Genomic DNA, 60948 nt, shown 5'->3' on the forward strand with positions numbered 1-60948 from the left:
GGACATAGGGCTGGATGGATGGAGGGACAGGCAGACGGACGGACGGATGGGGAGACATAGGGAAGGATGGAAGGAGGGACGGACGGACGGATGGGGGGACATAGGGCTGGATGGACAGACGGGCAGACGGATGGATGGGGGGGACATAGGGAAGGCTGGCAGGAGGGTCAGGCGGACGGACGGACGGATGCTGGAGAACCCCGTCGATATCTCTACCCCCCTCTCTCTGTCTGTGGAGGCACCTGAGCTGGGGAGAGAACCCAGGCATCCGGGCTCCCAGCCCCCCTGCTCTAAACCCACCAGCCCCGCTCCCCTCCCTGAGCCGGGGAGAGAACCCAGGCGTCCGGGCTCCCAGCCCCCCTGCTCTAAACCCACCAGCCCCCGCTCCCCTCCCTGAGCCGGGGAGAGAACCCAGGCGTCTGGGCTCCCAGCCCCCCTGCTCTCACCCACCAGCCCCCGCTCCCCTCCCTGAGCCGGGGAGAGAACCCAGGCGTCCGGGCTCCCAGCCCCCCTGCTCTGACCCACTAGTGAGTGGCTGTGTGTGCGAGTGTCGGGGTCTGTGTGTGAGCCCCCCCAATCCATGCCCCCCAAGGCCCATCTCACCCCTCTCCGCTCCCCGCAGGGGCCCTGGGGGAGCCGCTCCGGCTGACCCAGCCGTCCCCATCCCACGTGGTGGACGAGAAGATCCCGCGGCTCCGCTGCCGGATGTCGGGGAGCAACATCACCACCCACGTCCTGTCCTGGTACCACCAGGCCCCCGGGCAGGGCCCCGTCTTCCTGCTGAGCCACCGGGCCGGGGGGAACAAGCCCGTCTACGGGGCCGGCGTCTCCGAGCGCTTCATCGCCGACCTGGAGCGCGCCACCAACTCCTTCAGCCTCACCATCGGCAACGCGAAGCCCGCCGATGCCGGCACGTACTACTGCGCCGTCTGGTACGCCAACCGGTACCTCTTCGGAGAGGGCACCCGCCTGCTCCTGGGAGGTGAGCAGGCCGGAACCGGCCCGGAGCCCGGCTAGAGCCCGGCGGGGCGTTCCGGAGCGGGTTCCGGAGCGGGCTCCGGAGCGGCGCCCCCCAGGGCCGGCCGGGGCTGCGGCCGGAAGAGAGAGAGCGAGAGCGGGCGAGCCAATCGAGAGCCCGCCCCCAAATCAATCTAGAGCCAGCCACGGAAATGTTCTGGAGCTGGCAGGCGGTCAGTGGGGGCGGTGCGGGGGGGAAAAGACCCACGGCTGATCGAGAACCCGCCCGGAGTCGATCTAGAACCTGCTGCGACTCGACCTAGCTCGTGTCCAGCTCAGAGCCGTGGAAATGTTCTGGAGCTGGCACGTGGTTCGTGGGGGCCGGGCGGGGAGGGACACCCACGTCCGATCTAGAACCCACCCCGAATCGATCTAGAACCTGCCGCGACTCGACCTAGAACGTGCCCAGCTCAGAGCCGTGGAAATGTTCTGGAGCTGGCACGTGGTTCGTGGGGGCCGGGCGGGGAGGGACACCCACGTCCGATCTAGAACCCACCCCGAATCGATCTAGAACCTGCCGCGACTTGCCCTGGAACGTGCCCAGAGCCCTTCCAGCTCAGAGCCGTGGAAATGTTCTGGAGCTGGCACGTGGTTCGTGGGGGCCGGGCGGGGAGGGACACCCTCGTCCGATCTAGAACCCACCCCGAATCGATCTAGAACCTGCCGCGACTCGACCTAGAACGTGCCCAGCTCAGAGCCGTGGAAATGTTCTGGAGCTGGCACGTGGTTCGTGGGGGCCGGGTGGGGAGGGACACCCACGTCCGATCTAGAACCCACCCCGAATCGATCTAGAACCTGCCGCGACTTGCCCTGGAACGTGCCCAGAGCCCTTCCAGCTCAGAGCCGTGGAAATGTTCTGGAGCTGGCATGTGATTCGTGGGGGCCGTGCCGGGGGGAAATGCCTCGGGCTGATCTAGAACCCACCCCGAAACGATCTAGAGAACATGCCGAACCATTCTGGGTCCGATCCAGCCTAAGGCTGACACTGGGAGCCCCCCCGAACCCAGTCTCGATCCCACACACAACCAAGCCCCAAGTCCCTAGAGCAGCCCAGGACCCACCTAGAACCGAGCCCCACCGATGCCGCCCCCCGCCCTGACCCTCTCCCCTCTCCGGTTCCAGGTGACCCCGGGAAGCAGCGCCCGCCGGAGGTGGCGCTGCTGGGCCCGGCGTGGGCGGCCGGCCCGGCCTTCCTGTGCCTGGCCTGGGGGTTCTCCCCGGAGCCGGTCCGGCTGCGCTGGCAGGTGGACGGGCGGGAGCCGGGCCCTGGGGAGGCCTCCCCGCCGGCGGAGGGCCGGGATGGGGCAGGAGCCGCCAGCGTGCTCAGCCTCCTGCCCCGGGCCTGGCTGGACGGAGCCCGGGTGACCTGCCGGGTGGAGCACGAGACCCGGGTCCAGCAGAGCAGCGCCAAGCTGAAGGGGGCCGGGCGGCAAGGTGAGACCCCCCCCCGAACCCCCAAACTCTCCCCTTCCCCCCACGGTATTTCACCCCCCGATTCGTCTCTCCCCACACCCACAGGTTGCTTGGTATCCCCCAGAGACCCTGTCTCGCCGCCCGACCCTCTCGGCAATGGGACCGCGGGGAGCGCCGCCCCCCAGAGCACCGGTACGGGACCCCCAACCCTCCCCCTGGGCCCGCTTTGGGGTCACAGCCACAGCCCCCCCTAACTGTCCCCTCTCCCCCGCAGGGGCCCCCAGCCTGGGCCGGATCCTGATGACGGCCTGGTGGTGCTACCTGGGGTCGCTGGCCGCCAGCTGCCTCTACGGCCTGGGGGTCTCCCTCCTCGTGGGGCTGCGGGGGCTGCGGGGGCAGCAGGAACCCAGGCGTCCGGGGCCACCCCCACCCCCTCCAGGAGCCTGGCAGAGAGCGCCCCGAAGGAGAGCCGGCGAGGAGCGCCGCTTCAAATGAGACTCCCCGGCCCCCCCACTGGTCCCCCCCGTACCCCCTGCCTGGGGACCGGGAACGCCCCTGCACTGCCCCCCCCAGCCCCCACCCTGGCTGTCCCATGCCAGCTGGAGAGCTGACCCCACTCAGCCCCTGCTAACCGTCCCCCGGCCCCCCACCCGCACCGAGCTAGGCTATTGCTGAATAAAACCTTAACCAACCCCTGTGGGACTGAGTCTGTGCAACGGGGAACCTCAGCCCCCCCCTGCCCTCCCGCTGCCCCCCAGCTGCCGCCCCCGGGTGAGTCTGTGCAACTGGGGACTCCTGGGTTCTCTCCCCGGCTCTGAGAGGGGAGTGGGGGCTGGTGGGTTAGAGCAGGGGGGGGCTGGGAGCCAGGACTCCTGGGTTCTCTCCCCAGCTCTGAGAGGGGAGTGGGGGCTGGTGGGTTAGAGGGGGGGGAGCTGGGAGCTAGGACTCCTGGGTTCTCTCCCCGTCGCTGGGAGGGGAGTGGGGGCTGGTGGGTTAGAGCAGGGGGGGCTGGGAGCCCGGACGCCTGGGTTCTCTCCCTGGCTCTGGGAGGGGAGTGGGGTCTGGTGGGTTAGAGTGGGGGGGGGCTGGGTGCCAGGACTCCAGGGTTCCTCTGGGGCAGGCCATGTCCCGTTTCTGCCTGCACCCTGTATCTGTCGGCTCTTTCCCAGCCCCTGTGCTGGGGGGCAGGGCTGGGAGCCAGGGCTCCTGGGTTCTCTCCCCGGCTCTGGGAGGGGAGTGGGGGCTGGTGGGTTGGAGCAGGGGGAGCTGGGAGCTAGGACTCCTGGGTTCTCTCCCCGTCGCTGGGACGGGAGTGGGGGCTGTTGGGTTAGAGCAGGGGGGGCTGGGAGCCCGGACGCCTGGGTTCTCTCCCTGGCTCTGAGAGGGGAGTGGGGGCTGGGAGCCAGGACTCCTGGGTTCTCTCCCCGGCTCTGGGGGAGTGGGGGGGGGGTTAGAGCAGGGGGGCTGGGAGCCAGGACACCTGGGTTCTCTCCCCGTCGCTGGGAGGGGAGTGGGGGCTGGGAGCCCCCATACTCCAGCCTTCTTCTCCCCCCACATTCCCCCCATTCCGCTCCATCGGGCAAAGTCCCTTCAGCTGTTAATTTTTAACCCGACCAGCTCCCCGCCCCCCCATCTGGCCTCCAGCCACCCTGGGTTTGATCCATGGGGCTGAGGGGAGCCCGCGACAGCCCCCCGCCCAGTGCCGCTTTGGCCAGGGAACAGGGACATGGGGCATTTCCCCTCGGGAGGGGGCTGGGGGGGGCTTTCCCGGGGGGGGGGGGGATGGGAGCCCCGCCCCAGATAACAGGCCCTTATCTTTGGTGAGCAGCTGGGCCGGGCTGGGGCAGGGCTTTGGGCCGTGGGGCCGGGCGCCGTGGGGCCGGGGTGTGCGGGGATGGGCCCCCAGCGGCTGCCGTGGCTGCTGCTCCCCACTGCGGCCTTGCTTGGCCTCCTCTTCCTCTCCAGCCTCCGGCTCCGTGAGTGACCCCCCCACCCCGCTGCCCCCCACCCCTGCCCCCCACCAGCCGCCAGCTCCACAAGTGACCCCCTCACCCCAGCGGACACGCACTGCCCCAGCCCCGCCCCCCACGTGCCCCATAGACCCCCCAAACTCCACCTGCCCCCCCACTGCCCCCTCCCTCACCCTGCTGACCTCTGGCCCTGTGTGACTCCCCCCCCCACTTGCTCCAGTTCCCTCAGGCCCCCCACTGGGTGACACCCCCCCTCAGCAACCCCCACCCCTCAGGCCCCCCACTGGGTGACACCCCCCTCAGCAACCCCCACCCCCCGCCTAGCACCCACGCCGGCCTCTGGCTCCGGGAGGGAGCAGGACGGCCCCACAGACCTGCTCCCCCCGTCAACCCCCCCTCCCCGGGCCCCCCAGCCACGGGCTCCCCCCTGGTCCCCCGGGCTCTGTATGAGCATGGTGGGGGGCGGATTGTGTCAGTCCGTGGGACGGCGGGGTGGGGGGGCTGCGCTCGGGGCGGCGCGGGCTGTCATATGTACCAGGCGTGTTCTTAGCGTGTGGCCTGCGTGTGGCCTGCCCCCGTGCCGAGCACACCGGCCGCAGGCTTGTGCGTGGTTCGCGTGTGCAAAGCCGGAGGCCTGCAGCTCCCCGTGTGTGTCATGCGTGTCGTTAGCGTGTGCGCCCCCCCCGTGCAAACTGGGGAGACCACTGGGAATGGGCGGGGGGCACTGTCCGTCTGTCCGCGTCTCTGAGCTCTGTCCTCCCCCCCCGGAATAGCAGAGGTGCACCTCTCGGCCTGCGTTCGGGGCGGGTGGCCCTGTGGCTGGCTCGGGGGCAGAGGGGAGACGCCCCCCTCCGAAGAGGACGGGAAGGTGAGACCCCCCCCTTGTCCTCCTCCCCCGCAAACCCTGCCCCCCTCCCAGCCCTGACTCCTGCCCCCCGTCCCAAATTCGGCTCCTCCCCTGATCCTACCCCAAATCCTCCCCATTCCACCTGCCCCACTTCCTGATCCCGACCCCCCTCCTGCTCGCCCCCCCCCCCCCCCGGCACCTGCCCCACAGAGAACCTGTCTGCTTTGTGTCCCCTCTGCAGCCGCCCCTTCTCGCCCGGACGAGCGGCTCCCGGCTGCCCCTCCCCAGGCATGGGATCCCCCCTCCGGCCCGGGCCCCCCGCTGCCCAGGCCAGGCCTTCCAGATCAGCCGCCTCCTGGCGGCCTTCAGGGCCTGCGTGACTCCGGACGGAGAAATCCTGCTGGGAGAGTATCTGGCTGGCTGGAAAGAACTGATCAAGTGAGTCCATCCCCGTACAACCGGCTGTCCCACCCCAGAGGTGGCCGCATCTCGGCGCCGGGAGAGGGGTCCCCGCGTCACCGGCCGCCCCGCCCCAGAGGTGGCCGCATCTCAGCGCCGGGCGAGGGGTCCCCAAGTCACCGGCCGCCCCGCCCCAGAGGTGGCCGCATCTCAGCGCCGGGCGAGGGGTCCCCGCGTCACCGGCCGCCCCGCCCCAGAGGTGGCCGCATCTCAGCGCCGGGCGAGGGGTCCCCAAGTCACCGGCAGCCCTGCCCCAGAGCTGGCCGCGTCTCAGTGCTGGGAGAGGGGTCCCCGCGACACCGGCCGCCCCGCCCCAGAGGTGGCCGCATCTCAGCGCCGGGCGAGGGGTCCCCAAGTCACCGGCCGCCCCGCCCCAGAGGTGGCCGCATCTCAGCACCGGGCGAGGGGTCCCCGCGTCACCGGCCGCCCCGCCCCAGAGGTGGCCACGTCTCAGTGCCGGGAGAGGGGTCCCCGCGTCACCGGCCGCCCCGCCCCAGAGGTGGCCGCATCTCAGCGCCGGGCGAGGGGTCCCCGCGTCACCGGCCGCCCCGCCCCAGAGGTGGCCACGTCTCAGTGCCGGGAGAGGGGTCCCCGCGTCACCGGCCGCCCCGCCCCAGAGGTGGCCACGTCTCAGTGCCGGGAGAGGGGTCCCCGCGTCACCGGCCGCCCCGCCCCAGAGGTGGCCGCATCTCGGCGCCGGGAGAGGGGTCCCCGCATCACCAGCCGCCCCGCCCCAGAGGTGGCCGCATCTCGGCGCCGGGCCAGGGCTCAGCTGTCCCCTCTCTCTCTCCCCCGCAGACTGATAGACACTCTGGGGGCTGCCTTCGGCCTCCTGGCCCGGGAGACGCAGACGAAGATGGAGATCCTGCAGGGGCACCGTGCGGGGCCGCACGCCCCTCACTACCGCACCCTGCAGGCCATGGTGGCCTTCGAGCTGCGGCGCGGCCTGGTGGGGCTCCGGGCACTGCCCCCGGGCCGGCCCCCCTCGGGCTGCCGGACCCTGCTCCGCCTCCACCGGGCCCTCAAGTGGCTGGAGCTGTTCCTGGGGAAGTTGAGCCGCAGTGGGCCGGAGGAAGACCCCTCCCAGCTCTGCGCCGAGGCCTACCAGGCGGCCCTGGCCCCGTACCACAGCTGGTGGGTGCGCCAGGCGGCCGGGCTGGCCTTCCTGGCCCTGCCCTCGCGCCAGGAGCTGTACGGGCTCGTCTGCGCCGAGGGGGAGCGGGAGGCCCGGGCCGTGCTCCTGGACGCGGTCGGCGTCATCGCCGGAGTCTATAACGTCACCCAGCGGCTCTACGCCGCCCGTGGCCTCTTGGAGCTGCCCTGAGTGGTCGCCGGGGGGCGCCGGAGAGGACAGGGTGGGGGGACTGGCTGACTCAGGGGGGCGGGGAACGGGGCAGGGGCCTGTCCCCTCTAGGGGGCGCCGGCTCCCCCCGGCCCCAGGGCAGGGACTGGCTGGCTCAGGGGGGCGGGGAATGGGGCAGGGGCCTGTCCCCTCTAGGGGGCGCCGTCTCCCCCCGGCCCCAGGGCAGGGACTGGCTGGCTCAGGGGGGCGGGGAACGGGGCAGGGGCCTGTCCCCTCTAGGGGGCGCCGGCTCCCCCCGGCCCCAGGGCAGGGACTGGCTGGCTCAGGGGGGCGGGGAATGGGGCAGGGGCCTGACCCCTCTCGGGGGCGCCGGCTCCCCCCGGCCCCAGGGCAGGGACTGGCTGGCTCGGGGGAGGCAGGAAATGGGGCAGGGGCCTGACCCCTCTCGGGGGCGCCGGCTCCCCCCGGCCCCAGGGCAGGGACTGGCTGGCTCAGGGGGGCGGGGAACGGGGCAGGGGCCTGTCCCCTCTGGGGGGCGCCGGCTGGGCTCTCCCGGGCAGGGCGCTGGGCGCGGTTGTGAACCAGAAGCCCCGGAAACGGGGCCAAGTAAAGAGACGCCCCGAGCTCGACGTGGTGGCTGGAGTCTTTTGTCACGAGACGCTTTTCGCCGCCCAGCCAGGCCGGTCTCTGGGCCTCCTCGGGGGGAGTATCGTGTAGGGGTCCCCCCACCCCATGGAAAAGCAGGGCAGCCCCAGGCACGACACGGGGGGGGGTCTCAGGGGGGCCGTGTGACCCCTGCGGGCGCCGTGCTCCCCGGCTGCCTCCTGCCCTTCGTGAACTGAGCAGCCCCCGCCAGGCGTGGGCAGGGACGGGGGGGACGCAGGGCGGGGGTGGGGCCGTGGGGCAGGGACGGGGGGGACGCAGGGCGGGGGTGGGGCCATGGGGCGGGGCTGGGGGGGACGCAGGGCGGGGGTGGGGCTGTGGGGCAGGGACGGGGGGGATTCAGGGCGGGGGTGGGACCGAGGGGCAGGGATGGCGGGATGCAGGGCGGGGGTGGGGCCGCGGGGCGGGGCTGGGGCCGTGGGGCAGGGACGGGGGAGGGCAGGGACGGGGGGGACGCAGGGCGGGGGTGGGGCCGTGGGGCAGGGACGGGGGGGACGCAGGGCGGGGGTGGGGCCATGGGGCGGGGCTGGGGGGGACGCAGGGCGGGGGTGGGGCTGTGGGGCAGGGACGGGGGGGATTCAGGGCGGGGGTGGGACCGAGGGGCAGGGATGGCGGGACGCAGGGCGGGGGTGGGGCCGCGGGGCGGGGCTGGGGGGGGACGCAGGGCGGGGGTGGGGCTGTGGGGCAGGGACGGGGGAGGGCAGGGACGGGGGGGACGCAGGGCGGGGGTGGGGCCGTGGGGCAGGGACGGGGGGGACGCAGGGCGGGGGTGGGGCCATGGGGCGGGGCTGGGGGGGGACGCAGGGCGGGGGTGGGGCTGTGGGGCAGGGACGGGGGGGATTCAGGGCGGGGGTGGGACCGAGGGGCAGGGATGGCGGGATGCAGGGCGGGGGTGGGGCCGCGGGGCGGGGCTGGGGCCGTGGGGCAGGGACGGGGGAGGGCAGGGACGGGGGGGACGCAGGGCGGGGGTGGGGCCGTGGGGCAGGGACGGGGGGGACGCAGGGCGGGGGTGGGGCCATGGGGCGGGGCTGGGGGGGACGCAGGGCGGGGGTGGGCTGTGGGGCAGGGACGGGGGGGATTCAGGGCGGGGGTGGGACCGAGGGGCAGGGATGGCGGGACGCAGGGCGGGGGTGGGGCCGCGGGGCGGGGCTGGGGGGGGACGCAGGGCGGGGGTGGGGCTGTGGGGCAGGGACGGGGGAGGGCAGGGACGGGGGGGACGCAGGGCGGGGGTGGGGCCGCGGGGCGGGGCTGGGGCCGTGGGGCAGGGACGGGGGAGGGCAGGGACGGGGGGGACGCAGGGCGGGGGTGGGGCCGTGGGGCAGGGACGGGGGGGACGCAGGGCGGGGGTGGGGCCATGGGGCGGGGCTGGGGGGGGACGCAGGGCGGGGGTGGGGCTGTGGGGCAGGGACGGGGGGGATTCAGGGCGGGGGTGGGACCGAGGGGCAGGGATGGCGGGATGCAGGGCGGGGGTGGGGCCGCGGGGCGGGGCTGGGGCCGTGGGGCAGGGACGGGGGAGGGCAGGGACGGGGGGGACGCAGGGCGGGGGTGGGGCCATGGGGCAGGGACGGGGGGGACGCAGGGCGGGGGTGGGGCCATGGGGCGGGGCTGGGGGGGACGCAGGGCGGGGGTGGGGCCGTGGGGCAGGGACGGGGGGGACGCAGGGCGGGGGTGGGGCCGTGGGGCAGGGACGGGGGGGACGCAGGGCGGGGGTGGGGCCATGGGGCGGGGCTGGGGGGGGACGCAGGGCGGGGGTGGGGCTGTGGGGCAGGGACGGGGGGGATTCAGGGCGGGGGTGGGACCGAGGGGCAGGGATGGCGGGACGCAGGGCGGGGGTGGGGCCGCGGGGCGGGGCTGGGGGGGGACGCAGGGCGGGGGTGGGGCCGTGGGGCAGGGACGGGGGAGGGCGGGGCTGGGGGGGGACGCAGGGCGGGGGTGGGGCCGTGGGGCAGGGACGGGGGAGGGCGGGGCTGGGGGGGACGCAGGGCGGCCGTGGGGCAGGGACGGGGGCAGCTCAGCCGGGGCTCCCCAGACGCTAGGGAGGGGGGTGGTGACATCACTCGTGACGTGATGACGTCATACCTGGCCCCGCTGACATCACAGCCCCAAGCGGTGACATCACGGCGGCCGTTCTGCCGTAAAGCGGACCCGGCTGGCGTCGCAAAGGGGATCGGACCCGCTGCCGTAAAGCAACGCCGGAGCCTGGCTGCCCCACCGCCGTAAAGCAGCACCGCCCCATGTGTCGTGAACTCCGCCTCGGCGCTGTGACGCAAGGGCCAGGTGTCGGAAAGACGGCGCGAAGGCGGAATGCCCCTCCCCGCCGTAAAGCGCGACGCCGGCGGCTGCCGTAAAACGGCAAAGCCGCGAGGGCTGCGCGTTGCCGTAAAGCGTCGCCGTCCTCCCCTTCCCCCGCCCGGAGAAAAAAGAGCCGTCTCGCGCTGCCGTAAAGCGAGGCCGCGCGGTGGGGGGTCGGGTAAGTGGGAATTGTCGTAAAACCGCTTAGCCATCCTCCCCGCCGCGCGCAGGGGCCGGTTTTGCGACAGTGTCGCGCGGTGCCGGGGAACATGGCGGCGGCGGCGGTGGCCGGGGTCGGGGTCGGGCCCGCGGGGCGGTTCCCGGACTGGGCGGGGCGGCCCCTGAGCACCGGGGTGAGCGGGGGGGCCCCGGGGGGGCAGGGGGATGAGGAGGGGTCCCGCGGGGGTTAGGGGCGGGGACGGTGGAGGCGGGGGTGTTTGGGGGGCAGAGGGGGTGGGAGGGGCGAGGAGGGGTCCCGGGGGGGTTAGGGGCGGGGGGGGTTGGGGGGCAGAGGGGGGGCAGGGGGGCGAGGAGGGGTCCCGGGGGGGTTAGGGGCGGGGGGGTTGGGGGGCAGGGGGGGGTTAGGGGGCAGAGGGGGGGCAGGGGGATGAGGAGGGGTCCCCGGGGGGATTTGGGGGCAGAGGGGGTGGGAGGGGCGAGGAGGGGTCCCGGGGGGGTTAGGGGCGGGGGGGTTGGGGGCAGAGGGGGTGGGAGGGGCGAGGAGGGGTCCCGGGGGGGTTAGGGGCGGGGGGGTTGGGGGGCAGAGGGGGTGGGAGGGGCGAGGAGGGGTCCCGGGGGGTTAGGGGCGGGGGGTTGGGGGGCAGGGGGGGCAGGAGGGCGGGGGGGGTCCCCGGGGGGGGTTAGGGGCGGGGGGGGTTGGGGGGCAGAGGGGGGGCAGGGGGGCGAGGAGGGGTCCTGGGGGGGTTAGGGGGGCAGAGGGGGTGGGAGGGGCGAGGAGGGGTCCCGGGGGAGTTAGGGGCGGGGGGTTGGGGGGCAGGGGGGCGAGGAGGGGTCCCCGGGGGGGTTAGGGGCGGGGGGGTTGGGGGGCAGAGGGGGTGGGAGGGGCGAGGAGGGGTCCCGGGGGGGTTAGGGGCGGGGGGTTGGGGGGCAGGGGGGGCAGGAGGGCGGGGGGGGTCCCCGGGGGGTTAGGGGCGGGGACGGTGGAGGCGGGGGTGTTTGGGGGGCCCCTGGGGGGGCAGAGGGGAGTCCCGGGGGGGGTTTGGAGGGGTGGGGACAGGGGGCAGAGGGGGTGGGTGGGGCGAGGGGGGGTCTCAGGAGGACTCAAGGCCCCCCCCCGGGCTGTCTGGCCCCCAGGGGCCGGGGCGGGGGCCGCACTCACTCCCCCTTCTCCCCCCAGACGACCATCATCGCCGTGGAGTTCGACGGGGGGGTCGTGATCGGCGCCGACTCCCGGACCACCACGGGGTGAGCGGGGCGGGGGGCTGGCCGGGGTGGGGGCGGGGGGGCTGGTCCGCAGCTCCCCCCCCCGCCCCCGCCAATGGGTTTGTGTCGGTCTCAGGCCCGGGCCGGGCCCTGGTTCTCGCAAGGGGTCTCCCCGGCCCCCCCGGGGGCCGCGTCCGAGGGGCGGGCGGGCTCCCGTCGGCGGCTGGATCTAGCTCCCTGTCCGCGGGGCTTCGTGACCTTAGGGGTCCCCGGGGCTCGGGGGGAGTGGGGGACGGGTTAGGGGGGGTCCCCGGGGCTCGGGGGGGGGGAGTGGGGGACGGGTTGGGGGGGTCCCCGGGGCTCGGGGGGGGGAGTGGGGGGACGGGTTGGGGGGGTCCCCGGGGGCTCGGGGGGGGGAGTGGGGGACGGGTTAGGGGGGGTCCCCGGGGGCTCGGGGGGGGAGTGGGGGACGGGTTAGGGGGGTCCCCGGGGCTCGGGGGGGGGAGTGGGGGACGGGTTAGGGGGGGTCCCCGGGGCTCGGGGGGGGAGTGGGGGACGGGTTAGGGGGGGTCCCCGGGGGCTCGGGGGGGGGAGTGGGGGACGGGTTGGGGGGGTCCCCGGGGCTCGGGGGGGGGGGAGTGGGGGACGGGTGGGGGGGTCCCCGGGGGCTCGGGGGGGGGGAGTGGGGGACGGGTTGGGGGGGTCCCCGGGGCTCGGGGGGGGGGAGTGGGGGACGGGTTGGGGGGGTCCCCGGGGCTCGGGGGGGGAGTGGGGGACGGGTTGGGGGGGTCCCCGGGGCTCGGGGGGGGAGTGGGGGACGGGTTAGGGGGGGTCCCCGGGGCTCGGGGGGGGAGTGGGGGACGGGTTAGGGGGGTCCCCGGGGGCTCGGGGGGGGAGTGGGGGACGGGTTAGGGGGGTCCCCGGGGCTCGGGGGGGGGAGTGGGGGACGGGTTAGGGGGGTCCCCGGGGGCTCGGGGGGGGGGAGTGGGGGACGGGTTGGGGGGGGTCCCGGGGCTCGGGGGGGGAGTGGGGACGGGTTAGGGGGGTCCCCGGGGGCCGGGGGGGGAGTGGGGGACGGGTTGGGGGGGTCCCCGGGGCTCGGGGGGGGGGAGTGGGGGACGGGTTGGGGGGGTCCCCGGGGGCTCGGGGGGGAGTGGGGACGGGTTGGGGGGGTCCCCGGGGCTCGGGGGGGGGAGTGGGGACGGGTTGGGGGGGTCCCCGGGGGCTCGGGGGGGGGAGTGGGGGGACGGGTTAGGGGGGGTCCCCGGGGGCTCGGGGGGGGAGTGGGGGCCGGGTTGGGGGGGTCCCCGGTGCTCGGGGGGGGGGAGTGGGGGCCGGGTTGGGGGGGGTCCCCGGGGCTCGGGGGGGGGGAGTGGGGGCCGGGTTGGGGGGAGTCCCCGGGGCTCGGGGGGGTGTCGGGGGCCGGGTTGGGGGGTCCCCGGGGCTCGGGGGGGTGTCGGGGGCCGGGTTAGGGGGGGGTCCCCGGGGGCGGGGCATGATCCGGCTCCGCCTCCCGCAGCTCCTACGTAGCCAATCGGGTGACGGACAAACTGACGCCAATCCACGAGCGCATCTTCTGCTGCCGCTCCGGCTCCGCCGCCGACACCCAGGCCATCGCCGACGCCGTGGCCTATCAGCTGGGCTTCCACAGTACCGGCCCCGCCCCTGGGCCCCTGGCCCCGCCCCCTGGGCCCCTGGCCCCGCCCCCTCTGCCCCAGGTCCGTTCCCCGCCCGCCATCACCGATGCCGTGGGCCTATCAGCTGGGCTTCCACAGGTACCAGCCCCGCCCCCCTGGGTCCCTGGCCCCGCCCCCTGGGCCCCTGGCCCCGCCCCCTCTGCCCCAGGTCCGTTCCCCGCCCGCCATCACCGATGCCGTGGCCTATCAGCTGGGCTTCCACAGGTACCAGCCCCGCCCCCTGGGCCCCTGGCCCTGCCCCCTGGGTCCCTGGCCCCGCCCCCTCTGCCCCAGGTCCATTCCCTGCCCGCCATCGCCGTGGCCTATCAGCTGGGCTTCCACAGGTCCCTGGCCCCGCCCCCTGGTCCCTGGCCCTGCCCCCTCAGCCCCAGGTCCATTCCCCGCCCGCCATCGCTGATGCTGTGGCCTATCAGCTGGGCTTCCACAGGTACTGGCCCCGCCCCCCTGAGCCTGCCAGGCCCCCTGCGGCCGGTGGGAGTCGGCACCCCCTAGAGGGGACAGGCCCTGTGCCCCATTCCCCGCCCCCCCCGGAGCCCGCCAGGCCCCCCACACCCGCTGGAGGGGACAGGCCCGTGCCCCATTCCCGCCCCCCGGAGCCCGCCAGGCCCCCACACCCGCTGGAGGGGACAGGCCCGCCCCCCGCAGCCCGCCAGGCCCCTGACGGCGGTTCCCTGCCCCGCAGCATCGAGCTGGACGAGCCGCCCCTGGTGCACACGGCCGCCAGCCTCTTCAAGGAGATGTGTTACCGGTACCGCGAGGACCTCATGGCCAGCGTCATCGTCGCCGGCTGGGACAGGCGCAAGGGGGGGCAGGTGAGCCCGGCGGGCGGGGTACCGGGGCCCGGCCACCGGGGGCGCTGCGGAGCCAGGGCTGCCCCGGTGCTCCCGGTGGCGCTGGGGGGTCTCCCCTGGCAGGCAGGGCCGGCACCTGGGCCCCATGTCCCTTCCGTTCTGCATCCTCCAATCTCTGCCCCCATGGAGTGTCCCTGAGATACAGGGTCCTTCACTTCCTGTCCAGAGCCCTGCGCCGCGTCTGAAACAGCCGCCCGCCGGGCAAGGGGCCCCGGGTCGCCCGGCGCCCCGCCCCAGAGCTGGGCGTGTCTCGGCGAGGGGCCCCGGGTCACCCGGCGCCCCACCCCAGAGCTGGGCACGTCTCGGCGAGGGGCCCCGAGTCGCCCGGCGCCCCGCCCCAGAGCACGGCGCGTCTCGGCGAGGGGCCCCGGGTCCCCCGGCGCCCCGCCCCAGAGCACGGCGCGTCTCGGCGAGGGGCCCCGGGTCCCCCGGCGCCCCGCCCCAGAGCACGGCGCGTCTCGGCGAGGGGCCCCGGGTCCCCCGGCGCCCCGCCCCAGAGCACGGCGCGTCTCGGCGAGGGGCCCCGGGTCCCCCGGCGCCCCGCCCCAGAGCTGGGCGCGTCTCGGCGCGGGGCCCCGGGTCGCCCGCCGCCCCGCCCCAGAGCTGGGCGCGTCTCGGCGAGGGGCCCCGGGTCGCCCGGCGCCCCGCCCCAGAGCTGGGCGCGTCTCGGCGAGGGGCCCCGGGTCGCCCGGCGCCCCGCCCCAGAGCACGGCGCGTCTCGGCGCGGGGCCCCGGGTCGCCCGCCGCCCCGCCCCAGAGCTGGGCGCGTCTCGGCGCGGGGCCCCGGGTTGCCCGCCGCCCCGCCCCAGAGCTGGGCGCGTCTCGGCGCGGGGCCCCGGGTCGCCCGCCGCCCCGCCCCAGAGCTGGGCGCGTCTCGGCGCGGGGCCCCGGGTCGCCCGCCGCCCCGCCCCAGAGCTGGGCGCGTCTCGGCGCGGGGCCCCGGGTCGCCCGCCGCCCCGCCCCAGAGCTGGGCGCGTCTCGGCGCGGGGCCCCGGGTCGCCCGCCGCCCCGCCCCAGAGCTGGGCGCGTCTCGGCGCGGGGCCCCGGGTCGCCCGCCGCCCCGCCCCAGAGCTGGGCGCGTCTCGGCGCGGGGCCCCGGGTCGCCCGCCGCCCCGCCCCAGAGCTGGGCGCGTCTCGGCGCGGGGCCCCGGGTCGCCCGGCGCCCCGCCCCAGAGCTGGGCGCGTCTCGGCGCGGGGCCCCGTGTCGCCCGGCGCCCCCCAGACGTGCTCGCTGTCTCTCTCTCCCCAGGTGTTCTCGGTGCCCATGGGCGGGATGATGGTCCGTCAGCCCTTCTCGGTGGGCGGCTCGGGCAGCTCCTACGTCTACGGCTTCGTCGACGCCTCCTACAAGCCGGGCATGAGCCAGGAGGAATGTCTGAGCTTCACGGCCAACGGTACGTCCTGCCCCCGCCCCTCCCAGCCGTTGGGCAGAGGGGGGGACCCAGGAGTCCGGGCGTGCCCCTCCCCCCTGACAGCGCTCTGCTCTCCCCTCCCCTTGCAGCGCTGGCGTTGGCCATGGACCGGGACGGATCCAGCGGCGGGGTGATCCGGCTGGCCGCCATCACGGAGCAGGGCGTGGAGCGGAAGGTCCTCCTGGGCAACCAGCTGCCGCGCTTCGCCGCCGCCTGAGGGGGGCGCCACCCACACGCCGCCCCCCACCCCGGGCGATGGACGGAATAAACTATCACACCCCGCACCCGGCCTCTGTCATTCCAGCCGGACGCCTGGGTTCTCTCCCCGGCTCTGGGAGGGGAGTGGGGGCTGGTGGGTTAGAGTGGGGGGGCTGGGTGCCAGGACTCCTGGGTTCTGTCCCCGACTCTGGGAGGGGAGTGGGGGCTGGTGGGTTAGAGTGGGGGGGCTGGGTGCCAGGACTCCTGGGTTCTGTCCCCGACTCTGGGAGGGGAGTGGGGGCTGGTGGGTTAGAGCGGGGGGGGTTGGAAGCCAGGACTCCTGGGTTCTCTCCCCAGCTCTGGGAGGGGAGTGGGGGCTGGTGGGTTAGAGTGGGGGGGGGGGCTGGGTGCCAGGACTCCTGGGTTCCTCTGGGGCAGGCCATGCCCCGTTTCTGCCTGCACCCTGTATCTGTCGGCTCTTTCCCAGCCCCTGTGCTGGGGGGCAGGGCTGGGGGGCAGGGCGCTGGGCTGAGCAAATGGGGGCCGGGGGGGGGGGGATTCAGCCGCGAGCTCCGCCCTGGCCCTGCCAGGGGTATCGCAGGGAGCTGCTGCCCCGGCCTCCCTTCCCCCGCCTGGGCCGGCTCTGTGTGCGGGCCGGGCGCCAGGATCTCGCCTGCCAGCCACAGCCCCCGCCCAGCGCCTCTAGGGCATGTCAGTGCCCCGCCCCCCAGCTGGGCCGTGGGGCTGGACTGGCGCCCGGGGGGAACCCGACTGGTTCTGATCCCGGATCCCCCGGTCAGACACCAAACCCCCCTGAGTTCTGAACCCTCCTTTATGGCCGTGCTGGTGCAATCTCCCCTCCCCTCCCCGCCGACAAAACCCCAGGCAGGAGCCACCCCACACCCCCCTCCCTGAGTCCAGCCCCATATCGCCCCCCAGCCGAGAGTCCTCTGCAGGTCCTTGTGGGGGGCTGGCGGTAGGCGCGGGCTGTGTCCAGGGGGCTGACTCTCTGTCGCGGGCGGGGCTGGTTGGTGCTGGGGGTCCCAGTCCACCGTCAGCCGGTGCAGTCGATGCCGTGGGGGGCTGGCGGGCGCCGGCGGGTGCAGTCGATGCCGTGGGGGGCTGGCAGGCGCCGGCGGGTGCAGTCGATGCCGTGGGGGCTGGCGGGCGCTGGCGGATGGAGTCGATGCCATGGAGGTCTGGCGGGCGCCGTGGGGGGCTGGCAGGCTTCGTGGGGGGCTGGCGGGCGCCATGGGGGGGGCTGGCAGGCGCCGGCAGGTGCAGTCGATGCCGTGGGGGCTGGCAGGCATCGTGGAGGGGGCTGGCGGGCGCCGTGGGGGGGGCTGGCGGGCGCTGGCAGGTGCAGTCGATGCCGTGGGGGGCTGGTGGGCGCCGAGGGGGGGGCTGGCGGGTGCCCGTGGGTGCAGTCGATGCTGTGGGGGGCTGGCGGGTGCTGTGGGGGGGTTGGCAAGCGCCGGCGGGTGCAGTCGATGCTGTGGGGGGCTGGCAGGCATCGTGGGGGGCTGGCGGGCGCCGTGGCGGGGGCTGGCGGGCGCTGGCAGGTGCAGTCGATGCCGTGGGAGGCTGGCGGGCGCCATGGGGGGGGCAGGGGGGCGCTGGCGGGTGCAGTCAATGCCATGGGGGGCTGGCGGGTGCTGTGGTGGGGGGCTGGCGGTTGCCGGCGGGTGCAGTCAATGCTGTGGGGGGCTGGCAGGCATCGTGGGGGGCTGGTGGGTGCCATGGGGGGGGCTGGCGGGTGCAGTCAATGCCGTGGGGGGCTGGCAGGCATCGTGGGGGGCTGGCAGGCGCCGGCGGGTGCAGTCGATTCCGCGGGGGGCTGGCGGGTGCCGTGGGGGGGGCTGGCAGGTGCTGGCGTGTGCAGTCGATGCCGTGGGGGGCTGGCAGGCGCCGGCGGGTGCAGTCGCTGCCGTGGGGGAGGCTGGCGGGCGCCGGGGGGGGCTGGCGGGTGCCCGTGGGTGCAGTCGATGCCGTGGGGGGCTGGCGGGTGCTGTGGGGGGGCTGGCAGTCGCCGGCGGGTGCAGTCGATGCCGTGGGGGGCTGGCGGGCGCCATGGGGGGAGGTGGCGGGCGCTGGCGGGTGCAGTCGATGCCGTGGGGGGCTGGCGGGTGCCATGGGGGGGCTGGCAGGCATCGTGGGGGGCTGGCGGGTGCCGGCGGGTGCAGTCGATGCCGTGGGGGGCTGGCGGGCGCCATGGGGGGGCTGGCGGGCGCTGGCGGGTGCAGTCGATGCTGTGGGGGGCTGGTGGGTGCCATGGGGGGGCTGGCAGGCATCGTGGGGGGCTGGCGGGCGCCGAAGGGGGGGCTGGCAGGCGCCGGCGGGTGCAGTCGATGCCGTGGGGGGCTGGCGGGTGCCATGGGGGGGCTGGCAGGCATCGTGGGGGGCTGGCGGGTGCAGTCAATGCCGTGGGGGGCTGGCAGGCATCGTGGGGGGCTGGCGGGTGCCGGTGGGGGCAGTCGATGCCGTGGGGGGCTGGCAGGCATCGTGGGGGGCTGGCGGGCGCCATGGGGGGAGCTGGCGGGCGCCGGCGGGTGCAGTCGATGCCGTGGGGGGCTGGCGGGTGCCATGGGGGGGCTGGCAGGCATCGTGGGGGGCTGGCAGGCGCCGGCGGGTGCAGTCGATGCCGTGGGGGGCTGGCGGGTGCCATGGGGGGGGCTGGCGGGTGCCGGCGGGTGCAGTCGATGCTGTGGGGGGCTGGCAGGCATCGTGGGGGGCTGGCGGGCGCTGTGGGGGGAGCTGGCGGGCGCCGGCAGGTGCAGTCGATGCCGTGGGGGGCTGGCAGGCATCGTGGGGGGCTGGCGGGCGCCATGGGGGGAGCTGGCGGGCGCCGGCGGGTGCAGTCGATGCCGTGGGGGGCTGGCGGGTGCCATGGGGGGGCTGGCAGGCATCGTGGGGGGCTGGCGGGTGCCGGCGGGTGCAGTTGATGCTGTGGGGGGCTGGCAGGCATCATGGGGGGCTGGCGGGCGCCATGGGGGGAGCTGGCGGGCACCGGCGGGTGCAGTCGATGCCGTGGGGGGCTGGCGGGTGCCATGGGGGCGCTGGCAGGCATCGTGGGGGGCTGGCGGGTGCCGGCGGGTGCAGTCGATGCTGTGGGGGGCTGTCAGGCAGCGTGGGGGGCTGGCGGGTGCCGGCGGGTGCAGTCGATGCTGTGGGGGGCTGGCAGGCATCGTGGGGGGCTGGCGGGCGCCGTGGGGGGGGCTGGCAGGCGCCAGCGGGTGCAGTTGATGCCGTGGGGGGCTGGCGGGTGCCATGGGGGGGCTGGCAGGCATCGTGGGGGGCTGGCGGGTGCCGGCGGGTGCAGTCGATGCTGTGGGGGGCTGGCAGGCATCGTGGGGGGCTGGCGGGCGCCGAGGGGGGAGCTGGCGGGCGCCGGCGGGTGCAGTCGATGCCGTGGGGGGCTGGCAGGCATCGTGGGGGGCTGGCGGGTGCCATGGGGGGAGCTGGCGGGTGCCGGCGGGTGCAGTCGATGCCGTGGGGGGCTGGCGGGTGCCATGGGGGCGCTGGCAGGCATCGTGGGGGGCTGGCGGGTGCCGGCGGGTGCAGTCGATGCTGTGGGGGGCTGGCAGGCATCGTGGGGGGCTGGCGGGCGCCGGCAGGTGCAGTCGATGCCGTGGGGGGCTGGCGGGCGCCATGGGGGCGCTGGCAGGCATCGTGGGGGGCTGGTGGGTGCCGGCGGGTGCAGTCGATGCCGTGGGGGGCTGGCAGGCATCGTGGGGGGCTGGCGGGCGCCGTGGGGGGGGGCTGGCAGGCGCCAGCGGGTGCAGTCGATGCCGTGGGGGGCTGGCGGGTGCCATGGGGGGGCTGGCAGGCATCGTGGGGGGCTGGCGGGTGCCGGCGGGTGCAGTCGATGCTGTGGGGGGCTGGCAGGCATCGTGGGGGGCTGGCGGGCGCCGAGGGGGGAGCTGGCGGGCGCCGGCGGGTGCAGTCGATGCCGTGGGGGGCTGGCAGGCGCCGTGGGGGGCTGGCAGGCATCGTGGGGGGCTGGCGGGTGCCATGGGGGGGCTGGCAGGCATCGGGGGGGGCTGGCGGGTGCCGGCGGGTGCAGTCGATGCTGTGGGGGGCTGGCAGGCATCGTGGGGGGCTGGCGGGCGCCGTGGGGGGAGCTGGCGGGCGCCGGCGGGTGCAGTCGATGCCGTGGGGGGCTGGCAGGCATCGTGGGGGGCTGGCGGGTGCCATGGGGGGAGCTGGCGGGTGCCGGCGGGTGCAGTCGATGCCGTGGGGGGCTGGCGGGTGCCATGGGGGCGCTGGCAGGCATCGTGGGGGGCTGGCGGGTGCCGGCGGGTGCAGTCGATGCTGTGGGGGGCTGGCAGGCATCGTGGGGGGCTGGCGGGCGCCGGCAGGTGCAGTCGATGCCGTGGGGGGCTGGCGGGTGCCATGGGGGGGCTGGCAGGCATCGTGGGGGGCTGGCGGGTGCCGGCGGGTGCAGTCGATGCTGGGGGGGGCTGGTGGGCGCCGTGGGGGGGGCTGGCAGGCATCGTGGGGGGCTGGCGGGCGCCGTGGGGGGGCTGGCAGGCGCCAGCGGGTGCAGTCGATGCTGTGGGGGGCTGGCGGGCGCCGTGGGGGGCTGGCGGGCGCCGTGGGGGGGGCCGGCGGGTGCAGTCGATGCTGGGGGGGGCTGGCGGGCACCGGCGGGCGCAGTCGATGCTGTGGGGGGCTGGCGGGCGCCATGGGGGGGCTGGCGGGCGCCGTGGGGGGCTGGCGGGCGCCGTTGGGGGGGCCGGCGGGTGCAGTCAATGCTGTGGGGGGCTGGCGGGCGCCGTGGGGGGGGCTGGCGGGCACCGGCGGGCGCAGTCGATGCCGTGGGGGGCTGGCGGGCGCAGTGGGGGGGCTGGCGGGCGCCGTGGGGGGGCTGGCGGGCGCCGGCGGGTGCAGTCGATGCCGTGGGGGGCTGGCGGGTGCCATGGGGGGGCTGGCAGGCATCGTGGGGGGCTGGCGGGTGCCGGCGGGTGCAGTCGATGCTGTGGGGGGCTGGCGGGCGCCGTGGGGGGCTGGCGGGTGCCGGCGGGTGCAGTCGATGCTGTGGGGGGCTGCCGGGCGCCATGGGGGGAGCTGGCGGGTGCCGGCGGGTGCAGTCGATGCCGTGGGAGGCTGGCGGGTGCCATGGGGGCGCTGGCAGGCGCCGTGGGGGGCTGGCGGGCGCCGTGGGGGGCTGGCGGGCACCATGGGGGGGCTGGCGGGCGCTGGCGGGTGCAGTCGATGCTGTGGGGGGCTGGCAGGCATCGTGGGGGGCTGGCGGGCGCCGTGGGGGGGGCCGGCGGGTGCAGTCGATGCTGTGGGGGGCTGGCGGGCGCCATGGGGGGCTGGCGGGCGCCGTGGGGGGGCCGGCGGGTGCAGTCGATGCCGTGGGGGGCTGGCAGGCATCGTGGGGGGCTGGCGGGCGCCGTGGGGGGGGCCGGCGGGTGCAGTCGATGCTGTGGGGGGCTGGCGGGCGCCATGGGGGGCTGGCGGGCGCCGTGGGGGGGCCGGCGGGTGCAGTCGATGCCGTGGGGGGCTGGCAGGCATCGTGGGGGGCTGGCGGGCATCGTGGGGGGCTGGCGGGCGCAGTCGATGCCGCGGGGGCCGAGTCCAGCTGGTGGCGGAAGGAGACTCAGGCCCGGCCTGGCCCCGCGTCCCGCTCGCTGCTGGTGGAGGGCGGGGCGCTGGGGGCCCCTCCCTGGGGGAAGCTGGGGGGCAGAGAGGGGAGGGTGGGAGCTGAGCCCAGGGTTCCTGGGGGGCTCAGGGAGCGGGTCTGGGGAGAGCGGGGTTGGGGGACAGGAGGTGGATGGGGAATCAGGAAAGATGGGGGGCACGGCAAATCTGGGGAGGGGATTTGGGGGGATGGGGGCCCAGGAGAAGCAATGCAGCAGCCTCGCCCCTATCCTGCTGGGGGCCTGTGGGGCAGAGCAGGGGGTCGGGCAGGGCCCTGAAGAGGGGGCCCGGGGTCTCAGCCCCCACCTCGGTGGGGCGGGAGGTGACACCTGACAGCTCGGGATAATGGCCAGGCTGGGATCCCAGCCCCCCCCCCCCCCAATCAGTGGGGCCCAGCCCCCCCACGGCCCAGGCCTGGCCTGGCCTGGCCCCATGGACACTGAGCAGACTCCCCCATCCCCGCAAACAGCCCCGTCTTCTGCCTCACAGACCCACTGCACCCCCCAGATCTCCTCAAGCTGCACCCACGGCTAGGACCCCCCCCGCCCTGAACTATTTGGGGCTCAAAGTTTCGGACCCTCCCCAAATGGACCCCCCCAGCTCCAGGACCCCCTGGTTCTCCCCCCTCCCTGGGCTCTTGGCCCAGGGCCCCCTGCTGCACCCTTCTTCCCTCGGGGTTCCCCCTACAACGCGTGCTGTGCCCCCCCAGCATCACCCCTCTGCCCCCACCCCCTGTGGCCCCCCTTACCTCTGCCCCCCAAGCCTCCCCTCCCCCAACGACCTGGGCATCCCCCCGCTCTGGGCTCCCAGCCCCCCCTTACCTGGAGGTCTCTGGAGGTGGGGGTCCCCGCTCTCAGCTATGGGGCTGCCCCAGCGCGAGGTGTCCGGCCGCTGAGCTTCCCCCTCGGTGCAGCTGGCTCTGGGGCGTGTCTGCCAGGTGCTGCCTGGGACTGGCTGGGTCCCGGCCCCCCCTTGGCTCTGCCCCGCCCCCCCCAGGGGCCAGCCCCGCTGGGGGAGGGGGAGGGATGGAGTCCTGGGGGGCTGTGGGTCAGCAGTGAGGGGCACTGGCAAGGCAGGGGGCTGTGGGTCAGGAGTGAGGGGCACCAGCAGAGCTGGGGTGGGGGGCAGGGATGGAGTCCCGGGGGGCTGTGGGTCCAGAGTGAGGGGCACCGGCAGGGCTGGGGGGCGGGGGACAAGGATGGTGTCCTGGGGGGCTGTGGGTCAGGAGCGAGGGGCACCGGCTGGGCTAGCAGGGGGCTGCGGGTCGGGAGTGAGGGGCACCGGCAGAGCTGCGGGGGCAGGGATGGAGTCCCGGGGGGCTGTGGGTCAGGAGTGAGGGGCACCGGCAGAGCTGGGGGGCGGGGGCAGGGGGCTGCGGGTCGGGAGTGAGGGGCACCGGCAGGGGGCAGGGATGGATTCCCCGGGGGCTGTGGGTCAGGAGTGAGGGGCACCGGCAGAGCTGGGGGGCGGGGGCAGGGGGCTGCGGGTCGGGAGTGAGGGGCACCGGCAGGGGGCAGGGATGGAGTCCCGGGGGGCTGTGGGTCGGGAGTGAGGGGCACCGGCAGAGCTGGGGGGGCAGGGATGGAGTCCCGGGGGCTGTGGGTCAGGAGTGAGGGGCAGCGGCGGGGCTGGGGGGGGGCAGGGGGCAGGGATGGAGTCCCGGGGGGCTGTGGGTCGGGAGTCAGGGGCACCGGTAGGGGGCAGGGATGGAGTCCCGGGGGGCTGCGGGTCGGGAGTGAGGGGCAGCGGCAGGGGGCAGGGATGGAGTCCCGGGGGGGCTGTGGGTCGGGAGTGAGGGGCACCGGCATGGGGCAGGGATGGAGTCCCGGGGGGCTGTGGGTCGGGAGTGAGGGGCACCGGCAGGGGGCAGGGATGGAGTCCCGGGGGGCTGTGGGTCAGGAGTGAGGGGCACCGGCAGAGCTGGGGGGGCAGGGATGGAGTCCCGGGGGGCTGTGGGTCGGGAGTGAGGGGCACCGGTAGGGGGCAGGGATGGAGTCCCGGGGGGCTGCGGGTCGGGAGTGAGGGGCACCGGCAGGGGGCAGGGATGAAGTCCTGGGGGGCTGTGGGTCGGGAGTGAGGGGCACCGGTAGGGGGCAGGGATGGAGTCCCGGGGGGCTGTGGGTCGGGAGTGAGGGGCACCGGCAGAGCTGGGGGGGGCAGGGGGCAGGGATGGAGTCCCGGGGGGCTGTGGGTCGGGAGTGAGGGGCACCGGTAGGGGGCAGGGATGGAGTCCCGGGGGGCTGCGGGTCGGGAGTGAGGGGCACCGGTAGGGGGCAGGGATGGAGTCCCGGGGGGTTGCGGGTCGGCAGTGAGGGGCACCGGTAGGGGGCAGGGATGGAGTGCGGGGGGGCTGCGGGTCAGGAGTGAGGGGCACCGGTAGGGGGCAGGGATGGAGTCCCGGGGGGCTGCGGGTCGGGAGTGAGGGGCACCGGTAGGGGGCAGGGATGGAGTGCGGGGGGGCTGCGGGTCAGGAGTGAGGGGCACCGGTAGGGGGCAGGGATGGAGTCCCGGGGGGCTGTGGGTCGGGAGTGAGGGGCACCGGTAGGGGGCAGAGATGGAGTCCCAGGGGGCTGCGGGTCGGGAGTGAGGGGCACCGGTAGGGGGCAGGGATGGAGTCCCGGGGGGCTGTGGGTCGGGAGTGAGGGGCACCGGTAGGGGGCAGGGATGGAGTCCCGGGGGGCTGCGGGTCGGGAGTGAGGGGCACCGGTAGGGGGCAGGGATGGAGTCCCGGGGGGCTGTGGGTCGGGAGTGAGGGGCACCGGTAGGGGGCAGGGATGGAGTCCCGGGGGGCTGCGGGTCGGGAGTGAGGGGCACCGGCAGGGATGGAGTCCCGGGGGGCTGTGGGTCGGGAGTGAGGGGCACCGGTAGGGGGCAGGGATGGAGTCCTGGGGGGCTGTGGGTCGGGAGTGAGGGGCACCGGTAGGGGGCAGGGATGGAGTCCTGGGGGGCTGTGGGTCGGGAGTGAGGGGCACCGGCAGGGGGCAGGGATGAGGTCCTGGGGGGCTGTGGGTCGGGAGTGAGGGGCACCGGCAGGGGGCAGGGATGAGGTCCTGGGGGGCTGTGGGTCGGGAGTGAGGGGCACCGGTAGGGGGCAGGGATGGAGTCCCGGGGGGCTGCGGGTCGGGAGTGAGGGGCACCGGCAGGGGGCAGGGATGGATTCCCCGCGGGCTGTGGGTCAGGAGTGAGGGGCACCGGCAGAGCTGGGGGGCGGGGGCAGGGGGCTGCGGGTCGGGAGTGAGGGGCACCGGCAGGGGGCAGGGATGGAGTCCCGGGGGGCTGTGGGTCGGGAGTGAGGGGCACCGGCAGAGCTGGGGGGGCAGGGATGGAGTCCCGGGGGGCTGTGGGTCAGGAGTGAGGGGCACCGGTAGGGGGCAGGGATGGAGTCCCGGGGGGCTGCGGGTCGGGAGTCAGGGGCACCGGTAGGGGGCAGGGATGGAGTCCCGGGGGGCTGTGGGTCGGGAGTGAGGGGCACCGGCATGGGGCAGGGATGGAGTCCCGGGGGGCTGTGGGTCGGGAGTGAGGGGCACCGGCAGGGGGCAGGGATGGAGTCCCGGGGGGCTGTGGGTCGGGAGTGAGGGGCACCGGCAGAGCTGGGGGGGCAGGGAGGAAGTCCCGGGGGGCTGCGGGTCGGGAGTGAGGGGCACCGGTAGGGGGCAGGGATGGAGTCCTGGGGGGCTGTGGGTCAGGAGTGAGGGGCACCGGCAGAGCTGGGGGGGGCAGGGATGGAGTCCCGGGGGGCTGTGGGTCGGGAGTGAGGGGCACCGGTAGGGGGCAGGGATGGAGTCCCGGGGGGCTGCGGGTCGGGAGTGAGGGGCACCGGCAGGGGGCAGGGATGAAGTCCTGGGGGGCTGTGGGTCGGGAGTGAGGGGCACCGGTAGGGGGCAGGGATGGAGTCCCGGGGGGCTGTGGGTCGGGAGTGAGGGGCACCGGCAGAGCTGGGGGGGGCAGGGGGCAGGGATGGAGTCCCGGGGGGCTGTGGGTCAGCAGTGAGGGGCACCGGTAGGGGGCAGGGATGGAGTCCTGGGGGGCTGTGGGTCAGGAGTGAGGGGCAGCGGCAGGGCTGGGGGGGGCAGGGATGGAGTCCCGGGGGGCTGTGGGTCGGGAGTGAGGGGCACCGGTAGGGGGCAGGGATGGAGTCCTGGGGGGCTGTGGGTCGGGAGTGAGGGGCACCGGTAGGGGCAGGGATGGAGTCCCGGGGGGCTGTGGGTCGGGAGTGAGGGGCACCGGTAGGGGGCAGGGATGGAGTCCCGGGGGGCTGTGGGTCAGGAGTGAGGGGCACCGGCAGAGCTGGGGGGGCAGGGATGGAGTCCCGGGGGGCTGTGGGTCGGGAGTGAGGGGCACCGGTAGGGGGCAGGGATGGAGTGCGGGGGGGCTGCGGGTCAGGAGTGAGGGGCACCGGTAGGGGGCAGGGATGGAGTGCGGGGGGGCTGCGGGTCAGGAGTGAGGGGCACCGGTAGGGGGCAGGGATGGAGTCCCGGGGGGCTGTGGGTCGGGAGTGAGGGGCACCGGTAGGGGGCAGAGATGGAGTCCCGGGGGGCTGTGGGTCGGGAGTGAGGGGCACCGGTAGGGGGCAGGGATGGAGTCCCGGGGGGCTGTGGGTCGGGAGTGAGGGGCACCGGTAGGGGGCAGGGATGGAGTCCCGGGGGGCTGTGGGTCAGCAGTGAGGGGCACCGGTAGGGGGCAGGGATGGAGTCCTGGGGGGCTGTGGGTCAGGAGTGAGGGGCACCGGTAGGGGGCAGGGATGGAGTCCTGGGGGGCTGTGGGTCAGGAGTGAGGGGCAGCGGCAGGGCTGGGGGGGGCAGGGATGGAGTCCCGGGGGGCTGTGGGTCGGGAGTGAGGGGCACCGGTAGGGGGCAGGGATGGAGTCCTGGGGGGCTGTGGGTCGGGAGTGAGGGGCACCGGTAGGGGGCAGGGATGGAGTCCCGGGGGGCTGTGGGTCGGGAGTGAGGGGCACCGGTAGGGGGCAGGGATGGAGTCCCGGGGGGCTGTGGGTCAGGAGTGAGGGGCACCGGCAGAGCTGGGGGGGCAGGGATGGAGTCCCGGGGGGCTGTGGGTCGGGAGTGAGGGGCACCGGTAGGGGGCAGGGATGGAGTGCGGGGGGGCTGCGGGTCAGGAGTGAGGGGCACCGGTAGGGGGCAGGGATGGAGTCCCGGGGGGCTGCGGGTCGGGAGTGAGGGGCACCGGTAGGGGGCAGGGATGGAGTGCGGGGGGGCTGCGGGTCAGGAGTGAGGGGCACCGGTAGGGGGCAGGGATGGAGTCCCGGGGGGCTGTGGGTCGGGAGTGAGGGGCACCGGTAGGGGGCAGAGATGGAGTCCCGGGGGGCTGTGGGTCGGGAGTGAGGGGCACCGGTAGGGGGCAGGGATGGAGTCCCAGGGGGCTGTGGGTAGGGAGTGAGGGGCACCGGTAGGGGGCAGGGATGGAGTCCCGGGGGGCTGTGGGTCGGGAGTGAGGGGCACCGGTAGGGGGCAGGGATGGAGTCCCGGGGGGCTGCGGGTCGGGAGTGAGGGGCACCGGCAGGGATGGAGTCCCGGGGGGCTGTGGGTCGGGAGTGAGGGGCACCGGTAGGGGGCAGGGATGGAGTCCTGGGGGGCTGTGGGTCGGGAGTGAGGGGCACCGGCAGGGGGCAGGGATGAGGTCCTGGGGGGCTGTGGGTCGGGAGTGAGGGGCACCGGCAGGGGGCAGGGATGAGGTCCTGGGGGGCTGTGGGTCGGGAGTGAGGGGCACCGGTAGGGGGCAGGGATGGAGTCCCGGGGGGCTGTGGGTCGGGAGTGAGGGGCACCGGTAGGGGGCAGGGATGGAGTCCCGGGGGGCTGCGGGTCGGGAGTGAGGGGCACCGGCAGGGATGGAGTCCCGGGGGGCTGTGGGTCGGGAGTGAGGGGCACCGGTAGGGGGCAGGGATGGAGTCCTGGGGGGCTGTGGGTCGGGAGTGAGGGGCACCGGTAGGGGGCAGGGATGGAGTCCTGGGGGGCTGTGGGTCGGGAGTGAGGGGCACCGGTAGGGGGCAGGGATGGAGTCCCGGGGGGCTGCGGGTCGGGAGTGAGGGGCACCGGCAGAGCTGGGGGGGCAGGGATGGAGTCCCGGGGGGCTGCGGGTCGGGAGCGAGGGCCACCGGCAGCTGCCGGGCTCCGGCCCCATAGCCCAGCCCCAGTTGTTGTGGGGTCCGTGGGGTGCCCAGGGCAGGGCAGCGCAGGAGGGCGTGTTATTGTAGGGTCTCCCCGGAGCCCCGCCCCACAACCGGCCCCACCTCCCCTGCTGGGGAACCCCCAGGCCGCCCCTAGCCCCACCCCGCGGGGCGTCCGCTCCAGTCTATGGGGCAGGGCGTGTCTGCCCCCCGCTCCCTGCCTGGCGGGCGGAGGCGAGGCCGGGCCGGGCCGGGCTGGGCTGACCCGGGCCGGGCTCCAAGCTCCCCCCACAACTTCCCCTTCCCGGCCCAGCGGCGCCGTGTCCCACCCGGCCGGGCGCGGGGAGTCGGGGGCCGCGCACCCCCAGGCCGTGGGGCGGGGCGACCCCTGGTAAGTGTCAGGGTTCCCCACAAGCGGGGGGGAAGGGAATTTCCTCGGGGGGGAGGTCCTAGATCCCCCCTCTTTGTGCCCCCCCCGGGACGTGTGGGTCGCTGCCGCCGCCGGTCCCTCCCCTGTGGGGGGGGAGGAGCCCTGGTTCCCGCCCCATAACAAGGGGGGGTCCCGTTCTCCCGTCCCCGTTACCCAGAGCAACCCCCCCGCCAGGGGCGGAGCTGAGCCACCTGCGCCTCCCAGACGACGGGACCCTCCCCAGATGCAGCCGCCGGGGGGGGCCTGCAGGGACAAAGCTGCTCTCTGCCCCCCCGTTCCCCGCCCCCCCCGCCCGTCTCGCTCCCTGTCACGGAGTCCCTGGGCGATGCTCTGGAACTGCTCCCCATGAGGCCAGTCAGGACTCTGGGGTAGTCGCCTTTCTGTGAGCAGCCTGTCTTCAGGACACACAGCTCACACAGCTTCCACCTTCCTGGGTCTGACCTCGGAGCATTCAGCATCCTCTGCCCCTCCGTGCGCTTCCCCGCAGTGAGTCCACTCAGGTGGGGCTCCTGGGGAAGCCAGAGGGTCCTGCACCCCAACTTCGCAGTCAGACGGGACTCTCAGCCAGCCAGTAAAACAGAAGGTTTATTAGACGACAGGAACATGGTCTAACACAGAGCTTGCAGGTGCAGAGAACGGGACCCCTCAGCTGGGTCCATTCTGGGGGGCAGTGAGCCAGACAACCACGTCTGCACTTCACTCCATGTCCCAGCCAGCCCCAAACTGAAACTCCCTCCAGCCCCTCCTCCTCTGGGCTTTGTTCCTTTCCCGGGCCAGGTGGTCACCTGATTCCTTTGTTCTCCAACCCTTCAGCTCTCACCTCGCAGGGGGGAAGGGCCCAGGCCATCAGTGGCCAGGAAACAGGGTGTCGGCCATTCTCTGTGTCCAGACCCCTGCACACACCTGCCCTCTAGGGCTCTGCAATGATCATACACCCTTACCCCACCACCTAGATACTTAAGAACTGCATAGGGGAAACTGAGGCACCCCCACAATATTCGGAGGAAACATTAAGAACAGGCCCACTTCGTCACATCTCTCCCCCCTTCGAGATCGAACTGAGCGGGGTCACTTTACCCGGTGACCTGGGGAAGTTCGAAGCCACCAATGTTCCCATGGATGCCCCAGCATCTCTCCCATTCCTTGGTAGGAGTTACACCAGGTCCTTCCAGTTTCACGCCCTCCCTTAGGTCGGGGGTGGTCGATAGCACTAGCAGGCTGCATGTGGGAAGGTTTCTGCAGCCCATGCCCTTTGGCCACCCCAAAACCCCAGGGGGTCAAACTGGGATTGGGTTTTCTCCAAGAGCTCCAGTCTGGAGGGCTGCAATTCGGGCTCTCTTGGTTAAGGGCCCCCATCTTGACCTGGGCCACATACTGTTCACTTACAGAACTAGCATGGAGACATCCCTTTCTCAACAACCTTGTCTCCCCAACAAGCTGGCCAAACACAGCCACTTGGTTATAGGACGGTATACCTTTCTAAACAGCTTTCACTCCATCTGAGACCTTCTCAAAGCTATCCACACTGGATCTTTCAACAGGAAAGTCAGTGGATCCATTCACAACAGAAAATTTCTGGCTGTTAGGAACTGAAACTTTCTTGATTAAATCACTTTCACACCCTTCAGTTGCAGTAAACTGCTTGCAAAGACTCCATGAGGATTCCTTTCCCAAGGGCTTTTCTATGCAACAATTCACCCCTCCCAGAAATTCTGCTCTTACCCTCTTTACCTAGGGCTTGCTCTAGGGGAACACTTTCCTGAGCAACAACAGACTCTTTCTGGGTCTCCCTTACATCCAGAATCACCTCTGGCCCATCAGGCGGATTCCTACACAATCCCCTTTCAGGCAAACTTACAGACTTCCTAGATAAAAGGTTAGAAGCATTCTCCTTCCCTTTGCCACACCCAAGTTCAGGAATCTTTTCCTCCTTGCTACAGGTTTCCACACCCTCAGTAGGTAACACAATCACATCACCTTCATGCTCTCCTTGTGCCCTGGCTAGGATCTCACCCTGATTAGACAGAGTTGCTCCACCCTTTCCAACAACACACTAGCAACAGGCAAAATACAAGCACCAGAATTGTCTGGTCTCGGGGATTTTACATAGACCCTAACTGGATGCGACCTAGTTACAGGGCCATTCTCCCGAGCAGACACAAACTTAGGACCCTTCCCTTCCTGGGCTTTAGCTGAATCCAGAACCAGCTCTGAGACAACTGCACGACCCTCAACCATCACAGGCTGAAAGGCCCCTTCTGTCTGCTCCACAGACCAAGAAGAGCCGGACACACTTTCTCCTTTACCAGACACACAGGTTGGGATCTCATTCCCTTTGTCCCAGCACACAAGGCTGGTCACAGACAACTGCTTGGAGATCAGGGTAGCTCCCTCCATAGGCAAGTCAATACCCCTGACAGACAGAGACCCATTTCCTTCACTGTCCCAATTCTCCACCCAGCTAACAGGTAAGGTCCAGGGACTCTCATCTTCCACTCTCCTCGCCTTCCCACCCTGCTGATTGGACACAGCCATCAGATCACAAGGCTGCCTAGGCTCATCCAAACTTTCCTTACCAAGCACCTTGCCACTCCCCACAGATCCCCTGCCCTGCCTGTGTCTCCCCCCACTCTGCTGGGGTCTCAGCTCCCACTGTGCTCAGCACTGCCCTTGCTGTCCCAGTGGGAGCAGGCCACTGCTTTCCTCAATGCATCAGAGCCAGCTAGAGTCCCCACTCTGGTGTGCAAGGGGGCAGGGAGCATCTCTCTGTCCCACCCAGCCCCAGGGGTCTGGTTACAGGCAGGCAGGTATCCTGAGCCTAGCGGCTCCTCCCTGCTGCCAGCCAGGTCATCTGCATTTTCACTGACCATTTCCCTCTCCGCCGATTGGTTCCCTGGATTCAAATTCAAACCCTTGGCCGTTACAGGAACAGGGCCTGGATCCTGTCCCAAAGAGACACAGTCACCCCACAACAGGGTCTCGCAGCTGGTGTCCTGGGGCACCCCAACGACCAGCCAGCCCCACTCCTCCTGGGTCTGCACAGGGATCTGGGCCATAGGGAAGGCGAGGGGCTTCGTCCCTGGGACCCTCACACAGCTCACACAGCCCCTCAGCATCTGAGGCTGCACCACCCAGGGCCTGACAACAGTTCTCTCTGTCCCAGGATCTCGCCACCCCAGGAATGTCTCCCCATTGACCATCACCTTCCGCTCCCACTGGGGGTCCGAGGGGCCTGGCCCCAGGAAACTCCACACAGACATATAGGTTGGGGTCAGGAGTGGGAGCCTGTCCACATCCCCAACCATCTGGACGACAGAGTCTGTGGCCTTGGGACCCAGCAAGGGAGCTAGACACCGGGGCTTTTCCGCAGGGTCCCCTTGGTTCAAATCGCCAGCCTGCTCAAAGGCAGTGAGGTGGCCTCCACATCCCCCCCTCCTTAACCAGGGGCAGCAATTTAATCTCGAGGTTCCCTGCGGAACTGGCCCCCCGGGGTCTATCCCCACTCACCCCGGGGAGGTCCCCAGGCCTCTCCACCCCACCACCGCCAGTTCACGCTGCTGCTGCTTCTGCAGCTCTTTCTCGGGCTCTCGCTGTCTCCCACAGTCCTCTTGCTCCCTCGGACTCAGCTCCAATCCCGTCCGTCTCCGATCCCCGGATGGGGAACCCGATCGTGAAGACCCTCGTCTGGTCGGGGACAGGAGTCTTGGTGATGCCTGGCTCCCACTCCAGCTGCTCCCAGATCCTGCTATAGCCCCATTTGGGGTCAGGAATCTGTCCCTTAGAGCGGTCATCCTCCTCCAGCTGCACGATGAACTCTGCTTTGGTGAACTTTCCAACGCTCAACCCTCTCTTTTTGCACAGGGTTACAATGTCCTTCTTAAGGAGACGGTGACAGGCCATCACTCCGCTCCTCCCAAGTTGTTGTGGACTCACAGGCCCGTGTGTTCTCAGCTCCCCACGGTTTCCAGGGAGAACCCCTAGTGTGCCAGCCCTTCTCGAGGTCACCACCTCTTTGCCAGGGTCGAGCTGCAGACTCCTCCGCCCCTTGGACTGCTCACTGCAATCCCCAGGGGAACCCTGTTACTGCAAAAGTCCTTCTCTCTCCCCGGGCCAAGCTGCAGGCTCCTCCGCCCCTGAGACTGCTCACTGCAGTCCCCAGGGGGACCCTATTACTGCACAGTCCTTCTCGCTGGTCACACACTCCCAGGGGTTAACCGCCCCCCGAAACCGCTCCTCTCTGAGCCTTCAGCAGGCCTGGTCCTCGGCGATCCCCCTTCGTGTTACTGCTCCCCAGTCACTTACTGCAGGAAGTGCCATCCACGGGGTGCAGTACATCCCACCGCTGCCACCAGTTGTCACGGAGTCCCTGGGCGATGCTCTGGAACTGCTCCCCATGAGGCCAGTCAGGACTCTGGGGTAGTCGCCTTTCTGTGAGCAGCCTGTCTTCAGGACACACAGCTCACACAGCTTCCACCTTCCTGGGTCTGACCTCGGAGCATTCAGCATCCTCTGCCCCTCCGTGCGCTTCCCCGCAGTGAGTCCACTCAGGTGGGGCTCCTGGGGAAGCCAGAGGGTCCTGCACCCCAACTTCGCAGTCAGACGGGACTCTCAGCCAGCCAGTAAAACAGAAGGTTTATTAGACGACAGGAACATGGTCTAACACAGAGCTTGCAGGTGCAGAGAACGGGACCCCTCAGCTGGGTCCATTCTGGGGGGCAGTGAGCCAGACAACCACGTCTGCACTTCACTCCATGTCCCAGCCAGCCCCAAACTGAAACTCCCTCCAGCCCCTCCTCCTCTGGGCTTTGTTCCTTTCCCGGGCCAGGTGGTCACCTGATTCCTTTGTTCTCCAACCCTTCAGCTTTCACCTTGCAGGGGGGGAAGGGCCCAGGCCATCAGTTGCCAGAAAACAGGGTGTCGGCCATTCTCTGTGTCCAGACCCCTGCACACACCTGCCCTCTAGGGCTCTGCAATGATCATACACCCTTACCCCACCACCTAGATACTTAAGAACTGCATAGGGGAAACTGAGGCACCCCCACAATATTCGGAGGAAACATTAAGAACAGGCCCACTTCGTCACACTCCCCCACGTGACTTGGAAGTGACTCAAAATCTCCGTTTGCTAATTACAACCGCGGTGGCGGGGCTGTGGGGCAGGGTGGACTGGGGGGGCTGGCAGGGGGCTGGGGGGCAGGGCCGAGGGGCACGGCGGGACTGTGGGGACGGGTGGGGCTGGCAGGGGGCTGGGGGGGCAGAACTGAGGGGCACGGGGGGGCTGGGGGGCTGGCAGGGAGCTGGGGGGCAGGACTGAGGGGCACCGGGGGACTGTGGGCCAGGATGACGGGTGGGGCGGGGTGGACTGGGGGGGCTGGCAGAGGACTGGGGGGCACGGGGGGGCTGTGGGCCAGGATGACGGGTGGGGCGGGGTGGACTGGGGGGGCTGGCAGGGAGCTGGGAGGCAGGGCCGAGGGGCACGGGGGGGGGGCTGTGGGCCAGGATGACGAGTGGGGCGGGGTGGACTGGGGGGGCTGGCAGGGAGCTGGGGGGCAGGACTGAGGGGCACCGGGGGACTGTGGGGCTGGCAGGGGGCTGGGGGGCAGGGCCGAGGGGCACGGGGGGGGGGCTGTGGGCCAGGATGACGGGTGGGGCGGGGTGGACTGGGGGGGCTGGCAGGGAGCTGGGGGGCAGGGCCGAGGGGCACGGGGGGGGCTGTGGGCCAGGATGACGGGTGGGGCGGGGTGGACTGGGGGGGCTGGCAGGGAGCTGGGGGGCGGGGCCGAGGGGCACGGGGGGGGCTGTGGGCCAGGATGACGGGTGGGGCGGGCTGGACTGGGGGGGCTGGCAGGGAGCTGGGGGGCGGGGCCGAGGGGCACGGGGGAGGCTGTGGGCCAGGATGACGGGTGGGGCTGGCAGGGGGCTGGGGGGCAGGGCCGAGGGGCACGGGGGAGGCTGTGGGCCAGGATGACGGGTGGGGCGGGGTGGACTGGGGGGGCTGGCAGGGAGCTGGGGGGCAGGGCCGAGGGGCACGGGGGGGGGTCACCTCTCCCCCGGCCACTCCCCGTCCCGGCTCAGAGGAAAGGAATGTGGAAGCGCAGCGGAGCTGGGTGCGGACCCCCCCCACCCTGGCCTCGCTGGGGGGTGAGGGGGGGCTGCCGCCAAAGGCCGTCCCCAGCCCCCTGCTAGCCCAGCCCCCTCCTGGTGCCCCCCAAGCTCTGCTCTGTAAAGCCCCCCCCCGTCCCCATAGTGACCGTCTGGGCCGCAGGCCAGGGGCTGCTGTTACATAAGCAGCCGGGGGGGGCTCCCCCCGATTAACCCCACAATGGTCCCTGACCGATCCACCTGGGTCACCCCCCGCTTGCCCTGGGGGAGCCCCGTGAATCCTCTTCCACCCCCCAGGCCGGTGGAGCGGAGGAGGGGCATTATCCCGGGGGGGGGGGGAGCCTGGCCCCACCAGGAATTTGTCCCAGGAAACCCAGCCAACCCGTCTGTCCGCCCTCCCGGACACCTGGGTTCCCTCTCCCCTCCTCCCTGCCCGCCAGGACCCTGACCACTGGTGGTTAAAGCGGGGGGGGGAGCCTGAGAGCCCGAACTCCTGGGTTCTCTCCCCAGCTGTGGGAGGGGAGTGGGGGTTGGTGGTTAAAGCAGGGGGGCTGGAAGCCCGGACACCTGGGTTCTCTCCCTGGCTCTGGGAGGGGAGTGGGGGCTGGTGGGTTACAGCAGGGGGGGCTGGGAGCCCGGACTCCTGGGTTCTCTCCCCGGCTCTGGGAGGGGAGTGGGGGCTGGTGGTTAAAGCAGGGGGGCTGGGAGCCCGGACTCCTGGGTTCTCTCCCCGGCTCTGGGAGGGGTGTGGGGGCTGGTGGGTTACAGCAGGGGGGGCTGGGAGCCCGGACTCCTGGGTTCTCTCCCCGGCTCTGGGAGGGGAGTGGGGGCTGGTGGGTTACAGCAGGGGGGGCTGGGAGCCCGGACTCCTGGGTTCTCTCCCCGGCTCTGGGAGGGGAGTGGGGGCTGGTGGGTTACAGCAGGGGGGCTGGGAGCCAGGACTCCTGGGTTCTCTCCCCGGCTCTGGGAGGGGTGTGGGGGCTGGTGGGTTACAGCAGGGGGGGCTGGGAGCCCGGACTCCTGGGTTCTCTCCCCTTCCCCATCTCCGCCCCTCTCCCGGCACAGGCCGGCACCATGCAGAACCTGGCTGGCCCCTTCGCCGGGGGCACCTCGCTGGACGCCTCGGACCTGCAGCTGGATGGGGACGAAGTGGACGGGCTGCGGGAGGGGGAGGAGCCAGGTGAGTGGGGCGGGGGGGCGGGGGGGTTAAGACTCCGGCGCCCTGGCGCAGCGTGGGGGGTGGGCAGCCCAACCCCCTCAGCCAAGGGCTGGGTGTCAGGACCCTCCCAGGAACCCAGGCGTCCTGGCACCGGCCAAATGGCTGGTGCCCGGCCCTCCCAAACCGGGGTCCGGTGTGTCCGTGTGTCTGTCACTCAGCAGGGGGCTTTGCCGCCTCCATGCATGTGGGGGAGGGAGACAGGGAGGGGGGGTCCGTGTGTCCGCCCACCCTGACCCGTCCGTCCGTCCTGCAGGGGGCCCGCTCTACCCCTTCCTGGCGGTCTATGACCTGAAGCCGCTCAAGTCGCAGGGGCCGGTGTTTGCCAAGGGGGTGCCCGTCATCGCCCGGGTGGAGGGCACCGAGCGGTACACCACCGGCTCCAAGGTGAGCGGGGACGGGGGGCTGGGAGCCAGGACGCCTGGGTTCTCTCCCCGGCTCTGGGAGGGCAGTGGGGGCTGGTGGGTCAGAGCAGGGGGGCTGGCAGCCTGGACTCCTGGGTTCTCTCCCCAGCTCTGGGAGGGGAGGGGGGTCCGGTGAGTTAGCGCAGCACGGGCTGGCAGCCAGGACTCCTGGGTTCTCTCCCTGGCTCTGGGAGGGGAGGGGGGGCTGGGGGGTGAGAACGGGGGGGCTGGCAGCCAGGACTCCTGGGTTCTCTCCCGGCAGATCCGGCCCAGCACACTGTACTCCCTGCGCCTGACCCACGGCGATTTCACCTGGACCATGAAGAAGAAGTTCAAGCACTTCCAGGAGCTGCACCGTGACCTGATGAGACACAAGATCTTCATGAGCTTCCTGCCCCTCTCCAGGTCCGAACCGCCCCCCACCCCCAGCCCTACAGCGGGTCCTGTGCCGCAGGAACCCCCCCAGCACTGGAAGGGCCCCGATCCCTGCTGCCCCACGCGCCAGCTGGCATTTCCCAGGCCTCGCCCCAAATTGGTCTCCAAAGCAACTAGCTGCCCCAAAACGCCCTAGGATAACCCTTCCAGGGCTGGGACTAGCTGACTCAGGGGGGCAGGGAATGGGGCACGGGGCCTGTCCCCTCTAGGGGGCACGAGCTCCCACCCAGCCCCAGGGCTGGGATTGGCTGACTCAGGGGGGCAGGGAATGGGGCACGGGGCCTGTCTCACCCCGGCTCTGATTGCACCCCCCAGGTTTGCTGTCCATGGGTCCCGCGCAGAGGCCACCTCTCTGGAGATGCCCGCCCTGCCCCATGGGGGTGATGGCACTTCCAGACGCCCCTCCAGCAAACAGGTAGGGGGCAGAGGGGGTGGGATGCGGGGGGCTCGGGGGGGGCCACTCCTGGGTTCCAGGGCTAGGAAGGGCCATGGGCAGCATGGGGGGGCCATGGGGCAGCTGGGGGTGCAGAGGAGCCCCCGTGTGGATTCTGGGGGGCTGGGAGGAGTCCCGGAGGCAGGCAGGACTGCTTTAAATCACTGATATATAATCCGGATTGAAATCCAGGAGCTGCAGCCCCGTGCAAATCACAGACATTTTGCCTTTGGGCTTTTCTCTTTTCCCAAGGCCAGGCCGACTCTCACTGGCCGGTGACCGCAGCCCGGGTCCCTCGGCGCTAGCCGGGAGGCCAGGCTGCGGCTACACCCCCTCGTTTACGCAGTGACGTCACCCAGCTCGCCTTCCTCCTGAGTCTTCACTTACTGTCAGGAGTCTGCCTTGTCGCCTGTTAGCCGAGGGCGACCGACCCGTTCGCTCTTCCCGAGAGATTGAGTCACGTTTCGGGGTGTCTCCCCAGCTCTGGGGGGGGGGGGGGCTGGGAGCCAGGACTCCTGGGTTCTTGTGAGAACCCCCACTCCTGGGCTGTTCACGCACAGCTTCTGGCATGTGAGCTGCTCCTTGGATTGTGCAAGCGAATGCCACGAGCCAAAATCTCCGGTCCCAGACACAACCCTGGGAACCCCCGCCTTGCAGCGTCCCGTTCTGCCCGCTGGACGCGGCCAGCGTGTAGGAGCCCATCACCGTACCAAAGACATGGCTAGGTACCCGGCTTGTTCTCCCAAGGGCAGCCTCGGACACCTCCCAGCCAACCGCACGGCTTCGGGGAGAACAAACGCACAGATCTGCGAGCTACCAAGACCGATTTTAAGAGATTGTCAGTCAAGGCACAAGAAGTCGGATCTGGTGAAGCGAAATGAAAGCAAAACGCGCTCGAAGCTGCTCGTAAGGCTTTCGGTCCCTCACAAACGTAGATGTCTCTCACCACAGGCTGCCTGGTTGCCCTTCGGCCAGGCTCTCCCCTTTGACCAGCGCTTCAGCCGCTGGGTGGTGGGGTCTGTAGATGGAGGTGGGAGAGAACGTCTCTCCCTTTCCTCGTGTTCTTTCCTCCCTCTTGGTTCCCACCCCCAGAGTTAGGGGAGCATTACCTCATCCCAGGCCCAAACTGACCAAAGGAAGCGGGGGACTCACTCCAGAGTCAACAATTCTTTTGAGCATAAGCTTTCGTGAGCTACAGCTCACTTCATCGGATGCATACTGTGGAAAGTGTAGAAGATCTTTTTATACACACAAAGCATGAAAAAATACCTCCCCCACCCCACTCTCCTGCTGGTAATAGCTTATCTAAAGTGACCACTCTCCTTACAATGTGTATGATAATCAAGGTGGGCTATTTCCAGCACAAATGGCCCAACCTGATTATCATACACATTGTAAGGAGAGTGGTCACTTTAGATAAGCTATTACCAGCAGGAGAGTGGGGTGGGAGGAGGTATTTTTTCATGCTTTGTTTGTATATAAAAAGATCTTCTACACTTTCCACAGTATGCATCCGATGAAGTGAGCTGTAGCTCACGAAAGCTCATGCTCAAATAAATGGGTTAGTCTCTAAGGTGCCACAAGTCCTCCTTTTCTTTTTGCGAATACAGACTAACACGGCTGCTACTCTGAAACAATTCTTTTGTTGCTGCCGAGGCCAGCGTCCTTTGTTCCTGTGAGGCTGGGCTGGGTTCATAGATCAGGGTTGGAAGAGACCTCAGGAGTCATCTAGTCCCACCCCCAGTGCAAAGCAGGACCACCCCCAACTAAATCATCCCAGCCAGGGCTTTCTCAAGCCTGACCTTAAAAACTTCTAAGGAAGGAGATTCTACCACCTCCCTAGGTAACGCATTCCAGTGTTTCACCACCCTCTTAGTGAAAAAGTTTTTCCTAATATCCAATCTAAACCTCCCCCACTGCAACTTGAGACCATTACTCCTCGTTCTGTCATCTGCCACCACTGAGAACAGTCTAGAGCCATCCTCTTTGGAACCACCTCTCAGGAAGTTGAAAGCAGCTATCAAATCCCCCCTCATTCTTCTCTTCCGCAGACCAAACAATCCCAGTTCCCTCAGCCTCTCCTCGTAAGTCATGTGTTCCAGTCCCCTAATCATTTTTGTTGCCCTTCTCTGGACGTTTTCCAATTTATCCACATCCTTCTTGTCGTGTGACGCCCAAAACTGGACACAGTACTCCAGATGAGGCCTCACCCATGTCAAATAGAGGGGAACGATCACGTCCCTCGATCTGCTCGCTATGCCCCTACTTATACATCCCAAAATGCCGTTGACCTTCTTGGCAACAAGGGCACACTGCTGACTCATATCCAGCTTCTCGTCCACTGTCACCCCTAGGTCCTTTTCCGCAGAACTGCTGCCTAGCCATTCGGTCCCTAGTCTGTAGCTGTGCATTGGGTTCTTCCGTCCTAAGGGCAGGACTCTGCACTTGTCCTTGTTGAACCTCATCAGATTTCTTTTGGCCCAATCCTCCAATTTGTCTAGGTCCCTCTGTATCCTATCCCTGCCCTCCAGCATATCTACTTCTCCTCCCAGTTTAGTGTCCTCTGCAAACTCGCTGAGAGTGCAATCCACACCATCCTCCAGATCATTAATGAAGATAGTGAACAAAACCGGCCCCAGGACCGACCCTTGGGGCACTCCACTTGATACCGGCTGCCAACTAAACATGGAGCCATTGATCACTCCCCGCTGAGCCCGACGATCTAGCCAACTTTCTATCCATCTTATCATCCATTCATCCAGCCCATACTTCCTTAACTTGCTGACAAGAATACTGTGGGAGACCGTGTCAAAAGCTTTGCTAAAGTCAAGGAACAACACGTCCACTGCTTTCCCCTCATCCACAGACCCAGTTATCTCGCCATAGGTGGCAATCTGGTTGGTCAATCTTGGTGAATCCATGGTGACCGGTCCTGATCACTTTCCTCTCCTCCAAGTGCTTCAGAATTGATTCCTTGAAGACCTGCTCCATGATTTTTCCAGGGACTGAAGTGAGGCTGGCCCGTCTGTAGTTCCCTGGGTTCTCTGTCTTCCCTTTTTAAAATATGGGCACACCTGCCCCTCTGCTCCTGGACAGTTTTTGCCCGGGCTTCCTTTAAACCATGAGGACACGTTTTTAGCCTCATAACGATATCCATGAAATTATAACCTATAACCTCACTGTAACAACAACACTCAGGGCACCATAAGCCTTCCCAACACGCCCGTGTCACGGAGTCCCCGGGCGATGCTCTGGAACTGCTCCCCATGAAGCCAGGCAGGACTCTGGGGCAGTCTCCTCTCTGTGAGCAGCCTGTCTGCAGGACACACAGCTCACCCGGCTTCCACCTTCCTGGGTCTGACCTCAGAGCATTCAGCATCCTCTGCCCCTCCGTGCGCTTCCCCCCAGTGAGTCCACTCAGGCAGGGTCCTCGGGAAGCCAGAGGGTCCTGCCCCCCAACTCCGCAGTCAGACGGGACTCTCAGCCAGCCAGTAAAACAGAAGGTTTATTAGACGACAGGAACATGGTCTAAAACAGAGCTTGCAGGTGCAGAGAACGGGACCCCTCAGCTGGGTCCATTCTGGGGGGCAGTGACCCAGACAACCCCGTCTGCCCTTCACTCCATGTCCCAGCCAGCCCCAAACTGAAACTCCCTCCAGCCCCTCCTCCTCTGGGCTTTGTTCCTTTCCCGGGCCAGGTGCTCACCTGATTCCTTTGTTCTCCAACCCTTTAGCTCTCACCTTGCAGGGGGGAAGGGCCAGGCCATCCGTGGCCAGGAAACAGGGTGTCGGCCCTTCTCTGTGTCCAGACCCCTGCACACACCGGCCCTCTAGGGCTCTGCAATGATCATACACCCTTACCCCACCCCCTAGATACTTAAGAACTGCCTAGGGGAAACTGAGGCACCCCCACACTATTCAGAGGAAACATTAAGAAGAGTCCCACTTCGTCACAGCCCGACACGACAAACTTTGCATTGGACGCCACACAATCATTTTACAAGGATGAACCTGGGGGTGTAGGGTCTTCCCCTGAGGTACAGAGCGTCACAGATCTCTCCCCGGCTCTGGGAGGGGAGTGGGGGCTGGTGGGTTAGAGCAGGGGGAGTGGGGGCTGGGAGCCAGGACTCCTGGGTTCCATTCTCTGCCCCACCTCGGGTGCTGCGCTGAACTCGGGTGGAAAGTCGAATTCATGTCAATTGAAAGCATTTTAATTAGTTGAATGCACCCACCCTTAACACACTGGCCGCGTAAGACCGGGGTTTCTCGGCACGTCCGGCATTCAAAAGGGACCCATGGACCACGGGAAGCAGGATCTGGTGCGAGGGAACTGAACCGGTTGCGTCCGGTCCCCGGGTCCTGGCAGATTTTAGAGCTAGTAGATCTCCGCCTGGTTCTGTACAAACCGGGGGGGGGGAGTTATCCCCTCTGCCAGTGAGGGGAGCGGAGATTTAGGGCAGAGCAAGCCCTTCAGAGGGACGGGGAGATGGGGAGCCCTTGAAGGCAGCTGGGGATGTCTGGGGCAGCGGGCGGGGCGGGGAGGGTCCAGGCCAAACTCCCTCCCTCGGTGTGGGGCTCTCACGCCTTGCCTTGCTTCCCACAGAAGTACCTCGAGAGCTATCTGAACTCCCTGCTGGCAATGTCCTTCTACCGCAACTACCATGCCATGGTAACGTATCGCGCCCCCTTCAACTTCCTGGGCTCTCTCCGTGGCTCTGGGAGGGGAGCGGGAGGGGGCGGGGAGCCAGGACTCCTGGGTTCCATTCTCTGCACCGCCTCTGTGCCTCAGTTTCCCCACCCCTGCCGGTCTTGCTCTGAGCAGCTCTCCCCCACAGGCGGAGTTCCTGGATGTCAGCCAGCTCTCCTTCATCCCCGACCTGGGACCCAAGGGTCTGTGAGTCCAGTTCGCTTTCTCTGCCCAGGGACCCAGCGGCCTGCCAGCCACCATGACAACCACTTCTGGGGGGGCCTTGTACGGGGGTGGGGAGGGGGCCAGCGAGAAAGGCTTCCCACACACAGGAGGGGAGTGATTTGGGGTGGGGGGGCAAGCGCCACTTGGAGCCAGGACTCCTGGGTTCTGTTCCCGGCCCTGGGGGAGAGTGGGGGCAGGTGGGTTAGAGCAGGGGGGTGGGGCTGGGAGCCAGGACTCCTGGGTTCTCTCCCCACTGACCTAGCTCCTGCTGCAGGGAGGGCATGATCCTGAAGCGCTCCGGTGGGCACCGAATCCAGGGGTTCAACTGCTGTGGGCGCCACCAGATCTGCTACCGCTGGTCAAAGAGGTGAGCTGGGGGGCCGGGCGGGGCGGGGGTCTGTGTGGCCCTCCCCCCACTCACAGGCCCCTCTCCTCCCCCCTCCAGGTGGCTGGTGGTGAAGGACTCCTTCCTGCTGTACCTCAAGCCGGAGTCGGGGGTCGTCTCCTATGTGCTGCTCTTCGACCCAGGATTCAGGGTCATGGTGGGGAAGAAACCCACCGACAGCAAGTACGGGGTCCGCATCGAGAACACCGCCAGGTCCGGACGCCGGGGTTCCACCCTGCCTGGGTTCTCTCCCTGGCTCTGGGAGGGGAGGGGGGGCTGGGGGGTGAGAGCGGGGGGGCTGGGAGCCAGGACTCCTGGGTTCTCTCCCCGGCTCTGGGAGGGGAGTGGGGGCTGGTGGGTTAGAGCAGGGGGGGCTGGGAGCCACGACTCCTGGGTTCTCTCCCTGGCTCCAGGAGGGGAGGGGGGGCTGGGGGGTGAGAGCAGGGGGGGCTGGGAGCCAGGACTCCTGGGTTCTCTCCCTGGCTCCGGGAGGGGAGGGGGGCTGGGGGCTGGGGGGTGAGAGCGGGGTGGCTGGGAGCCAGGACTCCTGGGTTCTCTCCCTGGCTCCGGGAGCGGAGTGGGGGTTGGTGGGTGAGAGCGGGGGGGCTGGGAGCCACGACTCCTGGGTTCTCTCCCTGGCTCCAGGAGGGGAGGGGGGGGCTGGGGGGTGAGAGCAGGGGGGGCTGGGAGCCAGGACTCCTGGGTTCTCTCCCTGGCTCTGGGAGCGGAGTGGGGGCTGGTGGGTGAGAGCGGGGGGGCTGGGAGCCAGGACTCCTGGGTTCTCTCCCCGGCTCTGGGAGGCGAGTGGGGGCTGGTGTGTTAGAGCAGGGGGGTCTGGGAGCCAGGACTCCTGGGTTCTCTCCCGGCTCCGGGAACAGAGTGGGAGCTGGTGGGTTAGAGCAGGGGGGTCTGGGAGCCAGGACTCCTGGGTTCGCTCCCCAGCTCTGGGAGGGGAGTGGGGGCTGGTGGGTGAGAGCAGGGGGGTCTGGGAGCCAGGACTCCTGGGTTCTCTCCCTGGCTCCGGGAGCGGAGTGGGGGCTGGTGGGTGAGAGCGGGGGGGCTGGGAGCCAGGACTCCTGGGTTCTCTCCCCGGCTCCGGGAGGGGAGTGGGGGCTGGTGTGTTAGAGCAGGGGGGTCTGGGAGCCAGGACTCCTGGGTTCTCTCCCGGCTCCGGGAACGGAGTGGGAGCTGGTGGGTTAGAGCAGGGGGGGCTGGGAGCCAGGACTCCTGGGTTCTCTCCCGGCTCCGGGACAGGGTGGGGGCTGGTTTGTGATTTCTCTCCCCCCCCTGCCCCCCAGGACGCTGATTCTGAAGTGCAGCAGCTACCGGCAGGCGCGCTGGTGGGGGCAGGAGATCACGGACCTGGCCGAGGAGCAGGGCAAGGACTTCCTGCACCTGCACGGCCACCAGGCCTTCGCGCCCGTCCGCAAGGGCTCCCCCACCCGCTGGTGAGAGGGGGGCACCCGCTGGGGGCGGGGCACAGAGGACTGTGGAGGGGGCACTCGGCCCCCCCGGGGAGGGGACGGGATCCTGCGTGGAGGGGTGGGGGGAGTGAGATGGGGCAGGTCCCAGTGCCAGGGAATCCGGGGGCAGTGGGGGCTGGGAGGGGGCAGACGGGGGGGGGTCGTTCCTGGGGGTATGCAGCCCCCCAAGGGTCCAGTCTCTCCCCACCCGTGGCAGGTTTGTGAATGGCGCCGGGTACTTTGCGGCTCTGGCTGACGTGCTGATGCAAGCGAAGGAGGAGATTTATATCACTGACTGGTGGTGAGTGACCCCCTGCTGCCCCCAGGGCCCTGACCTGCCCCCCCTGCTGCCCCCAGGGCCCTGACCTGCCCCCCCTGCTGCCCCCAGGGCCCTGACCTGCCCCCCCTGCTGCCCTCAGGGCCCTGACCTGCCCCCCCCAGGGGTCTGCCCCTCACACGCACGTCCGGGCCCCCCCCAGGTCCTGACCCCCAGGGCTCCGCGCTGTTCACCCTCCCCACCCCTCCTGCCTGCCCTCCAACCTTCTCACTGCCTCCCCTTCTAGGGCCTGGCCCCACGCCCCGCCCGGGTGTGCGCTGGGCCCCACTGATCTGCCCCCCGGGGAGCCTTTCCTTCCGCGGGGATCCCGGCCCCAAAGCAGAGTCGGGGACGCCGCAGCCCCACGGCTTGGGGGGGCACGCCGGGTCCCAGGACCCTCGGAAGGTCGGGCTGGGTGGGACCTCGAGGGGTCATGCAGTCCGGCCCCCCGCGCTGAGCCAGGACCAGTAACCCCAGCCCAGCCCCGACGGGCGTTTGTCCAGCCTGCTCTGAGCCCCCCCAGCGACGGGACCCCCCTATGGCGCCTGTCCCAGAGCCGACTCCCCAGAGAGGCGGGAAGCGTTTCCTAAAACCCACCCGAGCGCCCTGCAAGGACTGGGCGGGGCGCGGGGCAGGGGCACCCAGAGAGCCGGGCTCTCGGCGGAGTGGGGGGCATGGCTCGGGGGGGGCAGAAACCACCGCCACCAAGGCCCCTCTCGGCCCGCAGGCTGAGCCCCGAGCTCCACCTGAAGCGCCCGGCGCAGACGGACGACTGGCGCCTGGACATCCTCTTGAAGCACAAGGCGGTGAGTGTCCCGGGGCGCGAGGGGTCCCGGGGGACCCCCCGCCCCTCTAATGCCCTGCCTGCCCCCCCCCAGGAGGAGGGCGTGCGGGTCTGCGTGCTGCTCTTCAAGGAGGTGGAGCTGGCCCTGGGCATCAACAGCGGCTACAGCAAGCGGGCGCTCACGCTTCTGCACCCCAACATCAAGGTAGGGGACCCAGGCGTCCGGGACGCCACGCAGGGCGCTCGCCCCCAGTGGGCCCCGGGGAGGGGACCCAGGCGTCTGGGAAGGCGGCGCAGGGCGCTCGCCCCCGGGGTGGGGAGGGGGGACCCAGGTGTCCGGGACGGCGGCCCAGGGCACTCGCCCCCGGTGGGCCCCGGGGAGGGGGGAGGGGACCCAGGCGTCCGGGACGGCGGCGCAGGGCGCTCGCCCCCGGGGTGGGGAGGGGGGACCCAGGCGTCCGGGACGGCGGCCCAGGGCACTCGCCCCCGGTGGGCCCCGGGGAGCGGGGAGGGGACCCAGGCGTCCGGGAGGCGGCCCAGGGCGCTCGCCCCTCGGCCCCGGGGAGGGGGGAGGGGACCCAGGCGTCCGGGAGGCGGCCCAGGGCGCTCGCCCCTCGGCCCCGGGGAAGGGTCTCTGAGCTCTCTGCCCCCCGGCCCAGGTGATGCGCCACCCCGACCACGTCTCCTCCGTTGTGTTCCTGTGGGCCCACCACGAGAAGGTGGTGGTGGTGGACCAGAGCGTGGCCTTTCTCGGGGGGCTGGACCTGGCCTACGGGCGCTGGGACGACCACCACTACCGGCTCACCGACCTGCCCCCCCACCCCAAGGTCAGAGCCCCCCGCGCGGCCCCCTCCTCTCCTGGGGATCCGCCTGCCCCAGGTCCCCGAGTTTCTCTTCCCCGGATCTCCTCCCCCATCTCTCTCTTGACGCCGTCCCCCCCCGGGGAGTGACCCCACTCCTCACGCTGGGCTCTGTCTCCCTCAGAGCGGGGTCCCCCTGGGGGAAGAGCCCCCCGTTGACCTGGCTGTCAACGAGCAACTCTGGCTGGGCAAGGACTACAGCAACCTCATCACCAAGGACTGGGTGCAGCTCGAGCGGCCCTTCGAAGGTGAGCGGGGAAGTGGGGGGTCCCTCCGGCATTGGGCCGGGGTGTGCAGGCTGGACTGGGCAGTGTGCGTGCCTGGGGCTGACTTGGGGCTATATCCCTTTAACTCTGCCCCTGGCGTGTGTATGAGAGCGTTACATCCCCTTAACTGTGCCCCTGAGAGCGTTACACCTCCTTAACTGTGCCCCTGAGAGCGTTACACCCCCCAACCCCTGTGCCTCTGAGAGCGTTACACCCCCTAAACTGTGCCCGTCCATCGAGGGAGCTTAAGTGGACCTCCCCCTGCCCCTTAGCAACACAGCACCCCCTACCCCCAGTGGGTGGGGTCTGACCCCCGACTCCACTCTGCAGCCAAGGTGACCCAGGCCCAGCCGGTGAGTTGCCCCGAAAAGCCCCTTGAATTCAGGATGGGCCGGCGATCGTTCCAGGGGCTCAATGGGGTCGTTCTTTGGACACGGGTTCGGGGGTGTCAAGGGTCACCCGGCCAGCCCCTGCCCTCCTGCTGACCGGCTCCCCCTGGGTGTCAGATTTCATCGACAGGACCCAGATGCCCCGGATGCCCTGGAGGGACGTGGGGGTGGCTGTGCATGGCAGAGCGGCCCGCGACGTCGCCCGCCACTTCATCCAGCGCTGGAATTTCACCAAGGTCCGGGGCCGCCGGGAGCCTGCCACGGGGCCCGAGTTCGGGGGGGGAGGGTGCCGGGGCCTGTGCCCCAGGGGTGGGGGGGCGCTACCTGCGGTCTCTCCGCCCACCTCCTGTCCCGTTGCAGACGGTGAAGAACAAGTACCGGGGCCCGGAGTACCCCTGCCTGCTGCCCAAGTCGCTTGGCGCCGCCCACCGCCTGCCCCTCGCCGGAGCCCAGCCCGCCAACGTGCAGGTCAGCGGGCGCCCCGGGGGCAGGGGGGCGCTGAGTGAGCCCAGGGAGCTTGGGCAGGTCACCCTATGGGGCCACAGGGAGTCACCCGATGGGCCCAGGGAGCGTGTGTGGGGGGGGAATCACCCGATGGGCCTAGGGAGCGTGGGCGGGGGGGGAATCACCCGATGGCCCCAGGGAGCGTGTGTGTGGGGGGAATCACCCGATGGGCCTAGGGAGCGTGGGGGGGGGGGGCAGAAATCACCCGATGGCCCCAGGGAGCGTGGGGGGGAATCACCCGATGGGTCCAGGGAGCGTGTGTGTGGGCAGAAATCACCCGATGGCCCCAGGGAGCGTGTGTGTGGGGGGAATCACGCGATGGCCCCAGGGAGCGTGTGTGGGGGGGAATCACCCGATGGCCCCAGGGAGCGTGTGTGTGGGGCAGGAATCACCCGATGGCCCCAGGGAGCGTGTGTGTGGGGCAGGAATCACCCGATGGCCCCAGGGAGCGTGTGTGTGGGGCAGAAATCACCCGATGGCCCCAGGGAGCGTGTGTGGGGGGGAATCACCCGATGGGTCCAGGGAGCGTGTGTGTGGGCAGAAATCACCCGATGGGCCCAGGGAGCGTGTGTGTGGGGGGAATCACCCGATGGCCCCAGGGAGCGTGGGGGGGGCAGAAATCACCCGATGGCCCCAGGGAGCGTGGGGGGGGGCAGAAATCACCCGATGGGCCCAGGGAGCGTGGGGGGGGCAGAAATCACCCGATGGGCCCAGGGAGCGTGTGTGTGGGGGGAATCACCCAATGGCCCCAGGGAGCGTGGGGGGGGCAGAAATCACCCGATGGCCCCAGGGAGCGTGGGGGGGGGCAGAAATCACCCGATGGCCCCAGGGAGCGTGGGGGGGAATCACCCGATGGGTCCAGGGAGCGTGTGTGTGGGCAGAAATCACCCGATGGCCCCAGGGAGCGTGTGTGTGGGGGGAATCACCCGATGGCCCCAGGGAGCGTGTGTGTGGGGGGAATCACCCGATGGCCCCAGGGAGCGTGTGTGTGGGGCAGGAATCACCCGATGGCCCCAGGGAGCGTGTGTGTGGGGCAGGAATCACCCGATGGCCCCAGGGAGCGTGTGTGTGGGGCAGGAATCACCCGATGGCCCCAGGGAGCGTGTGTGTGGGGCAGGAATCACCCGATGGCCCCAGGGAGCGTGTGTGTGGGGCAGAAATCACCCGATGGCCCCAGGGAGCGTGTGTGTGGGGCAGAAATCACCCGATGGCCCCAGGGAGCGTGTGTGGGGGGGAATCACCCGATGGGTCCAGGGAGCGTGTGTGTGGGCAGAAATCACCCGATGGGCCCAGGGAGCGTGTGTGTGGGGGGAATCACCCGATGGCCCCAGGGAGCGTGTGTGTGGGGGGAATCACCCGATGGCCCCAGGGAGCGTGTGTGTGGGGCAGGAATCACCCGATGGCCCCAGGGAGCGTGTGTGTGGGGCAGGAATCACCCGATGGCCCCAGGGAGCGTGTGTGTGGGGCAGGAATCACCCGATGGCCCCAGGGAGCGTGTGTGTGGGGCAGGAATCACCCGATGGCCCCAGGGAGCGTGTGTGTGGGGCAGGAATCACCCGATGGCCCCAGGGAGCGTGTGTGGGGGGGGAATCACCCGATGGGCCCAGGGAGCGTGTGTGTGGGGGGAATCACCCGATGGCCCCAGGGAGCGTGTGTGTGGGGGGAATCACCCGATGGGCCTAGGGAGCGTGGGGGGGGGGCAGAAATCACCCGATGGCCCCAGGGAGCGTGGGGGGGAATCACCCGATGGGCCCAGGGAGCGTGTGTGTGGGGCAGAAATCACCCGATGGCCCCAGGGAGCGTGTGTGTGGGGCAGAAATCACCCGATGGCCCCAGGGAGCGTGTGTGTGGGGCAGAAATCACCCGATGGGCCCAGGGAGCGTGTGTGTGGGGCAGAAATCACCCGATGGGCCCAGGGAGCGTGTGTGTGGGGCAGAAATCACCCGATGGGCCCAGGGAGCGTGTGTGTGGGGGGAATCACCCGATGGGCCCAGGGAGCGTGTGTGTGGGGCAGAAATCACCCGATGGGCCCAGGGAGCGTGTGTGTGGGGGGGAATCACCCGATGGGCCTAGGGAGCGTGGGCGGGGGGCAGAAATCACCCAATGGCCCCAGGGAGCGTGGGCGGGGGGCAGAAATCACCCGATGGCCCCAGGGAGCGTGTGTGTGGGGGGAATCACCCGATGGCCCCAGGGAGCGTGTGTGTGGGGGGAATCACCCGATGGGCCCAGGGAGCGTGTGTGTGGGGGGAATCACCCGATGGGCCCAGGGAGCGTGGGGGGGGCAGAAATCACCCGATGGGCCCAGGGAGCGTGGGGGGGGCAGAAATCACCCGATGGGCCCAGGGAGCGTGTGTGTGGGGGGAATCACCCGATGGCCCCAGGGAGCGTGGGGGGGGGCAGAAATCACCCGATGGCCCCAGGGAGCGTGTGTGTGGGGGGAATCACCCGATGGGCCCAGGGAGCGTGTGTGGGGGGGAATCACCCGATGGGCCCAGGGAGCGTGTGTGTGGGGCGAATCACCCGATGGCTCCAGGGAGCGTGTGTGTGGGGCGAATCACCCGATGGGCCCAGGGAGCGTGTGTGTGGGGGGAATCACCCGATGGCCCCAGGGAGCGTGTGTGTGGGGGGAATCACCCGATGGCCCCAGGGAGCGTGTGTGTGGGGCAGAAATCACCCGATGGCCCCAGGGAGCGTGTGTGTGGGGCAGAAATCACCCGATGGGCCTAGGGAGCGTGGGGGGGGGGCAGAAATCACCCGATGGCCCCAGGGAGCGTGTGTGTGGGGGGAATCACCCGATGGGTCCAGGGAGCGTGGGGGGGGCAGAAATCACCCGATGGCCCCAGGGAGCGTGTGTGTGGGGGGAATCACCCGATGGCCCCAGGGAGCGTGTGTGTGGGGGGAATCATCCGATGGGCCCAGGGAGCGTGGGGGGGGCAGAAATAACCCGATGGGCCTAGGGAGCGTGTGTGTGGGGGGGAATCACCCGATGGGCCCAGGGAGCGTGGGGGGGGCAGAAATCACCCGATGGGCCCAGGGAGCGTGTGGGGGGGGCAGAAATCACCCGATGGGCCCAGGGAGCGTGTGTGTGGGGGGAATCACCCGATGGGCCCAGGGAGCGTGTGTGTGGGGGGAATCACCCGATGGGCCCAGGGAACGTGGGGGGGGGGCAGAAATCACCCGATGGCCCTAGGGAGCGTGGCGGGGGGCAGAAATCACCCGATGGCCCCAGGGAGCATTTGTGTGGGGGAAATCACCTGATGGGCCCAGGGAGCATGGCGTGGGGCAGAAATCACCCGATGGGCCTAGGGAGCGTGTGTGTGGGGGGAATCACCCGATGGGCCCAGGGAGCGTGGGGGGGGCAGAAATCACCCGATGGGCCCAGGGAGCGTGGGGGGGGGCAGAAATCACCTGATGGCCCTAGGGAGCATTTGTGTGGGGGAAATCACCCGATGGGCCCAGGGAGCATGGCGTGGGGCAGAAATCACCCGATGGGCCCAGGGAGCGTGTGTGTGGGGGGAATCACCCGATGGGCCCAGGGAGCGTGGGGGGGGCAGAAATCACCCGATGGGCCTAGGGAGCGTGTGTGTGGGGGGAATCACCCGATGGGCCCAGGGAGCGTGGGGGGGGCAGAAATCACCCGATGGGCCCAGGGAGCGTGGGGGGGGCAGAAATCACCCGATGGCTCCAGGGAGCGTGTGTGTGGGGGGAATCACCCGATGGCCCCAGGGAGCGTGTGTGTGGGGGGAATCACCCGATGGCCCCAGGGAGCGTGTGTGGGGGGAATCACCCGATGGGCCCAGGGAGCGTGGGGGGGGCAGAAATCACCCGATGGCCCCAGGGAGCGTGGGGGGGCAGAAATCACCCGATGGCTCCAGGGAGCGTGTGTGGGGGGGAATCACCCGATGGGCCTAGGGAGCGTGTGTGTGGGGGGAATCACCCGATGGGCCCAGGGAGCGTGTGTGTGGGGGGAATCACCCGATGGGCCCAGGGAGCGTGGGGGGGGCAGAAATCACCCGATGGCCCCAGGGAGCGTGGGGGGGGCAGAAATCACCCGATGGCTCCAGGGAGCGTGTGGGGGGGGGAATCACCCGATGGGCCTAGGGAGCGTGTGTGTGGGGGGAATCACCCGATGGGCCCAGGGAGCGTGGGGGGGGCAGAAATCACCCGATGGGCCTAGGGAGCGTGTGGGGGGGAATCACACAATGGGCCCAGGGAATGGGGGGGGCAGAAATCACCGGATGGGCCCTGAGAGTTAAAGGTCCCAGGGGTCATCCTACAGGTAATGGGCGGGGGGCGTAAATCACCTTATGGGCCCAGGGGGTTAAAGATCTCAGGGGGTCATCCTATGGGCCCAGGGGGTAGGGGTCACCCGATGGGCCCAGGGCATTAGGGATCTCAGGGGGTCATTCTATGGGTTTGGGGGGGCGGGGGACATGCAGTTCTGGGGTCAAAGAAGGGCAGGTGGCCAGGGGCCACTGGGGGTCGGCAGGCGCGGCCGGGGGCTCTGGCTCCCCTCACCCTGCCCCCCACTGCTGCCCCCCAGGTGCTGCGCTCGGTGGATCGCTGGTCGGCCGGGACCCACGAGTGCTCCATCTACAACGCCTACCTGAGCCTCATCCGGGGCAGCCAGCACTACATCTACATCGAGGTGGGGCCGGGCGGGGGGCCGGGGGGGCCGGGGGCTGGGGGGGGTCTCTCTCTCCGGGCTCTGACCCCCCATCTCCCCCCAGAACCAGTTCTTCATCAGCTGTGCGGACGAGCGCTCGGTGCTCAACGCTGTGGGGGACGCCATCGTCAGCCGCATCCTGCACGCCCACAGGTCACCCCACGGCGGGGGCGGGGGGGAGGCCAGCCCCGGTGTCTGTCATGCCCCGGGGGGAGCCCCTGGGGGGGCACATGGTGTGTGAGGGGGCAGGGTCCCATTGTGCTGGGCTGGGGGGGCAGGATCGGCACCGGGAGGAGGCAGAGCTAACTGTGGGGATGGGGGCCCCGGGGAGGGGGACGCAGCTCAAGTTGTTGGGGGGGGGCAGGGCTAACTCTGGGACCCCAGCCCCCCCAGGGGAGGGGCTCTCCCTGTGGGTGTGGGGGGGTAACGTCTCCCTGTGCCCCCCCCCGCAGAGAGCAGAAGCGTTTCCGGGTCTTCGTGCTGCTGCCCCTGCTGCCCGGCTTTGAGGGGGACATCGCCGAGGGGGGGGGGAACTCGATCCAGGCCATCCTGCACTTCACCTACCGGTACGGGGGGGGTCACAAGGGGGGGGCTGGGGGGAGGAGGAGGTTGGGGAAGCCACCGGGGCTGGGGGAAGGGGAGCCTGGAACGAGTGTAATGTGGGGAGGGGGCCCAGGAGAGGGTGAACTGGGGGGGGCAGGAGGGGCAGAGGGGCCCCACTCACTGGCTGCCTCTTTCCTTCTCCCCCAGGACGCTCTGCCGGGGCGACTCCTCCATCCTGTGCCGCCTGAAAGCCGCCAGTGAGTTTTGGGGGTGGGGGGCAGAGGAGGGCTCCGCTCTGACCCCGCACTCCCCTCCCGGAGCCGGGGAGAGAACCCAGGCGTCCTGCCTGCCAGCCCCCCCTGCTCTAACCCCCCACTCCCCTCCCAGAGCCGGGGACAGAACCCAGGAGTTCGGGCTCCCAGGCCCCCCTGCTCTAACCCACCAGCCCCCACTCCCCTCCCAGAGAACCCAGGGGTGAGGGCTATGTCGGAGGTCAGTATGCTGCCCAGGGAAGGAACCCAGCCCCCCATGAGCTCAGGACCCCCAGCCCTGGTACCCTGGGGGGCTGAGTAACCCCCATTCTCCCCCCCGGCAGTCGGGGACGAGTGGAAGAACTACATCTCCATCTGCGGGCTGCGCACCCACGGGGAGCTGAGCGGCACCCTCATCACCGAGCTGGTCTACATCCACAGCAAGAATGCTCATCGCCGACGACCGTCGGGTCCTTATCGGTGAGTGCCGGCGCGAACCCAGGAGTCCTGGCCCCCCCGCTGGGTCAAGATTGAGGGCCATCAGCAGGGCTGGGCTGGCAGGGGCTGCGGGTTGGGAGGGAGGGGCCCCGGCAGGGCTGGGGGGGAACCCTGGGGTGGCAGGAGGCTGCGGGTCGGGAGGGAGGGGCCCCGGCAGGGCTGGGGGGGAGCCCTGGGGTGGCAGGGGGCTGCGGGTCGGGAGGGAGGGGCCCCGGCAGGGCTGGGGGGGAGCCCTGGGCTGGCAGGGGGCTGCAGGTCGGGAGGGAGGGGCACCGGCAGGGCTGGGGGGGGCTGCGGGTCGGGAGGGGCCCCGGCAGGGCTGCGGGGGAGCCCCAGGCTGGCAGGGGGCTGCGGGTCGGGAGGGAGGGAGGGGCCCCGGCAGGGCTGGGGGGGCTGCGGGTCGGGAGGGAGGGAGGGGCCCCGGCAGGGCTGGGGGGGCTGCGGGTCGGGAGGGAGGGGCACCACAGGGAACGGGGGGGCTGCGGGTCGGGAGGGAGGGAGGGGCCCCGGCAGGGCTGCGGGGGAGCCCCAGGCTGGCAGGGGGCTGCGGGTCGGGAGGGAGGGAGGGGCCCCGGCAGGGCTGGGGGGGCTGCGGGTCGGGAGGGAGGGAGGGGCCCCGGCAGGGCTGGGGGGGCTGCGGGTCGGGAGGGAGGGAGGGGCCCCGGCAGGGCTGCGGGGGAGCCCCGGGCTGGCAGGGGGCTGCGGGTCGGGAGGGAGGGAGGGGCCCCGGCAGGGCTGGGGGGGCTGCGGGTCGGGAGGGAGGGAGGGGCCCCGGCAGGGCTGGGGGGGCTGCGGGTCGGGAGGGAGGGAGGGGCCCCGGCAGGGCTGGGGGGGCTGCGGGTCGGGAGGGAGGGGCCCCGGCAGGGCTGGGGGGGCTGCGGGTCGGGAGGGAGGGAGGGGCCCCGGCAGGGCTGCGGGGGAGCCCCGGGCTGGCAGGGGGCTGCGGGTCGGGAGGGAGGGAGGGGCCCCGGCAGGGCTGGGGGGGCTGCGGGTCGGGAGGGAGGGGCCCCGGCAGGGCTGGGGGGCTGCGGGTCGGGAGGGAGGGAGGGGCCCCGGCAGGGCTGCGGGGGAGCCCTGGGCTGGCAGGGGGCTGCGGGTCGGGAGGGAGGGAGGGAGGGGCCCCGGCAGGGCTGGGGGGGCTGCGGGTCGGGAGGGAGGGAGGGGCCCCGGCAGGGCTGCGGGGGAGCCCCGGGCTGGCAGGGGGCTGCGGGTCGGGAGGGAGGGAGGGGCCCCGGCAGGGCTGGGGGGGCTGCGGGTCGGGAGGGAGGGGCCCCGGCAGGGCTGGGGGGGCTGCGGGTCGGGAGGGAGGGAGGGGCCCCGGCAGGGCTGCGGGGGAGCCCTGGGCTGGCAGGGGGCTGCGGGTCGGGAGGGAGGGAGGGAGGGGCCCCGGCAGGGCTGGGGGGGCTGCGGGTCGGGAGGGAGGGAGGGGCCCCGGCAGGGCTGGGGGGGCTGTGGGTCGGGAGGGAGGGGCCCCGGCAGGGCTGGGGGGGCTGCGGGTCGGGAGGGAGGGAGGGGCCCCGGCAGGGCTGCGGGGGAGCCCCGGGCTGGCAGGGGGCTGCGGGTCGGGAGGGAGGGAGGGGCCCCGGCAGGGCTGGGGGGGCTGCGGGTCGGGAGGGAGGGAGGGGCCCCGGCAGGGCTGGGGGGGCTGCGGGTCGGGAGGGAGGGAGGGGCCCCGGCAGGGCTGCGGGGGAGCCCTGGGCTGGCAGGGGGCTGCGGGTCGGGAGGGAGGGAGGGAGGGGCCCCGGCAGGGCTGGGGGGGCTGCGGGTCGGGAGGGAGGGAGGGGCCCCGGCAGGGCTGCGGGGGAGCCCCAGGCTAGCAGGGGGCTGCGGGTCGGGAGGGAGGGAGGGAGGGGCCCCGGCAGGGCTGGGGGGGCTGCGGGTCGGGAGGGAGGGAGGGGCCCCGGCAGGGCTGGGGGGGCTGCGGGTCGGGAGGGAGGGAGGGGCCCCGGCAGGGCTGCGGGGGAGCCCCGGGCTGGCAGGGGGCTGCGGGTCGGGAGGGAGGGAGGGGCCCCGGCAGGGCTGGGGGGGCTGCGGGTCGGGAGGGAGGGAGGGGCCCCGGCAGGGCTGGGGGGGCTGCGGGTCGGGAGGGAGGGAGGGGCCCCGGCAGGGCTGCGGGGGAGCCCTGGGCTGGCAGGGGGCTGCGGGTCGGGAGGGAGGGAGGGAGGGGCCCCGGCAGGGCTGGGGGGGCTGCGGGTCGGGAGGGAGGGAGGGGCCCCGGCAGGGCTGGGGGGGCTGCGGGTCGGGAGGGAGGGGCCCCGGCAGGGCTGGGGGGGCTGCGGGTCGGGAGGGAGGGAGGGGCCCCGGCAGGGCTGCGGGGGAGCCCCGGGCTGGCAGGGGGCTGCGGGTCGGGAGGGAGGGAGGGGCCCCGGCAGGGCTGGGGGGGCTGCGGGTCGGGAGGGAGGGGCCCCGGCAGGGCTGGGGGGGCTGCGGGTCGGGAGGGAGGGAGGGGCCCCGGCAGGGCTGCGGGGGAGCCCCGGGCTGGCAGGGGGCTGCGGGTCGGGAGGGAGGGAGGGGCCCCGGCAGGGCTGGGGGGGCTGCGGGTCGGGAGGGAGGGAGGGGCCCCGGCAGGGCTGGGGGGGCTGCGGGTCGGGAGGGAGGGAGGGGCCCCGGCAGGGCTGCGGGGGAGCCCCAGGCTAGCAGGGGGCTGCGGGTCGGGAGGGAGGGAGGGAGGGGCCCCGGCAGGGCTGGGGGGGCTGCGGGTCGGGAGGGAGGGAGGGGCCCCGGCAGGGCTGGGGGGGCTGCGGGTCGGGAGGGAGGGAGGGGCCCCGGCAGGGCTGCGGGGGAGCCCTGGGCTGGCAGGGGGCTGCGGGTCGGGAGGGAGGGAGGGGCCCCGGCAGGGCTGGGGGGGCTGCGGGTCGGGAGGGAGGGAGGGGCCCCGGCAGGGCTGCGGGGGAGCCCCGGGCTGGCAGGGGGCTGCGGGTCGGGAGGGGCCCCGGCAGGGCTGGGGGGGCTGCGGGTCGGGAGGGAGGGAGGGGCCCCGGCAGGGCTGGGGGGGCTGCGGGTCGGGAGGGAGGGAGGGGCCCCGGCAGGGCTGCGGGGGAGCCCTGGGCTGGCAGGGGGCTGCGGGTCGGGAGGGAGGGAGGGAGGGGCCCCGGCAGGGCTGGGGGGGCTGCGGGTCGGGAGGGAGGGAGGGGCCCCGGCAGGGCTGCGGGGGAGCCCCAGGCTAGCAGGGGGCTGCGGGTCGGGAGGGAGGGAGGGAGGGGCCCCGGCAGGGCTGGGGGGGCTGCGGGTCGGGAGGGAGGGAGGGGCCCCGGCAGGGCTGGGGGGGCTGCGGGTCGGGAGGGAGGGAGGGGCCCCGGCAGGGCTGCGGGGGAGCCCTGGGCTGGCAGGGGGCTGCGGGTCGGGAGGGAGGGAGGGGCCCCGGCAGGGCTGGGGGGGCTGCGGGTCGGGAGGGAGGGAGGGGCCCCGGCAGGGCTGCGGGGGAGCCCCGGGCTGGCAGGGGGCTGCGGGTCGGGAGGGGCCCCGGCAGGGCTGGGGGGGCTGCGGGTCGGGAGGGAGGGAGGGGCCCCGGCAGGGCTGGGGGGGCTGCGGGTCGGGAGGGAGGGGCACCACAGGGAACGGGGGGGCTGCGGGTCGGGAGGGAGGGAGGGGCCCCGGCAGGGCTGCGGGGGAGCCCCAGGCTGGCAGGGGGCTGCGGGTCGGGAGGGAGGGAGGGGCCCCGGCAGGGCTGGGGGGGCTGCGGGTCGGGAGGGAGGGAGGGGCCCCGGCAGGGCTGGGGGGGCTGCGGGTCGCGAGGGAGGGGCCCCGGCAGGGCTCTGATCCGTCCCTGGCCCCCCCAGGTTCTGCCAACATCAACGACCGCAGCCTGCTGGGGAAGCGGGACAGCGAGCTGGCCCTGCTGGTGGAGGACACGGAGCTGGTCCCCTCGGTCATGGGCGGGGAGCCCTACGAGGCGGGGAAATTCGCACTCAGCCTGCGTCTCGACTGCTTCAGGTGGGGGCATGCGCCGCCCGCGGGCCTGCTGGCCCCCCAGCTGTGTGCGCGCACCTCGCCTGGGGGGCTGGGGGAGGTGCGCTGGGAAGACGGGGTGCAATCCCATCCCCCACTGCTGGGCGGCAGCCATGAGCGGTTACCTGGGCACGGGCACCTCACCCCCACGCTGGGCCCTTCTCCGCAGGTCGCTTCTGGGGGCGTCGAGCACCGCCAGCCCCGACATCCAGGATCCGGTCAGCGACCTCTTCTTCCACGGCGCCTGGAAAGCCACCGGCCTGGCCAACGCCAACATCTATGATCAGGTGAGCAGGGAGTCGGGGGGCAGGGCTGGGCTGGCAGGGCCTGGGGGTCAGGAGTGAGGGGCACCGGCAGGGCTGGGGGGGCAGGGCTGGGCTAGCAGGGGGCTGTGGGTCGGGAGGGAGGGGCACAGGCTGGGCTGGCAGGGGCTGGGGGTCGGGAGGGAGGGGCACAGGCTGGGCTGGCAGGGGCTGGGGGTCGGGAGGGAGGGAGGGGCACAGGCTGGGCTGGCAGGGGCGGCGGGTCGGGAGGGAGGGGCGGATCGGGAGGGAGGGGCACTGGCTGGCCTGGCAGGGGCTGGGGGTCGGGAGGGAGGGGCACAGGCTGGGCTGGCAGGGGCTGGGGGTCGGGAGGGAGGGGCACTGGCTGGGCTGGCAGGGGCTGGGGGTCGGGAGGGAGGGGCACAGGCTGGGCTGGCAGGGGGCTGGGAGTCGGGAGGGAGGGGCACTGGCTGGCCTGGCAGGGGCTGGGGGTCGGGAGGGAGGGGCACAGGCTGGGCTGGCAGGGGCTGGGGGTCGGGAGGGAGGGGCACAGGCTGGGCTGGCAGGGGCTGGGGGTCGGGAGGGAGGGGCACAGGCTGGGCTGGCAGGGGCTGGGGGTCGGGAGGGAGGGAGGGGCACAGGCTGGGCTGGCAGGGGCTGGGGGTCGGGAGGGAGGGGCACAGGCTGGGCTGGCAGGGGCTGGGGGTCGGGAGGGAGGGAGGGGCACAGGCTGGGCTGGCAGGGGCTGGGGGTCGGGAGGGAGGGGCACAGGCTGGGCTGGCAGGGGCTGGGGGTCGGGAGGGAGGGAGGGGCACAGGCTGGGCTGGCAGGGGCTGGGGGTCGGGAGGGAGGGAGGGGCACAGGCTGGGCTGGCAGGGGCTGGGGGTCGGGAGGGAGGGGCACAGGCTGGGCTGGCAGGGGCTGGGGGTCGGGAGGGAGGGAGGGGCACAGGCTGGGCTGGCAGGGGCTGGGGGTCGGGAGGGAGGGGCACAGGCTGGGCTGGCAGGGGCTGGGGGTCGGGAGGGAGGGGCACAGGCTGGGCTGGCAGGGGCTGGGGGTCGGGAGGGAGGGGCACTGGCTGGGCTGGCAGGGGCTGGGGGTCGGGAGGGAGGGGCACAGGCTGGGCTGGCAGGGGCTGGGGGTCGGGAGGGAGGGGCACAGGCTGGGCTGACAGGGGCTGGGGGTCGGGAGGGAGGGGCACAGGCTGGGCTGGCAGGGGCTGGGGGTCGGGAGGGAGGGAGGGGCACAGGCTGGGCTGGCAGGGGGCTGGGAGTCGGGAGGGAGGGGCGGGTCGGGAGGGAGGGGCACTGGCTGGGCTGGCAGGGGCTGGGGGTCGGGAGGGAGGGGCACAGGCTGGGCTGGCAGGGGCTGGGGGTCGGGAGGGAGGGAGGGGCACAGGCTGGGCTGGCAGGGGCTGGGGGTCGGGAGGGAGGGAGGGGCACAGGCTGGGCTGGCAGGGGCTGGGGGTCGGGAGGGAGGGGCACAGGCTGGGCTGGCAGGGGCTGGGGGTCGGGAGGGAGGGAGGGGCACAGGCTGGGCTGGCAGGGGCTGGGGGTCGGGAGGGAGGGAGGGGCACAGGCTGGGCTGGCAGGGGCTGGGGGTCGGGAGGGAGGGGCACAGGCTGGGCTGGCAGGGGCTGGGGGTCGGGAGGGAGGGAGGGGCACAGGCTGGGCTGGCAGGGGCTGGGGGTCGGGAGGGAGGGAGGGGCACTGGCTGGGCTGGCAGGGGCTGGGGGTCGGGAGGGAGGGCACCGTGGGTGTGGATTCCAGCCCCCGCTGGCTCTGACCCACGGCCTCTGGCCCCCCGGCAGGTGTTCCGCTGCCTCCCCACCAACGCGGTGCGGTCGCTCCGGGCCCTGCGGGAGTACGTGGGGGTGCAGAACCTGGCCTGCGTCAGCCCGGAGCTGGCCCGCCAACACCTGGCCCAGGTGCGGGGCCACCTGGTGCAGTTCCCGCTCCAGTTCCTGGCCGAGGAGTCCCTCCTGCCCCCCCTCAACAGCAAGGAGGGCGTGATCCCCGTGGAGGTGTGGACCTAGCCGCCCGTGGGGCTGGAGCGCTGGGCCCCCTCTGCCCTGGGCCCCCTCTGCCCTGGGAGTGCCGCTCCGTCGCCCCGCAGCCCCCCCCTGCTCTGGGCCCCCCCGGCAGCGACAAGAGCCCCCCCTGCACCCGGCCAGGGGGGCTGGGACCCATTCTCTGCCCGCCCAGGCCCCCGACCACACCGACACTGCTGAGTCCCTTTGCAGCTCAGCCCCTCTCCCTGCCCGTTCGCACAGCCCCCCCACCCCTTCCTGGAGGTCGCCCCGAGGGCAGGGCCGCCCGGGGCTCAGCATGCCACTGGCTCGGCCCTACAACCAGCCGCCCGCCCCGCCCCGCCCCGCCCCTCGCCTCCCTCCCTTCTGCCTTTGGCGCCCCACCCCGGGAGGGGGAGCGTCCCCCGTCACTACATCCCAGAGGCCGACTTCCCACAGGAGGGGGGCGCATCGCTCCCCCCGCCCCCCGCCGCTACTAACTGCTGAGTGTCGCCCCAGCCTCGCCCACTGGGCACCCCACCCCGGCCAACGGGAGCCCTCGGCTGCCGGTGCTTGGCACCGCCCGGACCCCCAGAACACTACCGGTGGCCGGGTTCCTCCCGCGAACCCACAGGCCCCCCAGCGCTGCCCTCGGGGGCCGAACCACGAAGGCACAGCCGGGCTGGGAGGCCGGAGGTGGGCATGGGAGGGCCGCGCGCCCGCCCCGGGATCTGGAGCTGCTAGGTCAAAGGTGTCACCGCCAGTGGCATGCCCTGAGCTGCAGGGCGGGCGAGGGGGGTCCCTGGGGTTTGCTCCCTGGCGCCCCCCTCCCCCGGGAACGGGACCAGCTCCGCGCCCTGCTCCTAACCTGCTTTTCCGAGATGGTTTGTTACATAAACGCGCTGAAACCTCGGCCCGCCTCTCTCCTTATTCCACGCCAGGCCGGCTGCCAGGCCGGGTGCCGGCCCCGCGGGTGGCAGGGGGGCGTTGGCCTGGCGGAGACAGGGAGAGACCAGTGGGAGGCGCACGGGGACTGGCTACACAAGGATGACACCCCATGCACCGGGGCCGGAGAAGTCTGGCATGACCGCCCCGTGCCCGCAGGAGGGGCATGCCGTAGAGAGGGCGGGGTGTCAGGGGGCGAATATGTACAACCCCGCCTCTGGGGGGGGGGTGTGTGTGTACATTCCTGCTGGGGGGGTTGTCTATGCACCCCAGGGTGTGTGTGTAGGTGTGTTTACACACCCTGGGGGGCTCCCCTTTCTGAGGGCCCCCCACTGGCGGATTTCCCCTTGGCCCAGCAGTCAGGGCGAGATAAAAGGGCTCTGTTCCTGGCAGCTGCCCCCTCGCTTGACGAGAAGAGCCCGGCCAAGGGCCCCCACCGCCGGGCAGGACCCTGCCAGCGCCTGGCGTCAGCCTAGCGCGGTGCTGGGCACCCGGCCAGGTCCCGAGAAGGGGGCCACGGCCGGGAGAAAGACGGTGACTGGCCCAGCTCTCCGCCTCTGGGGGCGGCTGAGCCTGCCGTGGTCCAGGGGCCCTGCGGCTTGGCATGAGCATCTGCCAGGCCAGGGAGTCTGGGAAAGGGGGTTCAGGGGCCTCCCCTGAGAACCCACCGCTGCCACCACCGCTCCCGCAGCGCACAGGCTGCTAGAAGAACGCTTTGTTCCTGGGGGCGAGGGTTTGTTTTTGGGGCTGGGGGCTTTGGGGGCGAGGGTTTGTTTTTGGGGCTGGGGGCTTTGGGGGTTCCCCCCCCACTCCAGCTGAATCCCCAGGGCCACAGCATTCAGAGAACCATGTCCCCAGCTGGGTGGGGGGGGCTTTGTCTCATTAGACTGTGCGCTTTTCTAGGAGGGGGACCCCTCTCTCTCTCACACTGTGTCGGGCTGGCACCTGCCACCGTGGGGCCTGATCTCAGTTGGGGGCCCGTGCCGTCCCCGGCACACTGGGGGCCCTGAGCTGAGTTGGGGGTCTGGGCCACGCCCGGCACACTGGGGGCCGATCTCAGTGGGGAGGCCCGTGCCGTCCCCGGCACACTGGGGGCCCTGAGCTGAGTTGGGGGTCTGGGCCACGCCCGGCACACTGGGGGCCGATCTCAGTGGGGGGGCCCGTGCCGTCCCCGGCACACTGGGGGCCCTGAGCTGAGTTGGGGGTCTGGGCCACGCCCGGCACACTGGGGGCCGATCTCAGTGGGGAGGCCCGTGCCGTCCCCGGCACACTGGGGGCCCTGAGCTGAGTTGGGGGTCTGGGCCACGCCCGGCACACTGGGGGCCGATCTCAGTGGGGGGGCCCGTGCCGTCCCCGGCACACTGGGGGCCCTGAGCTGAGTTGGGGGTCTGGGCCACGCCCGGCACACTGGGGGCCGATCTCAGTGGGGGGGCCCGTGCCATCCCCGGCACACTGGGGGCCCTGAGCTGAGTTGGGGGTCTGCGCCACGCCCGGCACACTGGGGGCCGATCTCAGTGGGGGGGCCCGTGCCGTCCCCGGCACACTGGGGTGTCACGGAGTCTCTGGGCGATGCTCTGGAATTGCTCCCCATGAAGCCAGGCAGGACTCTGGGGCAGTCGCCTTTCTGTGAGCAGCCTGTCTGCAGGACACACAGCT

General features: G+C 71.7%; 4 protein-coding genes across 6 annotated transcripts in view; all 4 read left to right on the forward strand.

Annotated features, from left to right (window-relative positions):
* Positions 1-2945, forward strand: part of LOC311513921 (Ig heavy chain Mem5-like) — a 13171-nt gene extending 10226 nt beyond the window's left edge. For both annotated transcript variants that reach the window (XM_084616116.1, XM_084616115.1), the window contains exons 2-5: positions 623-982; positions 2140-2451; positions 2536-2622; positions 2705-2945. In XM_084616116.1, coding sequence (XP_084472242.1) covers positions 706-982; positions 2140-2451; positions 2536-2622; positions 2705-2925 — 897 coding nt within the window. In that variant the 5' untranslated portion in view covers positions 623-705 and the 3' untranslated portion in view covers positions 2926-2945. The remainder of the gene's footprint in view (positions 1-622; positions 983-2139; positions 2452-2535; positions 2623-2704) is intronic.
* Positions 2946-4259: 1314 nt separating this feature from the next.
* Positions 4260-7081, forward strand: GLTPD2 (glycolipid transfer protein domain containing 2). Of its 2 annotated transcripts, none has more exons than XM_084616117.1 (4): positions 4260-4406; positions 5174-5268; positions 5489-5685; positions 6505-7081. In XM_084616117.1, the coding sequence occupies exons 1-4, from the start codon at positions 4325-4327 to the stop codon at positions 7028-7030; spliced, it is 900 nt and encodes a 299-aa protein (XP_084472243.1). In that variant the 5' UTR covers positions 4260-4324; the 3' UTR covers positions 7031-7081. The 2 variants fall into 2 exon arrangements, with proteins under 2 accessions (XP_084472243.1, XP_084472244.1); XM_084616118.1 differs by having other exon boundaries at positions 5177-5268.
* A 3088-nt stretch (positions 7082-10169) lies between these two features.
* Positions 10170-15591, forward strand: PSMB6 (proteasome 20S subunit beta 6). The gene is made up of 6 exons (XM_084616119.1): positions 10170-10317; positions 11322-11389; positions 12867-12995; positions 13724-13856; positions 15145-15289; positions 15397-15591. Exons 1-6 carry the CDS (start codon positions 10234-10236, stop codon positions 15522-15524), a joined length of 687 nt encoding a protein of 228 aa, XP_084472245.1. The 5' UTR covers positions 10170-10233; the 3' UTR covers positions 15525-15591.
* An 11820-nt stretch (positions 15592-27411) lies between these two features.
* On the forward strand, positions 27412-59259 carry PLD2 (phospholipase D2). The gene is given in 26 exon segments (XM_084616320.1): positions 27412-27663; positions 34870-34984; positions 35277-35407; positions 35687-35829; positions 36175-36274; positions 40895-40960; positions 41127-41185; positions 41478-41570; positions 41649-41801; positions 42887-43036; positions 43269-43352; positions 44095-44173; positions 44246-44356; positions 44811-44978; positions 45136-45259; positions 45784-45902; positions 46027-46134; positions 50714-50818; positions 50901-50989; positions 51289-51402; positions 51587-51636; positions 51975-52075; positions 52077-52110; positions 55908-56061; positions 56246-56363; positions 58150-59259. Coding segments are annotated over 26 exon segments (2997 nt in total). The 5' UTR covers positions 27412-27459; the 3' UTR covers positions 58375-59259.
* Positions 59260-60948: the final 1689 nt, after the last annotated feature.

This window comes from Lepidochelys olivacea (genome assembly GCF_965140295.1).
Source record: "Lepidochelys olivacea isolate rLepOli2 genome assembly, chromosome: 28".
Lineage (NCBI taxonomy): Eukaryota > Metazoa > Chordata > Testudines > Cheloniidae > Lepidochelys > Lepidochelys olivacea.

What these genes read in the sequence shown, in the direction of transcription:
- GLTPD2 (XM_084616117.1), top strand. Translation starts at nt 4,325, where the DNA reads ATGGGCCCCCAGCGGCTGCCGTGGCTGCTGCTCCCCACTGCGGCCTTG. An exon ending in CCTCTCCAGCCTCCGGCTCC is followed by an intron (nt 4,407 to 5,173) that starts GTGAGTGACCCC and finishes CCCCCGGAATAG; the next exon opens with CAGAGGTGCACCTCTCGGCC. An exon ending in CCTCCGAAGAGGACGGGAAG is followed by an intron (nt 5,269 to 5,488) that starts GTGAGACCCCCC and finishes TCCCCTCTGCAG; the next exon opens with CCGCCCCTTCTCGCCCGGAC.
- PSMB6 (XM_084616119.1), top strand. Translation starts at nt 10,234, where the DNA reads ATGGCGGCGGCGGCGGTGGCCGGGGTCGGGGTCGGGCCCGCGGGGCGG. An exon ending in GACTCCCGGACCACCACGGG is followed by an intron (nt 11,390 to 12,866) that starts GTGAGCGGGGCG and finishes CGCCTCCCGCAG; the next exon opens with CTCCTACGTAGCCAATCGGG. An exon ending in GCCTATCAGCTGGGCTTCCA is followed by an intron (nt 12,996 to 13,723) that starts CAGTACCGGCCC and finishes TTCCCTGCCCCG; the next exon opens with CAGCATCGAGCTGGACGAGC.